Consider the following 72089-nt stretch of genomic DNA (forward strand, 5'->3'; position numbering starts at 1 on the left):
TATTTTTTCGTTAAATAATCAAGAATTTTCTCAATATACTGCTGAAATTTACCCCAAGGAACTTACTTTAAATAAATCAAATGTATTTGGTAATAACTGTCCTTTCCTGGATTTAGATATTTCGGTTTTAAACGGGAAACTTCACACTAAAATTTACGACAAAAGAGTAGATTTTTCGTTCCCTATTGTTAATTTTCCATTTTTAGATGGTGATGTTCCTTTGGCACCATCTTACGGTGTTTATATTTCACAACTTGTTCGCTATGCCCGTGTCTGTTGTGACGTTTTTGATTTTAACGAACGCAACCTATGTATTACTGGTAAATTATTAAACCATATACATATACATTTTCATGGATCTACAACCTGTCGATACCTGTAACTTTACATTGCACAAGGTCGTGCTTTTCTCTGGCTGTTTATGACGTCTTTACACTAAATCCATTGTATGTTGGATGTGTACGGATTGATTGCTTAGTCTTAGAGGCATGATTTTTTAGTTAGTTGTTAATGGCTTTAAACTAGCTGTCAGATAACTGCGAGTACTCTCAGATATGTTCATTGTGTCTTTTTGTGTCGGGGTGTATAAGTACCCGGCCACGTCCAGTTTTATTTTTTGTCTATCTGATGAGTTAAGCCTTTTTCAACTGATTTTTATAGTTCGTTCTTATGTTGTACTGTTATACTACTGTCCCAGGTTAGGGGGAGGGTTGTGATCCCGCTAACATGTTTAACCCCGCCACATTATTTATGTATGTCCTGTCCCAAGCCAGGAGCCTGCAATTCAGTGGTTGTCGTTTGTTTATATGTTACATATTTGTTTTTCGTTATTTTTTTTTACATAAATGAGGCCGTTAGTTTTTTCGCTTAAATTGTTTTACATTGTCTTATCGGGCCTTTTATAGCTGATTATATGCGGTATGGGCTTTGCGCATTTTTGAATGCCGTACGGTGACCTATAATTGTTAATATTTGTGTCATTTTGGTCTTTTGTGGATAGTTGTCTCATTGGCAATCATACCACATCTTCTTTTTTATATATAGATACAAATAGAAATATATCAAACAAAAACACAGAGTGACGTGACTAGGTACTTGTACATCCCAACAAAATAAACATTAATGTATAGAACAGAGAGTACCCGCAGTTGCTGGCAGCTAGTTCAAAGTTAAAATAACTCAAAACAACAAAACACTACACAGTAAATGAAGCTAGAAAGAATAACAAAACAACAGATCTTTACTCAAATTCGTCCGGAAGTGTAAGAATTTCTTTTCTCTACGTGAAGAATATGTCGTGTTGCTCATAACAAAGTTACAAAGTAAGCGTGTAAAATAAATAATCATCTGAGAGATCTTTACTTCAGGAGAATGTGCTGCAGTTCTGTTACGTCACAAATATGAAAAGTTTGCAATCGAAAAATTATAGTCTACCCTATTAAATTAACGGCATCATAAAGGAATGGGACATTATGGATATAAGCTAGCGACTAATATACTTCTTTATCCTTCAGAGAAACCGCTTTTCGGTTATCTGGATTTTATTTAGCGACTGCTTGCTTTTGCTCGTATTCGATGATCTTATGGTTTTGGTGCAATAATAGCAAGTCAAGTAAAAACGAATACCACCTGACTCTCTTTTTTTAGTGTTTTAAAATAGATAAAATATACATAAAATACAATGAACTTCAAATAATTCGTGCATTATCTCGACTAATATATCATTTGTGACAATTAGAAAACTGTCATATTTAATTTCATTTCCATAAATCAGTCTTTTTTTCTTTACTTTGATGTTTTTTCAATAAAATTAAATTTAATTAAAAAGGTTTTATCAATCACTTTATTATATTGCTTTATTTAAATAAAACCTATTATACATCTGTCATTGTCCTGTACTATGGAATGGATTACCCCTGCATGCCCATAAAAGGAATACGCTTGATCTTTTAGTATGGAATGTATTGCCCCTCCATGCCCATAAAAGGAATACGCTCGATCTTTTAGTACGGAATGTATTGCCCCTCCATGCCCATACAAGGAATACACTTGTTCTTATAGTATGGAATGGATTGCCCTTGCATGCCCATACAATGAATGCACTTCAAGTCTTAATCTTATAGTATGGAATGGATTGCCCCTGCATGTCCATAGTTATCAAAGGTACTAGGATTATAAAAGGAAAACAAAGAATACACTTTATCTTATAGTATGGAATGTATGACCGCTGCATGCCCATATAAGGAATACACTTGATCATATAGTATGGAATGGATTGCCCCTCCAATGAATACACTTGATCTTTTAGTATGGAATGTATGGCCCATGCATGCCAATATTATAAGGAATACACTTGACCTTACAGTATGGAATGGATTGCCCCTCCATGCCCATACAAGAAATACACTTAACCTTACAGTATGGAATGGATTGCCCCTCCATACCCATATAAGGAATACACTTGACCTTATTATTATTATTTACTATAAATTTCATCATCACAAGGATAATATTGTATCAATCACAGTCACGTCTCAGTCATTACAGCTGAACGGAAGTGCTGGGCCAGCTCTCCTTTGTCCGCTATCTTCGATGAGGGTTTACTGATACTAGAAGATGGATCAACGACTTACTACTGTCGATGACAGAAACATTATCCTTGTAACCTGCGTCAGCTTACACTCGTTATGAATGGACGAGTGTTATGCCGACTTACGTCCGAGGGCTGTATCCGAGGTGTTGAATAATGGATCTCCATTTTACTGTCAAACGACAGTGGTCCTGATAATGCTGCCTGTCATCGTTAATCTGGCCACGAAAGCAGCCGTTGTGAAGACATATCATCAAAATAGTCAACAAAAGAAAAACCAAAACAACTCACGAAACCAAGATGGCGACCTACCAAAATGGCGTCCTCCATCTGTTCTTGATCGTTGGGACAAAATTATTTAAACGCTCACCAAACGCATTCGGGCACCAAGCCGACCGTTTGAGGGATGTATATCCAGTCAAGGTCGTTAAACACTTCCATCATCATAAGATTGTATTATCTTTTTGTGTATCTGTGATGCTTTTGTCTACATACTCACATTGTATTGAAAACGAGACAATCTTTGCTATGGGAATATCTTCTCGTAACTGCATGAAGAGACGGCAATATATAAAACTTTATTGGACAGTAAAACACAAACAATTACATTAAAATCCTACGAAAAACTATACGAAAACACAGTAGGGACAAACAAGAAATAAAACACTTAGACAAGGATGTGTTCGAGACTATAAGACAGACCGCAATTTTGAAAGCAGATCATGAAGTTCAAAGACATTTAAGTGTGCTCTCTACTACCGTGAGCAAGCAAAAGTAGACCTTGGCAGATGTTGGTTTAAAACTTCCTCTCGACAAGTTCTACGACGTCTCGTCATGCCATTTAGTTCAAAGTGCGAGGCCAGTAAGTAATTGCCAAACTGTCGGGTTAAGTGACAGTTTTTACTGAGTTAGTTAGTATATCACGGATGCTGTTGAAAAATGTAATAGTTTTCCCAACTTTTCATACATGAGTCATATTATCATACATCATTTTATAATGTTTTAGTTCAATAAACTGCATTACGATATATAATGTAATAGGTTGAGATATACAGTCGAATATTTAATGAGAAACAATATGCTACAAGACAGAGTACTTATAAAGAATGTAAAAACAACATTTTGCAAACCCTTATTAGAATAATTTACAATCATTTATTTTTATTTTTTCAGTTTCCAGTCTGAATTGGTAAACTCATAAGTAGAGGAAGAAAACATGTTTTTTCGCCTCCCAACAATACCACCTTTGACAGAGCATGCGTCTATAATTCATCATTTACCAGGAAATAAGCTCCATCATAAACATCCTTGTAAATATAGGATGGACTGGAAGAATAAACAATGAAAAAAAACTTAACAATGATCACGATATAAAAATACGTATCACATGTTATGCTAAAACTATACATATGTTGGGCCTCTTGGCTATAACGGACACATGCATACACTTTTTATAACAACCCAGAGTAAACGCTATCGAATCAGGATTTTAGTATATGAACAATAGTGTTTATCAATGTGTCAATATGAGGTCGTAAATTTATTTGTAATTCATAAATCAAAGTGTAAGATCGTATAAGGCAAACCCTAATAGGCGGATCCAGGTGGGGGAGAGTTATATAGGGAATCACTGAAACATGACTTGGGTGCCCCCCCCCCCCCTTTTGAAAAGTTCTGGGTCTGTCATTGAACCTGAAGGGATTCCATGAAACCCAAACGATCCAGTCAGGGTTCCTTATAGAAAACCAGCCAATATTAAAACAAAAGTCATATAGTTCATTTTTTGAATGTAGAGAATGCAAGATGTTAACTTAGTAAATACTGACACAAAACATAACAATTAATACGAATCAGGTAATACAAGTATCAAACCACATCACAAGGTTACATGTAGATAAATCACATGACTTGTTAGGAACATATTTGTGGAGTGTACCCATATCTCCTAATTTACATGTAAACCTCAAACTGTACCGAGCAAACAAGGAAATAATGCAATTGCTTATTTTTAAATTTAAAAACCGCAATTAATTAAACAGATCACCAGGGAAATAAGAAAATTTGAACAATTAATTTAAGATAAATATATATGAAATAAAGGCATTTTCATTTTTGAAACGTGGCACTTTTGTCACAAGTTTTGATACAGACTTCTTTAGCAACGCCACAAGATCGAGTAGATATTCAAGCTGACGAAGCCTATAAATAAAATGTAATTAATTTTTTTTCAGCAATTTGTCTTCACAACATTTTATCTTTTTTTCCGAATAGGATTGATTGATTGATTGTTGATTAGCACAAAACGGCTATATCGCGGCGATTTTCGAATAGGAAAGACAGGGGTCTTGCTTACCCAAATTGTAGTAGAATGTGATTGCGACCAAATAATCGAGTTCAATCGATTTAAATTAGAAGTGTAGATGTAAAAGAAGAACGTACTTATAATGTTAGAGTAGCAATTTTACCTGACCATATCGGGAAATAGGTATTTAGTCAGATCTTAACACGTACGTGTGATTTGTTTAAACCGGTTTTCGATGAAAATATACGAAGAAATGTCAAAATGTTTAGGACTTAATTAAATCCGTATTTCGGTAAGATTGTGCAAGCATACGAGTTTTATTGCGTCTTACACTTTGAGAAGCGAATAATCTGTAAAAACGTTAATTTTGAGCTATGAAAGTCAAGTGGCTAGAAAAAATTTCCTGAGGAAGTTTTAAAAAAGTGCAAAAAAATATTTTTACAGTGGGTTAGCTTTCATTAGTCTTCACTATCTATAGATTAACAACTTTTGGTTATATTTATAATTCTGAATCATCATTGAAGATGGAGCGCGATTGCGCAGTTAATTAATTATATGGATGTGCCATTTGTATGATGGGTGACATTCCGTGGTATTATGTGCCAATTCGAAAAAGTTATACGAGAATTGTCTCCCCTTAACAGGTTCATTTTTTTTATAATTTTGTTTAGGTTTCCGATATAATTTTGAATAATTACAAAATGAATCAATGCAATATATTTCAGTTTTTGTTATTGATGTATCAAAACAATTGATGTACGAATATAATTTCATAAATTTTAAACGTTTAAAATTTTTACATACCAATATAAAGAACTTTTTATCATTTTTGAAATAGACTATGAATACAATTTCCTTCATGATAGATAGATTGGGAAATGAGTCAGAGTTATCTATTTGTGATGACAGAGAGGGACTAGCAAGCAAATTTTGATTGCAGCTAATTCATTGTTAAAACAATGTTCCACTATAAACGAATGTTATTTTATACAAATAGAAGGACTAAGTTAGCTAAATCTACACATTTTATATGAAATTATGAATTTTTATTGCAATAGATTAATATGCTAGACTTAGAGTGTTTCTTCAATCTTTATTTTCAATATTTCATTCGTTTGATGTGGATTTATTATTTGATTTCACCATTTAATTAGGGACTTTCTCTTTTGAATTTTCCTCAGAGTTCAGTATTTTTGTGATTTTTTTTTTCATTAAGAGTTTGGTGTTGACGACGTATCTTTGTTTGTTTTTAGAATTTTTTGACAAGGTATTTTTTTAAAATTTAGATCCAAGTCCAATTCTTAGTTCATTATATTCTGACACCATGAAAAATGGGATTTTGTTGACGAACATCGAATATAGAAAGGTAATGCTTGAATCGCTAGACATCTATGTGTGAAGGACATTTAATCATTCAACAGGTTTTTCGAACAAACGGAGATAACTCAAACGAAATTATCGAATAGTGCATGTATGCAGGTTGTCATTTATTGATGTGGTTCCTAAGTGTTCTCGTTATTCATATAGATTAGACCGTAGCTTTCCCCGTTTGAATGGTTTTACACTTGTAATGTTTGGGACTCTTTATAGCTTGCTGCTCAGTGTGAGCCAAGGCTTCGTCTTGAATAGTGTACTGTGACCTATAAGGGTTAACTTTAACGAATTAATATTGATGGATAGTTGTCTTATTGACACTCATACCACATCTTCGTATGCCTATATACGAATAATCTGTCGGTATTGACTGAATTAACTACTTACGAAATCGCTACGATACCAGAGTGTGTACCCTTTTTCATTTTTGTTTTTACGTTACCTTTATTTTTGTGTTTTAGCTCATTCGTTAACTGTATTCATGTATTGGTCTTCCCCAACCATTTTGTACTGCCGTTGTCTAAATACAGAGAAAACCAGGAATTTGAAGGTCAATTGTTACAAGTAAATTCATTGTGAGAAATTTGAACCAAAGTTGACCAGTATACCTGAATAGGAAAGTGTGGTATAATTGACCAGTATACCTGTTTAGAATAGAAAGGTGTGGTATAATTGACCGGTATACCTGTTTAGAATAGGAAGGTGTGGTATAATTGCAAAATGACTAGAATGTGCACATTTATTTATATAAAATATGTTTTCAATCTACCATCTACAAAACCCTCCTGTCTACTTTAATTTTATAACAATTGATAAAGTATTAATTGATCTATTATAATGGAATTGACTTGTAGGAGTCCAGTAAAATTTCACAATTTTTGGTTTCACAAGTTTTCCTAGCAATTATATCACTAAGAATCTTTTCTTCTTTTTCAAGTTTGACCACTGGTTGTATTATTGTGTTGTTTGGCTTTAAGTTTTTTTCTTCCTTTGTATAAATAATTGATCCCGGTAGGTCATGTTGAACACTATATCGACTAGCAGGATCATCAGAAGTTTGAATGCGTTCTTCAACTTCTTTTCTTTTTGGCAACGCTAACATTAACCTTGTCCAGAACTTCTTTTCTTTCGACGGGTTATCTACCCCTGGCCATTCTAAATAGGTAACTGATTTTAGGATATGTTGTAAATTGATATCCATAGTCTTTTTGAAGGACGAAATGTCTTCCAGTATTATAGGTATGATTGTTTGTCTTCCGTGAATCATCTCATATTGAGCTTTTTGATATTCAAACTTGGTCCATTCGCTCTCTATAAATCTGGGCGTTAACAACAAGATAACTCGTCTGCTTTTAGTAACAGACTGCAGTATATTATTGGCGATTGCTACAACAAAAGTATAACGTATCAGCAAATAATACTCAATATGAACGAAATGAAATAAAACTATTAAAGGCATGAATGAATTTTTCGTCTGAGGGCTCTTTATTTTCAGGTTCGCTCAGATTTAAGATTCATGTCATAAAATTTGAATACAAAAAGTTCACTGCTCGAAGGACTAGCTCGTTATTATTATTATTTTTTTTTAAATGATTCAATAAATAATGGAAAGAGATTTTCTTTTCTTGTTTTGTCATAATTCAGGCTGTTGGATTTGTCATCAGAATCGACGTTTCACATTTTGTCAGGGTCTTTTATTGCTTACTATACTGAATGCATTTTCGTCCGGTGATCAATATAGTTCCGTACATTCATGTCATTTGGTCTCTGGTATAGAGCTGTCTCATGGGCATTTATACTACATCTCCTTATTTATATATTAAGTAAAGTTTATAGCCTCTTGATTGCTGATGAGAAAACTCCTCCACAAGAGTCTAAATGACACAGAAATTAAGAACTATAGGTCACGGTACAGCCTTCAAAAATGAGCAAAACCCATGCCGGGTCAATGGTAAAGTTAATTGTCAATGTTTTTGTGACGTCAAATCCTTACATGACAATATTGATCGAAATACAGGAATATAAATAGACAAGTGTTCTGCTCTTTGGTCAGGTTGTTCTCTCTTTGACACATACCCCATTTCCCTTCTCAATTTGACGAAAATACGATTTACTCACCATTGCCAGGGATGAAGTCTCTAAAGTGAAGACACAATTTAAAACCTAGTTCTAGTTCTAATTTGGGATGTAAATATTTCAGCACAAATTGTTCATCATTTCCTTCGCTTTTGTAAGAAATAAATGCATCCCATTCCCTTTCCTCTGTAAACAAAATATATGGAAATGGTTTCAAATACATTTGTTGGAGTGCGTTTTTAACAAGAAGCTAGAAGATAAAGTATACTAGATTGTTTAATTTCACACACAGGTATATTAATGATGACATTTCCAATTACAATCCAAACTGACTGGATCCCATATATACATATATATATATATATATATCTATTGAATTAGAGCTTAAAAAACAGAGATAAAATTCCTCCTCCTTATTTTAGACATAAACCTCAAAGACTACTGCGGTCATCACAGACATAAACCTCAAAGACTACAGCGGTCATCACAGACATAAACCTCAAAGACTACAGCGGTCATCACAGACATAAACCTCAAAGACTACAGCGGTAATCACAGACATAAACCTCAAAGACTACAGCGGTCATCACAGACATAAACCTCAAAGACTACAGCGGTCATCACAGACATAAACCTCAAAGACTACAGCGGTCATACAGACATAAACCTCAAAGACTACAGCGGTATTCACAGACATAAACCTCAAAGACTACAGCGGTCATCACAGACATAAACATCAAAACTACAGCGGTCATCACAGACATAAACCTCAAAGACTACAGCGGTCATCACAGACATACACAAATATACAAGAATTTGAAAAAAATAGTTAACACTAGCGCCAATTAATTCCCCCAACTAAGTAGCAACATACCAACTTCACCTGCATATGGTATACACATTTCCCAATTTATTCGATATTTAAGAGCTTGAAGCTCAGACTAAAAACGTCACCAATGTCTGAACATGAGGTTGATAAAACAAGGGTATGTCAAAGAACGTCACCTCATGTTTCTAAAAAAAAAGTTCTTCGGAAGGTATCAAGACCTTGTAGAAAAATATTCCGTATCAACTTCACAATAAATACACGATGGTCTTGATATTGGTTACTAACGCTGTTTATCATCTTAAAATCGTGTTATACAATTCTTTTTTTTTTTGTCTTTATGACTTTTACTTTTACTGTTTAGTCTGTTTTTATTGATATCCATTTGACGTGATTCGGTACTTGTACATTGTGTCATTGTTCTATGATAGTTCTCGTACTATATTTCCGTCTTTCATTTTTGCTAATGTGCTTTGTCTACACAGTGTCTTTTAGTGTTTCTTTGATACGTATGACGTGGCTATATACTTATGCATCTCGTTATTGTGCTATTGTACTAATGTAAATTTGTGTATTCTTGTCTTTAAGGTTTGCTAATATGCTTGATGCATACATACCGAATCACTCCAAGAGTGGTAACACTAATTTTAAATTTTTTAAGTCAAGACCGAGTGACCTGCTTATAAATACCAGCACCAATGAATTAATCAAATAACAAACAATTTCTGTCAGTAATGTTCCTCAAAATCACCTGACAATATGTTTCACTTAATGCTAGATTGTCCTTCTTTGTATAAGATAACATACTACAACATGTTTCGATAGTCTTAACATATGGATACTGTGTCTGCTTTTCACAGTTGCATCCCTTAGTGCACAGACAGTCAGTTTGTGATGATATATTGTTTTGTTCTGAATAATATCATAGTTCAGATAAAATTTGAGAGTGTCATTTTTTACTAGATACAATTTCAAATTTATAATATGAAATATGAGCGAAAGTTTTCGATTTAAAGTTTGAGTTTTTATGTTTGTTCATGGATGACAGATATATAATATTTAGATATACACTTGTTATTGCAATGCACTTTTACGACACGACCAATATAATTATTATGCTATTTATCGAACCATTAGACTTTTAAATATATGTAACTCTCTTGCTATATATTCTATTACAATACTATAATGGTGTTTGTTCATACTATATTTTGATGACGCAGGTGTCAGTACCCCGCTGCCGCTTGACCGCTTTATCAAGGGATAGTATCACAATAAATAATATATAAATGCTGAGCCATTCACTTGTTGAACCCTTTCAACAAAAAATAACAACCAAGATGGCTACAGATTGCCCAATACTGACCACAGATACTTTTTCAGAAAAAAAACATTCTTATATATCTTAATATATTAATATAGGAATTTATTTCAGAAACAAGTGCTTGTAATACTGACCACTGAACAATACGACGGAAACTGACTTCTGCGAGAGATATGTTCAACCTTTTTTTTAATCAACTTTTAGAATTTTATGAGTCGCTGTTATTTATGATAAGGTTTGGATGTCTTTGTAATAAATGTGATAAATGTAAGCTGGTCTCATTTTGTATCCCGGTTTTGAATTATTTCTGTACTCATGTCATTTGATGTATGTAGCTATTTCTTCTTAAAGCAAATCTTACCATCATCTTCATAAGATTTGAAGTAATGAACAAGTTTTAAAACAGGTATATATCTCTTCCACCATAGTATGTACAACATGAAAATTATTGACGCTGTTACCACCACCAGAGCTACGATCAGGTACCAGTACCATATCTCCTCTACTGGGTCTAAATGTAAACAGGGCAACCTAGGTTACTCATCTTTAAACAACATCTGTTTTATTGTTATATCCGAACTGATACAAATTACATACGCCGCATTTTCTTTTTTGCAACATAGTTACTTGTGTTTTATTTTGTTTTCATCTTTTATATGCATTTCGGAAGTGATTTCTCGGATTTCATTTTACTATAAAAAAAATATATCATATAAGAGGATTTATTTTTTACAATCAGAAAAAGTTGATATAGGATATGGTATTAGTGTCCGTAAATTATTAGGAGCTTGTCCATTATTAATATTGTAGAATAACTGAAGTTTACTTCGGTTTCTTATGAAGGTAAGTTCAGAAAAGCAGGAAATGTATAACGTTTTGTATTAATATGCAGAGGTTTCCGATCATCAGTTGATGTTTAGAAGCAATGTTTGACTGGTGCCATGTGCATCTTTCCTGAGTTGTTTAAACATTTCCATTATTGAAAGTCCGCCAGTTAAGCTGACTCTGTACTTATACACACCGTCATTGAGTTTTTGTTCTTTGATAATTTTTGTATTCTTGTCTTTAATTTTTGCTAATGTTCTTCCTCTATATGCATATATATGCTGTTTTGTGTTTCTTTGATAAACATGACGTGGCTCTGTAGTTTACATCCCGTATTGTGTTATTGTTCAATGATAATTTTTATTCTTGTCTTTCATTTTTGCTTATGTGCTCTGTCTATTTGTCTTTTTGTACTCCTTTGTTACATATTTGCTTGTTTTTATAGCAATTGAAGATTATAACACAATGCTGCCTGCTGTATCCCTTTTTTGAAAATTTTACCTATTATATCTGTTGGTTTGTTCACACATGGAATTTGAAGCATACAAGTGAGATGTTTAATCCACCATTTCCTACACAAGAAAATGCCTGCATCAAGTCACGAATATGACATTTATTATCCATTCGTTTGATGTTTTTGTGCTTTTAATTTTGCAATTTGATTAGGGACTATCTGTTTTGAAGTTTTTTCGGAGTTCAGTATTTTGGTGCATTTTATACTCACCCAATATAGTATCTTTTCCAGGAGGATTTTCGTCATCACAATATTCTGTTCCATTGATAATCATACAACCGAAATTTCCACATGATTTACAGCACCGTTTTTCACATAAATCTCCATCTCCTCCAAGGTCACATTGACATCTGTGGTTCCCCCGCTCAGTAACAACACACTCCCCATACTTGCAGAATACTCCAATGCAATATCTTTCTAAAAGTGGACGTAGTGTGTAATTATCTGAGCATACATGTTCCTGTTGAATAACATCGTTTCTTGGGTTGTGTGTTTGAGTGGTGACCACTTGAGTGATAGGCACTGTGCTGTCAGAAATTTGGCTCGTTTCAGCTTGCAAACATACAACATTATTGTCATTACATTCGCACAGTCCATTACATTCTGGAGGACAGTATAATTTTTCACATTTAACGCCGGACCAAATATCACTATCACATGTACACGGGTCTGTTATCCTGTCACAATAACCGTGTTCACAAGTTATAAATCCATGGACACACCTACGCTCAGACATCGGTCGCTGTACAGTACATTCTGGTGCTACAGATGCTGAAAGTGTTAAAAGCCCGGTTATCATGGTCATCAACATCCCTGTTCTCCAAACGGTACTATTTCATGAAGACTGTTGTTTGTGAAGTCTTATTCATCATTAAAACTTTGTAAAACGATAAAGATTACCGTTTTCATGGTTCATTGCCCAAAAGTTTATTAAAGGTTTTTAAGTTTGTTAAATCTATTTTTGATAAATTATCGTGATTTCATTTTTGTGTTTACGTCACAAGGGAATATGAACCAACCAGATTGCAGTAATATTATAGATTTCGAGATATTATACTGTTCAATTACATCATCTTTTGTAGTCGCATCCGTCATTAATTAAAAAAAAATCCTGGGTTTGTATAATAAAGAAAAGAACATTGTATATTTTGTTTGCACCCGAAGCACTGTTCTGATATTATCTTTATCAAACAGAAAATGTGTATTACTTTATAATGTATAATGTGTGAAAGTGTATAACTGTAAAAGATTTGGATCTGGAGTGCATGATTTGTTTTCTTCTCATTTAGTCAAAAAGCGCTAACAGACACTACTAGTACTTATAACTGCTGTTAGAAGTTTGCTAGTGTGAACTGCAAACATATAAACTTATAAATGTCTTTATAGTCCAGTGACTGCAGTGGGAAATATTTCACGCCCTTTTGGGACAAACATATTTTTTGGGGTTATCCATGATTATGGAAGAATATCGTTTACATATTGACTAATCTCTAGGACAACACACTAAATTTTGTTGAAATAATAACACACTTGCTGTAGACATAATAAAATTGTGTACAAATAAACCCGTTTTAATTTATTATTATTTTATGTTATTAGTTTCTAAGGAAAGGTGTACTACATTGTATTTTTTAGGAAAGTAAAAAAAACAAACTAAGTTGAATGCCATCCTCAATCTGGTAGCCTGATTTATGTATACAAAACACTATATGTTGCTACACATGAAAGTTATGTATATTAAATAAAATATAAAAATCACATTAAATCTAAAAGAGAAAGTATGTGTAACATTATCCTCGCACAGTTTAAAGATATAAAATATAAAAAAGCCGATGATCGGTGACAAGTTCAAGATGAAAAGCACAGAGAGTGTGGGCTTCATAACAAATTTCGAAGTTGAATTCGAAACTCTGTCCGAATGTGACACTTTCTCACCACGGAGGACTGTAAGTTCCTGTTGCCGAATTGAATTGCAAATTTTACAAAAGCAAATGATTGTTTGTATTAAACATATATGATAAGTGTTGACAGTTTACACTTGAGAGTCAAAAGTCGAATATACTCAAATTTCAAACTTTTCATGGGATGGGCTTGTTGTTTAAGTTATAATTAAGTACACACATTAGAAAAAAAGTTAACAAACGCGTTAGTTTTCTAGTAAGGAATCGTTTTTGGTGTCATGTCAGGGTCTTTTAAAGCTTCCTATACGGTATGAGGTTTGGTCAGTGATGAAGACCGTATTGCTGCGCCGGGCGACCCATTGCTGCAAACATTCATTTTCGTTTTTATACAGTTTACTGGATGTTTTCTCAGTTTAAATCATATATAGATATATTTGTTTAGGGGTCAGCTGTAGGACACCTCCAGGTGCGGAAATTTCTCGTTACATTGAAGACCTGTTGGTGACCTTCCGCTGTTGTTTTTTCTATGGTCGGGTTGTTGTCTCTTTGATACATTCCCCATTTCCATTCTCAATTTTATTATAGGAAGATGTGGTGTGTGAGTGCCAATGAGACAACTCTCATCCAAATAACAATTTTAAAAAAAGTAAACCATTATAGGTCAATGAACGGCCTTCAACACGAAGCCTTGGCTCACACCGAACAACAAGCTATAAATGGGACCAAAATTACTAGTGTAAAACCATTTAAACGGGAAAACCAACGGTCTTATATATATATAAAAAAAACCGAGAAACGAGAAACATGCATATGAGGCGAGATGTATAGGGGACACAGCCACGTTAACTTTTATTTCTAAATAAGTCGCTCTTCACTATACTACTACCTGTCGATACATTTATTTTTGGCATTGCACAAGTCATGTCTTCTTTGACTATTAATGACGTTAAAATACTAAATCCCTGTGATATGTTTTAGTCGATTTTAATCTCTGATGCATGATTTTTGACTATTAATTGGTTTGGCTTTTAACTAGCTGTCAGTAACTGCGAGTACTCTCAAATTGTATTTTCTTGTTAATTCGACCTGTTGATACTGTTTATAATGCTTTTTTGTCATTTTTTATTTATATGGATCTTGTCTGTATACCAGCTTTGATTATTTGTAATATCTTCAATTTTTCACTTATTCTTACAACATTTGTATAAACTTCAGGATTATAAAAAACCGGTTTTTTTCTAAAGTGAACATTGATTGGTTAAATATTTCTCAGTGTGTTTGAATTTGTTTGTTTGCCTTTTGGTTATGAATGTTTGTCTCTAATATTTAATTAACTGTGCATTTGTATTCAGATATCGCAGATCAAATTTATTCGTTCATTGTGTAATCATACGTTTTTTGATTGAGTTAAGTCTGCCAATTGATATTTTATCGTATGTTTTTCTATGTTGTGATGTTATGCTATTGTTTCAGAAAAAGGGAGAAGGTTTGGGCCCATTAAAACGTTTAATCCCGCTGCAAATGTTTGCACCTGTCCTAAGTCAGGAATCTGATGTACAGTAGTACAAACCTTCTCCCTTTTTCTGAAACAATAGCATAACATCACAACATATATATATGATGTAAAGTGTCTAGCAACAGACGGACCAGAAAGTTGATAAATCGCTATAACCTAATACCATTATACCACTTATAATGCATGATCATTTGTTTACTTAACATCATGTTACATGTTAAATATAACGTAATGTGTATTTGATGCACACTCGCTATATTACTATTCATGTAATGTATTATTTATTTATTATTTTATATCATTTCTTTCCTCGTCGTGTTTTCCCCTATAGTTTAACTATTGTTTATCTGTAACTAGTATGAAACAAAACGCATATTATTAAAACAAAAAGGTTATTGCTATCGATATAAAAAGAAGGAGATGCGGTATGTTTTCCAAATAGACTACCAACCAGAGTTGAAATGAAGTAGATATAAACAATGAACAGCCACCGTATGGCCTTCAACTTTGTGGTCTTTGAAAAAAAGCTTTAGTTCATTTTCGCACTGTTTTGCTGTTACTAAGAAACTAAATAAGCCTGTTATTAGCCAATAACCGAATAGGTCTGTTGTAAGCCACTAACTAAATAAGTCTGTTGTTAGCCAATAACTTAATATGCCTGTTGTTAGCCAATAACTAAATAAGTGTGTTGTTAGCCAATAACCGAATAAGTCTGTTGTCAGCTAATAACTAAATAAGACTGTTGTTAGCCAATAACTGAATAAGTCTGTTGTTAGCCAATAACTAAGTAAGTCTGTTGTTAGCCAATAACTAAATAAACCTGTTTTTATCCAATAACCCAATAAGCCTGTTGTTCGCCAATAACTAAATAAGTCTGTTGTTAACCAATAACTAAAAAGCCTGTTGTTAGCCAATAACTAAATAAGCCTGTTGTTATCCAATAACTAAATAAGTATGTTGTTCGCCAATTACCGAATGAGTCTGTTGTTAGCCAATAACTTAATAAGCTTGTTGTTAGCAAATAACTAAATAAGTCTGTTGTTAGCCAATGACTAAATGAACTAGCTGTCAGTAACTGCCAGTTCTTTCCGATCTGTAATAAGTTTCATTTTGTTGTTGGGATGTGTTTACAAGTTCCCGTCTACGTCAATTTCAATTTGTATCCATCTGATAAATAAGCCTATTTCAAAGGCTTTTTATAGTTTGTTTTTATGGTGTACTGTTACACCACTGTCCTAGGCTAGGGAGGGTTGGCGCTTTCTAACGAGTTTAAGTCAGGAGCCTACAATACAGGTGTTGTCGTTTGTTGCTGTGTAACATATTTGTTTGTTTTCGTTTATTATTTTGTATAAAAATTAGGTCGTTATTTTTCTCGTTTGAAATTATTTACTTATGTCATTTTGGAACCTTTTATAGCTGATTATGCGGGTTAGATTTTATATATGGATGATATCTTAATAAGCCTGTAATTTGATAACTGAATAATATCTTAATAAGCCTGTAATTTGATAACTGAATAATATAAGCCTTTAGTTCGATAATAACGAAATAAGTCAGTGTATCGATAATTACTAATAAGCCTGCAATTCGATCATAACTAAATAAGTCTGTAGTTTATTCAGTTTTGTTTTCTCCACTTTGTTTACACGGTTGTTCTTTTTTCGAATTATTATTGAAAACACTGTTTATGTTTGACATGCATGTTGTATCCTAGAATTGTTTAGGGGCCAGCTGAAGGACGCCTCCGGGTGCGGGAATTTCTCGTTACATCGAAGACCTGTTGTTGACCTTCTGTTGTTGTTTTTTTTTATGGTCGGGTTGTTGTCTCTTTGATACATTCCCCATTTCCATTCTCAATTTTACTGGATAAACTCACCTTACAGTTTGGGACCTAGATTAAAAAAAATACCTCATGAATAATACCTTGCTCATTTATGGTCTCATTGGCAACCACCAAATTCTGAAAGGAAATGGGGAATGTGTCAAATAGTTACCAGGGTTATAATTTTATACGCCAGACGCGCGTTTCGTCTACATAAGACTCACCAGTGACGCTCAGATCGAAATAGTTAAAAAGCCAAACAATAACAAAGTTGAAGAGCATTGAGGACCCAAAATTCCAAAAAGTTGTGCCAAATATGGCTAAGGTAATCTACTCCTGGGGTAAGAAAATTCTTAGTTTTTCGAAAAATTCAAAGTTTTGTAAACAGAAAATTTATAAAAATGACCATATAATTGATATTCATGTCATCACCGAAGTACTGACTACTGGGCTGGTGATACCCTCGGGGACGAAACGTCCACCAGCAGTGGCATCGACCCAGTGGTGTAAATAGTTATCAAAAGTACCAGGGTTATAATTTTATACGCCAGACGCGCGTTTCGTCTGCATAAGACTCATCAGTGACGCTCAGATCGAAATAGTTAAAAAGCCAAACAAATACAAAGTTGAAGAGCATCAAAGCGACATCAACACGACCATAGAGCAGACAACAGCCGAAGGCAACCAATGGGTCTTCAATTTAGCGAGAATTCCCGCACCCGTAGGTGTTCTTCAGTTGGCCCGTAAAAATATGTATACTAGTACAGTGATAATGGACGTCATACTAGACTCCGAATTATACACAAGAAACTAAAATTCAAAATCATACAAGACTTACAAAGGCCAGAGGCTCCTGACTTGGGACAGGCGCAAAATTGCGGCGGGGTTAAACATGTTTATGAGATCTCAACCCTCCCCCTATACATCAAGCCAATATTGAAAAGTAAACGCATAACAATAGGCACATTAAAATTCAGCTCAAGAGAAGTCCGAGTCTGATGTCAAAAGATGTAACAAAAGAAAATAAATAAAATGACAATAATACATAAATAACAACAGACTACTAGCAGTTAACTGACATGCCAGCTCCAGACCTCAATTAAAATGATTGAAAGATTATGTCTTCATCATATAATATCAGGCACAATTCTTCCTATAATATCATACATACTATCATGAAATATATGAGAAGAACATAACCCGTGTCATGCCAACAACTGTTTAAAAAAAATATATATAAATGTGTTTAGTTCCGATGCAAAGACCCTATAAGTGAATCAATATTAAAGCCAAAATATGCAATCTTTAATGACCTGACAACAGTATCGTAACTTTATCCCTTCTTAAGGTCTGTTTAAAGGTTTTGTAAGCTTTTGAGGTGAATACTGTCATTTTTGCGCTTTGTAAAGAATATTACCATAAAAGATTGGATGTGAAATACCTGAACGTATAAGATGTCTGCATGTTGAGTTATATTTACGAACTATTTCCTTATACCGGTGATAAAATTTGGTAAATTTTTTGACCAGTTTGTGATATCGAAAACCCTGGTGCAATAATTTTTTCAGTAATACATACATTTAAAATCTAATACGTTGTTACATACACGAGCGAATCGTACAAGTTAAGATATATAAACACCACAAGATGGTGACAAGGGAACGTCACCATCTAAAAATGGATAATTAACGATAGGAAATGAAAAATCCTCTCTTTTGTCATAAATTTTTGTTTTAAGCTTCGCGTTAATGATATAGATATCAAGATCGTGGAAAGGGCAGTGGTCATTGTTAGTACCATGCATCGTTTGAAAAAGTTTGAGTTACACTAAAAAACAGTTTGTAAGAAACAGCTGATTCAAAGTAGATAGCAGCATTAAAGTCATATGAAACGAGTGACTGGTATAAAATAATGTTTATCCAATTCTCGAACCAAAGCAGGTATATATCATGTTTTGAAGCCGGAGTTTACCGATTGTCACATTATAGTAAACAACCATCTAAAAGCATAGGTATTAAGCACGTGTAATATGTACAATCATATAATTGTTTATTTTAATGACAAATCCATGCGTATTGCGATTGCCGGATTTTTACGAGGAGGGTCACGCTAAGGTCACTATGCATACGGAAAATATGTCGGCGAATTGCCTCCTGGAAGCAAGCAATTAAAAATAAATAAACTTCTTCTAAATGTAGACAAATTAAAGAATTTTCCTCAGAAAAAAGTATATAGATATAGGAAGATGTGGTGTGAGTGCCAATGAGACAACTCTCCATCCAAATAACAATTTAAAAAGTATATGTACATAAGGTGTATAATGAAAACTACCCATTCAGTTATTAAAAACATATCTATGTATTTTTTGGATTTGACTGAGGTTTCATATGACTTTTTATTAACATATATTTGCTTTTGCTCCACTAGTTTTGTGGTTTTGGGTTTTATAAACATATACTTTTTATTTATAATCGAAAGTTTAATTATCTAATTGAGCAAATGTATAAATACAAAATATATTGATGTTAGCTTTATTTTATAGTCTATTAAAGCATGTAATCAATATTTATTGCATTTTAATTACACATAAGTATCGAAGTCACAACAGGCTAATGCCTTATGGTACCGAAGTAAAAACACGCTACACCTGGCTGTTGGTTCATACGTACAATAGAAATATATGAACATCCATTAATTAGTCTGCGTTATGGCCGCACATGGTATGATTCTACATAACACAAATATATATTGACTGTTTTATATTAGTGGGACAACATTATCCCGGAAGTAGAGCCCATCAGAGCAACATCCAACGCTTTCATAACACTATTTTTATTTACAATGATCTGCCGTAAAGTACAATCGGTCATAATTCGTATCATGTAAAGCTGTTTGACTTTACCATATACATTAATGGTCTGACTTATTTCCATCTGTAACACGTGCTTCACAGTATAGATGCATACTTAACTCTTTGATCGGATATAATAAATATAACATTTCCACGTGTAATAAATGATAAAAAGTCTAAATAAGCCCCGATTAACTTTTCTTTATGTTATTTATTCGTCATTTAATTATTTGAGTTTACGGGAATTCTTTATAATATCTGCAGTAAAATTTGTTACAAACAAATCTGTATCGAACTGACAAATTTTTGCTTCATTTCAGATAAAACTTTTTAAGCATGAATACATTTCACCTTTAGGTTGTTTAACAACGTACAGTATGGAGACAAAACTCTCTGTTATAAAAACAAATAATGTGTAATGATGTAGAAGTATATAGATCTACATCTATACATATATGTAGGCCGATAATGTATAATGTAACTCAAGTTTGAAAGTTTTGGGCATTTAAAATTTTCATCGTTTGTAATCATGACTTGTAATGAATTTGTAGTCTTGTTTTTACTCTTTATGTCATACTGTTTCATGGGGGTCGAAGGCGAGATGAGAACTCTAGACGAAAGAACATGTGCACCAGGATTTGTTTGTGTTCATGGGTACTGCGACAAATCACGATATTACTGTGTTTGCGATTCTGGATGGAAACAACCTTTTTGTGAAACCTCTGAGTGCAAATGTGTGGACGGTGAACTTTGTGTATTTCGAAATGGCATTTACCGTTGTGAAGAGGAGTCAAGTAATTTCACAACTGACGCAACGTCAATTGAAACCTACCAGACGTCTAATATGGACAATGGAACAACAGTTTTACCATCCAATGTTTACTGTGTTAACAATTCTGGATGTGAACATGGTGTGTGTAAACAAGGACGTTGTATATGTGATAGTCAGTGGGCTGGTAATCGATGCGGAAAGCAGTGCCCGCGATTTTGTTTCCCGCCAAAAGCATGTGTGTACAATAACGGACAATCATCGTGTGCAATTACAAACAAAACTATAAACGACATCACAACCAATACTGTTGGTGTTGACGGTACAACAATTAATACATCTCTCGATAGCCAAGCTAGGAATGTATGTTCTCATCTTTATGTCGCAAGAACTATTCGTGAAAGGGAATGTATGCCTAATGGGTTCAGATGTGATTTTGGAGTGTGTAATGCGATATACTTAGCTACACAAATAGAAATGAATTGTACGTGTGATCCTGGTAGTTATGGAGGCCAATGTGAAAAGAAGTGTTGTCGAGATTGCAGTCCACCCTATGGTGCTTGTCGTCTGAATGAGACTGGCTATGAGTACTGTGATTGTAACCATGACTACACCGGGAAACATTGTGAAAGGATGAGACCAGTCAGTAAGTTAGTTTATAATACTACATGCTATAGGAAGAGTTTAAGGACACTGCGATTGTCATGCTTACTAAGGCTTATGCTTCTTCAAGCATTCATTGCAACGTTTGGTAAAACTATTAAGACTAAAGTCGTATCACGAAAACAAGATGCGGAATTGCGTGGAGTCTTGAGTCATACAGTACCCATCTCCAATGTATACCAGAATTTTTCGAAAAACTAAAGATTTTCTTATCCCAGAAATAGATTACATTAGCCGTATTTGGCAGAACTTTTTGGAATTTTAGGTCACAATGCTCTTCAACTTTGTGATTGTTTGGCATCATAACTTTTTTAATCTGAGTGTCACCGGTGAGTCTAATATGTAGACGAAACGCGCGTCTGGCGTATTAAATTATAATCCTGATACCTTCGAGTACCTTTGATACCCCCTCTCACCGAAAAACAAAACAGTACTAACAACAAACAAACAAACAAACAAAAAAGTGTTAGATTGACCACATACAAAAGGTAACGCTTTTTACGGAATGCAAAATGTCTTTATAATAAAATAATGGCTGTCAACAGCTCTTATCGGAAATGTACTGAATACCTTTTCCTTTTAAATATCAATTTTACCTTCAACATTCGAGAAAAATAAAATATGAAAATAAAAATTAAGAATGAAAGACATTAAATGTAATATCTTCATAATAAAATTGTCAATCCCATCTCTGTTCTTTTGAATTATACACACGCTGTATTTATACAATCGGAAATGACGCTCTTTAATGAAATCTATCATACTTAAACATGATATTATGGGAAAATGGTTTAAAAAACTGGACAAACAAGTACCCGGATATAAAAGTACCAGTCATCCATGTAAATAATAAAACTGGACAAACATGTACCCGGATCTCTATTGTTCGATTACATTAAACCATAGCCCATTTGAAATCGTCTCGCAGTTTTCAGCGTAATCACTTAATGTAAAGGTGTTAATGCTCTGCTGAATAATTTTCGATTTTAATGTATATATTTATAAGAGGTGCATAACGGGTTTAGCTGAGTAGCAACTTATAAACAAACATACCATCGCGTAGATGTAACTACACTTTGTGTATTTTAATCGACATTTAAAGTATGATACACTTTTATTGATACTTTATATATAATATTTTATGAATTGTGGCAAAGGAGAGGCGACATATACAAGAGGGAGATTCAAACTCAGTGATTACTGATAGTCTTCATAAAAGTATTATGCCGGCTTTCTCGATCAGTAAATTCAAATGAAAAGTCTGAGATAAATTAATGCAATTGACAATTAGTTCTAAACTGGTATAAAACAGAGTGTGTCACTTAACAAAGAACAACTATCAAACGATTTCTTAAACTAGTCGGTCACAATTTTAAATTTGGGAACTTTTCATAATTAGTAGAAAAATTTATCGTTTATTATTAAAAATATGATGCTGGTTGTTAATCATTTAAGATTTAAAACTCTTTTCTATTTAAGAATTACCAGTAGACACTTCTTGGACATGGTGGGTTATTGTTGGATCTGTTATTGTGGTATTTTTTCTCTTTGCCATAGTTGGTGCGATTCTGTATTGTATGTGGAGGCATAGAGTTCTCATGATTATGAAAATTGTTCACAGATTTCAACCGTTTGAAGACGGTGGTAAGTATTTTTTTTTTTTTTTTTTATATTAAACACTTTTAACAAAGTCATTGTAGTAAATTACTTTGCTCTTCATGGTGCCTTTAATTAGAATAAAAAAATATCTTAAAAAATCTTAATATCTTAATTTTTCTATCAAAGGTTTTATATGCAATCAGCTTTATTAATCTTATTATGATGTGAATACCATGCGCATTGCAAGTGATTCAGGAAGAACCATAAGCAGGTGTAATCAATCGTCACCAACACTCTTAAGTCAAAAATAAATATAAATAGCGAAATTTTGAAAGCATATATTCCCCAAGAGATAATAGATACGAATCATGAAATGTCTGAGAGCATACAATCCAGAATGTTTATAGTTTACAGTAAAACTGTTCAACACGTATATGTATAAAATCAACACTTTAAACTGTGAAATTCAAAGTGACTTTACTCAATGGATATTTTTCTCATTTGTAATCACAACACATCTTCTCGGTTTTATATTCTTACATATATATTATTTTACTAAATATTACAGGCAATATTTTTAAAGATGACTTATACAGATTGTCATCTCTGAACCTCTATTATAAAATCAATAAATATTTTAACATAAAGGTAGATAGTGGGTGAGTGCTGAAAAGCTGAATTTTAACTTCAAACCTAATATTTATATTTTGCATCTTCAATGTAAACATGTATATTAAAATTACAAATTACAGTTGCTGAATTAATGCATTACATGCAATATCGAAAAGAGTCTCATTGGCACTCGCACCACATCTTCCTATATCTATTTTAGTTGTAATATACCTACATTTATTCGATACACAATATTTTAATTTGATTTCCCGTCAATTTACTAACACCAAATATTGGTAAGTTTCTAACATTAAACTACAATTAATTCAAAATACGAAGCCAAACTTGCTATAGCTTCATAATTTTGCTGATAATCTATATGTGTCCTCTACCGAAAATAGTTTATTGTATTGTTACTGCTATATTGAGGATAAAATTGTCAAACTAGGTACTACCACCATATTTGTTTTTGATAAATCAAAACATAAATAAATATGTATTGTTTTACACAAATTCTAAAACCTAATGGTTCTTTATTCTATTACTGTTGATATAGTAAACGTATTTATATTTTGACAATGCACAAGTTCGTTTTTTTTCTCAGACCATTTATGACGTTCTGATGTGTGCTGATTAGTATTTTTCAGACTGAGAGAAAAAAAGTAAAATCATAAAACAGCCGAACGCCGAGAAAAATTCAAAACAGAAATCCCCATACCAAATGGAAAAATCAAAAGCCCAAATACCTCAAACGAATGGATAACAATTGTCATATTCCTGACTTGGTACGGGCATTTTCGTATGTAGAAAATGGTGCATTTAACTTGGTTTTATATCTACCTAAATCTCTCACTTGTATGACAGTCGCATAAAATTCCATTATATTGACAAAACAAACAAACATACTAGGCAAAAACTTTGGTGCAAAAGTCAACATTGTGTTATATCTTAATTACTATAAAAAAAAAAGGAAATATGTAACAAAAAATACAACAAGGCATAAAGACAAAGCAATTAGTAAAAATGAAAGAAAAGAATACAAAAATTTAACATATCACAATTATACAATGACGAGATGTTCAAGTACAGAGCACAGTCAAATGGATATAACCAATAATATAACACGTTATTTTAGATGATAAAAAATATCAGTACTCAGAACCTATACTTCAATAGCATCATGTACTATTTACTATTCGTGAAGTTGATACGGAAAATTTATCAACAAGGTCTTGCTACCTTCCGATGAACTTTTTTTTAAGAAAAAGGACGCGACGTTCTTTGACTTTTGGTTCTAAACTTTCTACTAAGAAACTAATGACGTTTTACAAAGCCTGAGTATCCGCTGCAAGCGCTTGAGTACCGAATAAGCTAGATAATGTATGTGAGCCTGATGATTGTTATTGTGTATATCATTTCAGATGATACGGACTTTGATACATACAGATCCTTAGAAGTAAATGTTATATTGTTTATCATTTTCAGATGATAGGGAGTTTGATTCTTTCTTGTCATACAGATCGACGGAAGTAATATTATACGGTGTATTCTTTCAGATGATAAGGAGTTTGATGCCTTCGTATCATACGGATCGTCAGAAGTAATGTTATACGGTGTATTCTTTCAGATGATAAGGAGTTTGATGCCTTCGTATCATACAGATCTTCAGAAGTAATGTTATACGGTGTATTCTTTCAGATGATAGGGAGTTTGTTTCTTCCTTGTCATACAGATCGTCGGAAGTAATGTTATACGGTGTATTCTTTCAGATGATAAGGAGTTTGATGCCTTCGTATCATACAGATCGTCAGAAGTAATGTTATACGGTGTATTCTTTCAGATGATAGGGAGTTTGTTTCTTTCTTGTCATACAGATCGTCGGAAGTAATGTAAAACGGTGTATTCTTTCAGATGATAGGGAGTTTGTTTCTTCCTTGTCATACAGATCGTCGGAAGTAATGTTATACGGTGTATTCTTTCAGATGATAGGGAGTTTGTTTCTTTCTTGTCATACAGATCGTCGGAAGTAATGTAAAACGGTGTATTCTTTCAGATGATAGGGAGTTTGTTTCTTTCTTGTCATACAGATCGTCAGAAGTAATGTTATACGGTGTATTCTTTCAGATGATAGGGAGTTTGTTTCTTTCTTGTCATACAGATCGTCGGAAGTAATGTTATTCGGTGTATTCTTTCAGTTGATAGGGAGTTTGATGCCTTCGTATCATACGGATCGTCGGAAGTAATGTTATTCGGTGTATTCTTTCAGATGATAAGGAGTTTGATGCCTTCGTATCATACAGATCGTCAGAAGTAATGTTATACGGTGTATTCTTTCAGATGATAAGGAGTTTGTTTCTTCCTTGTCATACAGATCGTCGGAAGTAATGTTATACGGTGTATTCTTTCAGATGATAGGGAGCTTGTTTCTTTCTTGTCATACAGATCGTCAGAAGTAATGTTATACGGTGTATTCTTTCAGATGATAGGAAGTTTGTTTCTTTCTTGTCATACAGATCGTCGGAAGTAATGTTATTCGGTGTAATCTTTCAGTTGATAGGGAGTTTGATGCCTTCGTATCATACGGATCGTCGGAAGTAATGTTATTCGGTGTATTCTTTCAGATGATAAGGAGTTTGATGCCTTCGTATCATACAGATCGTCAGAAGTAATGTTATACGGTGTATTCTTTCAGATGATAAGGAGTTTGATTCTTTCTTGTCGTACAGATCGTCGGAAGTAATGTTATACGGTGTATTCTTTCAGATGATAGGGAGCTTGTTTCTTTCTTGTCATACAGATCGTCAGAAGTAATGTTATACGGTGTATTCTTTCAGATGATAGGGAGCTTGTTTCTTTCTTGTCATACAGATCGTCAGAAGTAATGTTATACGGTGTATTCTTTCAGATGATAAGGAGTTTGATGCCTTCGTATCATACAGATCGTCAGAAGCAGATGAAGAGTTTGTCTATAAACGACTTTACCCTAAGTTGGAAAAAGAGATGGGATTTAAACTTTGTTTACATTACAGAGACTTTGTACCCGGGGATAGTAAGTATTACATTTACACTGTTTTACGCAACACGACGGGTGCCACATGTGGAGCAGGATCTGCTTACCCTTCTGGAGCACCTGAGATCACCCCCAGTTTTTGGTGGGGTTCGTGTTGTTTATTCTTTAGTTTTCTATGTTGTGTCATGTGAACTGTTGTTTTTCTGTTTGTCTTTTTCATTTTTAGCCATGGCGTTTTCAGTTTGTTTTAGATTTATGAATTTATGACTATCCCTTTGGTATCTTTCGTCCCTCTTTTCTTTTACTCTCCTGGTGAGTGACGGTATGTATTGACCTTATAGACTTTATATACGTGAGGCTGGTGAATATTGGACTATTAAACCCTTATAACTATACACGTGATTATCTTGAGTATTGGCCTTTTGAGATTTCAGGAATCATAGAATTGTTGTTGTTGAATATTGACCTCTTAAATCCAAGAAATACGGTGATGCTGATGAATCTTGGTCTTTTAAGCCTTAAGAACTATTGACGTGGTTATGGTGAGTATTAACTTTTTGAGATTTTAGGAATTATATACCTATAGATTCTGTAAGAGTAAGTGAACTATGTACCTGACAGAAGTAAGTGCTAGTATATACTTCTTTGATGACACTATAATGAAATAGTTAAATGTTTAAGGGCATGTATATTTGAAAAATTTACACACCACTACTCTGGTTTGGGTCACCTGCAGGTGTTTTAAGAGACGACTGAAGGCACTTCTCTTCAAAGATTATGTAGCATACAATTTAAACCATAAGTAATTAAGCATATACTCGGAGGTATCAAAAGTTAAAAGAAATTAAAGGTAATCATTTATATAGAATGTCGTGCGGTACTTTAAATCCACATTTATCAGCCCAAACCAAATGTTACAGACAATTTTTTATATTGTTGTCTTTGTATTGCAATTTAAATGAATTATACACCACATATCCTTTAATGGACACTGCATTGATATTTTATTAATCATAAATTCCCATTTTACAGCAATAGCCAACAACATAATATGGGCCATAAACAACAGCCGCCGTACAATTATCGTGGTCAGTCAACAATACATACAGAGCGACTTCACACGGTTTGAGTACCAAGTAGCCCAGACTGAAATGTTAAAAAGGAAACATAAGATAATCCCAGTACTTCTGGAAGACATCAATCATTTGGAGCATGAAATGGACGAAAATCTGAAAATAATTATAGAATCTGTAACTTACATTAAATGGCCAGGTGAAAATAATTCCAAAGCTTTAGACCAGTTCTGGAAACAACTACATTTATCATTACCAAAGAAACATAAACAGTCATCTTTCTCACCTCATAGTTTATCAGACAGTATTTCTTCGTTTAGACTCAGTGATAAAGGCAGTCAAGATATTGTCTCCGTATCTAATATAACTAAATTCGTGAAACCAGAGAAAAATCCACTGGTAGAAATTCGGGACTCTGGGTCCTACCATAGCTATTGTGACGATCAGGATGAATGTAGAAATGATGATGACAATGATAATTCAAGTGAAGTTCAAATTGAAATTGACATAGATCATGTGGAAATAAAATGCTAAACAGAGGAGTCGGATTAAGACGGATAATAGTATATACTGAACTGTATGTACCAGAAGTGTTTTCAACGACGGATTTAATAAAAAATCTTTTATCAAGCTGATGAAGGTAGTATCGTAGAACGTTTTTCACCGAAGTTTATAAAATACAGGTACCGTATGAGCGATTTGGAAGAAAAGCTACTGTGTAGATTTATCAATGATGATTTTTTTTGTTAACATATTGTGAATTGTTTATTCATCGAATGATCGTTACTTGAAGGATGATTGATACTGCAAGAAATAGTGTAACCATCATATGTGCATGTGCTGGCGGGTGAATTTATCTGTGATTTTGCTATACTTGTAACTTAATGCAAGTAACGTAAATAATATTTAGCCTTTATTCACATAATAAAAATAGAACTGAACAACAAAAGGAACATTTAAAAGAATCATGAAAAACTTCCTAGATAAACTTTGGTATAGCATGAAAAAAGCAACAGAAGTATACAGTTGTTCTATAGTCATAAATCTATTAAACGAAAACAAATCTGTGTCATAAATTAAATGAGAAACACACAATTACTGTAAGAGGATATCAACTGAACCAAAGAAATAAAGACAACAGTAGTGTACCACTGTTCGAAAGTCATAAATCTATTTAGAAAAATAAATGCGGGTTCGAATTAAAACTGAGGAAAACACATCACTATCACAGTTTTTAAAACAAAGAAACTACCGAAACACTATGCAATAAAAAAATAAACGACAAAGCACCACACAATGACACGAACTATAAGATAACAACTGTCATTTTTCCTTACCTGATACATGACATTTTAAGAAAAAATGGTGAGTTGAACGCGCTTTTATTTCAATATTAAACACTATAATGACAACATTACGTGACAGGAATACAGTACAAATAAATGCAGGAACATTCAGAGCAGAGAAATACACAAATAAACAATACAATAGTACATTTTGTACATTTCGACATGCAAATAAAGGCTACAGTAGTATACCGCTGTTCAAAACTCATAAATTCATGAACAAAAAGCAAACCGCAGAATAAAAACGAACACGTTAAACAACATAAGACAGCACAAAAACGTTACAACAGAACTACGATCTTTCTGTCACACGACTCAATCAACGCCACAAAAATGACGTCACATGTAAACTTGTACAACATTGATACAATTAAAGATCAGATTTCTAAACGCATACATAGAAATGGTCTATTTGATAACAACTGCCATATATCTGACAGTATAAGATATTTTAAGAAAAATAGTGGTTTAAAACTTGACGTATGGCTTTGTAATTACTAAAACCCATTCGATTTCGGCAATATCAAGTCTCTAGAATTGTTATTATGCTTAAAATATGTGTTGTCGTTTATTTATGAATATATACGTGTTTCTCGTTTTTTTTTTATATAGATTAGACCGTTGGTTTTCCCATTTGAATGGTTTTTCACTAGTAATTTTGGGGCCCATTATAGCTTGTTGTTCGGTGTGAGGCAAAGCTCCGTGTTGAAGGCCGTACATTGACCTATAATGGTTTAATTTTTTATAAATTGTTATTTGGATGGAGAGTTGTCTCATTGGCACTCACATCTTACTATATCTATTGTGGGAAAAAAAGAGAAAAAAACGATTGAAAATATAAAGGGGACGCTCAAAAATCGAAAAAAAAATGACAAAGCATTGGCAAAAACGAAAGAATGCGAACAGATAAAAAATGCAACCGAACCTTAGTTAACTAGCAAACTGAAGACAAATCAAGTCAGTACACGCCCCTCTCAAAAATGTTTCAGATTTGAACCAATTAAATGTGTGTTACCTCCCCTCTACCTCCACTCTTTCAACTTAACGTTAGGTAATCTTTTTGTGCAAGAATGTCAATTTTAAAAATTGAGTTAACTCTCTTTTGTTAATAGTGTGCATTTTTTGAATAAGAGTGATCCTTTACATACTATGCACCTTCATTTAATTTGGTCCGTTTTCTATTAAATGTTGTTAGTTTCTTTGATGATTTATTTTTTGGACCGAAAAACGTTCAATACGCACAGTTATAACAAACGTAGACAATCATGTTGTGAAAAGAAATAGCATTAATAAGCAGAAGTACAATTAACTGTAGTAAACAGGATTGCTTCGAATAAATGTGATAGATTTCAAAAAGTATGAAAAATATCTGCAAGGATTAATTTTCTCAGTTTGTGTTTTTTGTCGAGCCTTCGACTTTAGTCGAAAAAGCGAGACTAAGCGATCCTACATTCCGTCGTCGGCGGCGTCAACAAATATTCACTCTGTGGTTAAAGTTTTTGAAATTTTAATAACTTTCTTAAACTATACTGGATTTCTACCAAACTTTGACAGAAGCTTGTTTATGATCATAAGATAGTATCCAGAAGTAAATTTTGAAAAAATAAAATTCCATTTTTTCCGTATTTTACTACAAATGGACTTAGTTTTTTCTGCGGGGAAACAAAACATTCACTCTGTGGTTAAAGTTTTTAGAATTTTAATAACTTTCTCAAACTATCCTGGGTTTGTACCAAACTTGGACAGAAGCTTGTTTATGATCATAAGATAATATCCAGAAGTAAATTTTGTAAAAATAAAATTCCATTTTTTCCGTATTTAACTTTTAAATGGACTTAGTTTTTCTGCAGGGAACCATTACATTCACTCTGTGGTTAAAGTTTTTAAAATTTAAATAACTTTCTTAAACTATCCTGTGTTTGTACCAAACTTGGACATAACCTTATTTATGATCATAAGATTGTATCCAGAAGTAAAGTTTGTAAAAAGATTACTCTGTTTTTTCTGTAATTTACTTTTAAATGGACTTAGATTTTCTAACATTCATAAAATAGTAACAAGTTGAATATTTTTATTGATTTTTTTCCTCATTGTTGTTGAGCCTGCGATTTACAGCAAAAATAGGCGAGACACTGGGTTCCGCGGAACCCTTACAAATTTTTATATATATTTTGCAGACTGAGTCTTTTTTTTTACAATTGATCTATTCTGCCCCGGCTGGAGGATTTTTAAAACGCCCAGTTTATTCGGAAAACGAAACAATCTTTATTTAGTTGTCCTTGACAATTGATAATGACATAAAACAAATTATTGTTCTCATCGGGAGTTAATGTAGAAAATTTGAAGAAGTTTGCATAATTTTTATAATTGTTTACTTATGTATATGATGTAATTTCCCTAAAAAGTTTAATAAAATTAACGGTAATTTTCTTGCACCAGATGTGCATTTCGACAATACATGCCTCTTCAGTGATGCTCGTGGCCAAAATATTTGAAATCCAAAGCTTATGTAAAAGATGAAGAGCTATAATCCAAAAGGTCCAAAAAGTATAGCCAAATCCGTGAGGGGACTTTGTTGACTGCACGTTGAAGAAAAAAAAAACTCATCATAGATACCAGGACTAACATTTTATATTTGCGCCAGTCGCGCGTTTCGTCCACAAAAGACTCATCAGTGACGGTCGAATAAAAAAATGTAAAATTTTTAAACTGGTACATTTGTTGGCTATTTTTCATTTGTTTCTCTGTCCTATATTTTGTTTCATTTATTTATACTGTAGTCCTGTCATTAGATATAATCATTTTAATGTTAATTAACATTGGCATTAAAGCGGGAGGTTTTGCATGCCACAAAACCAGGTTCAACCCACCATTTTTATTCTAAAATCCCCTGTACCAAGTCAGGGAAATGGTCATTGTTATATAATAGTTCGTTTTTGTGTGTGTTACATGTGTTTCTGTTGTGTCGTAGTTCTCTTTTCTTTGATGTGTTTCCCTCAGTTTTAGTTTGTAACCCGGATTTGTTTTTTCTCTATCGATTTATGAATTTCGAACAGCGGTATACTACTGTTGCCTTTATTTAAAGGCCAAATAAAGTACGAATTTAAAGAGCAAAAATTCCTAAAAGGTTTGCCAAATGCAGCTAATGTAATCTTTTCCTGAGATAGCAGACCTTAGTATTTCAAAAATTAAAAGTACGCACACTACTTATAGAGTTAGATCTGCTTAATATCTTTACCAACGCATATAATTTTGCATCAATGATAATGTAGTATTGTGTATTGTCGCTTTGATAAATTAAATTAATCTATTAGAACATGAAGATATGATGGCACTGTTGGATGAGGTTTCAGTAATCCAGTAGTTAAACTCTATGTTTACATGATTTAGCATTGATATGTTATCTATATAAATGAGCTATATGTCTAACTTCGAAACGCGTGTTTGGCGTATTAAAAGATAATCCTGGAACCTTTGATTATTTTTAATAATTATTCCAGGCATAGATTATTTTAGCTGTATTTGGCATAACTTTTTGGAAATTTGGGTCTCTTCAACTTTGTGCTTCTTTGACTTTATAAGTTTTTGATCTGAACGTCACTGATGAGTCTTATGTGGACGAAACGCGCGTCTGGCGTTTTAAATTATAAGCTGTTTACCTTTGATAACTATTGATAACTATTTAAATGGATATAGGAAGATGTGGTGTGAGTGCCAATGAGACAACTCTCCATCCAAATAACAATTTAAAAAGTAAACCATTATAGGTTTGAAACACATAGTTTTTAAAACCCCAGGAATAGATAACATTTGCTGTGTTTTTTGCATAATATTTCAAAGCCGTATAGCCACAATGTTCTTCAACTTGGTACTCAACTGTTTTGATTCAAGTGTCACTAAGGTTTTTATGAAGACCAAACGCTCATATTGCGTAAATTATACGACTGGTATCTTTGATACGCTTTTGATAATTATAATCAGTATTGTAGCAATTTTAATTCTTGGATGTCAGTAATTCATATAACCTTATGCGTATAAAGAGAGACGAAATTTAAACTCATAAATCGAATAAACTGACAACGCTATGGCTAAAAATGAAAAAGACAAACAGACAAATAATAGAACAAATGACATAACATAGAAAAATAAAATATAAACAACACGAATCCCACCAAAAAACTAGGGGGGATCTCATGTGCTTCAGAAGGGTTAGCAGATCCTGCTCCACGTGTGGCACCCGTCGTGTTGCTTATGAGATAACACATCCGGTAAATAGTCCAATTCGGTAGGTCACATTCGTGAAAGGGAAGGGGATGGTAGTTACGACGTAAGGAGCATATCCGATTTCACCTGTGAAACTGTTATTCCATAACAGTCAACCAACCAACTGTAATAACATTACACAAAACACAAAAAACAAAACAAAGACTGAGTAACACGAACCCGACAAAACACTTATGTGATCTCAAGTTCTCCGGAAGGGTGAGCAGATCTTGCTTTACATGTAGCACCGTCGTGTTGCTCATGCAAGTATAAACACGGTGACAAGTCGCATTATGTAGGTAACAATCGGGGGAATGTTGACGGGATTGTACTTACAACAATTGGAACATATCTTTCGTCATCTGAGAAACAGACATTTCATAACGGTCTACCAACTCGTGATTGCCTCCGTAAAATTTATGACGGCCGATTTCAACTTAACCTCTTTGAAATTTTGATATATAATAGCGTTTTTGTGAGTCGCAACCATCTATCAAGAAATCCTGATAGAAAATAAACGCCCTGGAATATCATATCATCTTGGAAATATATACTACGTATGCAAGCGCTTCTGGAATGTTTTACATAGAAACAATTTTCCCGTCCCCATCTGACAACAGAGATGATTTAAATGTAAACCAGGAAAAGAATTATAATGAAAGCTCTATCAAATCAATTTGAAGTAAAGAAAACTATAAAATAAGAACCAACATCTATTAACCCACATATGACTGTTCTAAGCAATAAATATCATTCATAAAAAATATTATTTGTAAACAGTTTGAACGTAAATTTTAAATACAGTTTACCCACGCTTACTATAAGGAAATACCACAAGGAAAAATAATCGAAAACCTGCCATTGATTCTGTATTTTAATTTGAAAATTGATTTTAATAATTCACATGACCTATTGCTTAAAGATGCAATGACTGCCAATCATTATTTGACAAACGATTCATAAGATGCGTTGTTTTAACAGATAATCAAAAGCAAGTTAGGAGGGAAAATTTTAAAAGAAAACAATGCACAGTGAAATGATGCTGTCCTTTTTGTATTAGTCATTGAAATTTATCTTTATGGTAACAGGGGAACTGTCATATCTTAATTTTATTGGAGACAAATATAATAATGAACCTGTAGTATACCGTCAGATATTGATTGCCCCTATTTTTCATATTTAAGGTCAAACAACTAATTGATAAGGTGACTTAATTTGATACATTGACATGATGATTCCTGAAAGTCAAAAGAACAGAAGTTTGATGTGAACTGATTGATATTTTAGTCTTAGATACATGAGTTCTGTATAAGTTGCTATTGACTTTGAAATGGCTTTCAGTAACTGTTAGTCCGCTCATATCTGTCTTTCTGTTCTTTCTTTAGTATCCATCTGTCGTTTGTTGTGGTATATCATATATGGTTTTGGTTTATTTTTTTGTACAAACACCAGGCCGGTTATTTTCACATTTGTATTGTTTGTTTACTTTTGCCATTTATCATTTTTGAAGAACGAGAAAGAGAGTTGTCACATTGGCATCCATAGAAAATCTTTTTATTTTATGTAATTTCATCTTACACAAAAGGGATAATCATAAAAAAAGATCATATAATGTCGCTAATAGATATTAACCACAGCCAAGTAATGCATTGTTATAAACACATTTCATTTTTCAACTAAACTGATTTGACATGAAACAACATACTCGTAATCAAACATTTTATTCCTTTTTACTTTAGGACAGCTACTACAATGTTGCGTTCCAAACTGCTGATTTTTACAGGTTCTTGTGTTCTGTAGTTCAACCACTGTCCAACTTAGGCCGAATGCTGGTGTTAAGTTCCGCCACTTTCTTTATATAGCTGTCCCAAACGAGAAACCTTGAATCCAACGAGTGTCATAAAATGGGTTGTCACATTTGTGTTTGAAAACGGATCGATATTGGTCTAATGCATAGACCCTGTAATTAGAGTTTGTTTCAATATAAATATTGCCGCATATTAATGACAATTTGTGTTGCACAAAAATGTGCGTTATGTAATATTTGATATAATGCTTTGAAATTCTGGGCGGTTTTAATGAAATTTGACAAAAAAATATAACGTAAGAATTTATTCAACAAACCAAAAATAAATATCTGTCAAATTATTTGTGATACATCTATTTCTAAAAAGTTTCGTTTTAACTTACTACTTTGAATTACAATGTCAAAACTTAAACATGTACATGTCATTCTTTCAATCAAATTATGTTTACAGGTGTTATGTTTCACCTCTACACTTTCTTTATGTGCGCAACATGTATAACCTTGTTATGAAACTCAAATGTTTTTCTAACAAAAGATTCTTCCAATATATAGTAAAAAAATGTATTGCATGTAAAATCACAAAAAAATGAATTCCGAAGAACATTAAAAAAGGAAAGTCCCCAATCAAATAGCCAAATAAAAGCTCAAACACATTAACGTAATGGATTACAAGTGCCATATTTATAACTAGGTACAGGTATTTTCTAAGGTAGAAAATGGCAGATTAAACCTGCCTTTTAAGCTAGCTAAACCTCATGACAGTCGCATCAAATTCTATTATATTGACAACGATGTGTGAACATGAGAAACAGACAATATAACCAAGTCAGGATATTTAAGCAATGTATGGAGTGCTTCGTTTGGATAAGACCAGTGACAAAAGTAGAAATTTTCAAATTAAAGTTTTAAATTTGTCAGAAATAACACATTCAATCCGAAAATGTGTGCACTTTACAATTTGATTTAGTTGTCATGAGAAAACATTGTGCAGTTGTTCATAAATCAGGTCGAAGGTCACTAACCGTTTAAAAAAAACAAAATTAAATATTAAATTCCATTCCAAATACCCTTCTTGCAATAGAAAGCATGAAAAATCGGTTTCTTTTAAAAACTTTTAAAATTGGTTTTTATTTAAAACTTTTGAAATTAGTTTCTTTTAAATACATTTAATATCTATCTATGATACCTCAATGAAAGCGGCAATGAAAAAATTGAGTTTTGGGCATATAGGTTTGGCTCATGAAAATTGGGTGGAAACATTTTCAAAAACAGATTGATAATTGAGTTTAAACAATGTCGTGACAGTTGTTTTGGTGTGTAATGAAATGGGAACGTACATCAAACAATTAATTAAAACGGACAGTCCCTATCATAAATTAATTAAAACGGAAAGTCTCTTATCAATTTGAACATCCAAAGCTCAAATACATAAAAAAAAAATGGTTAACACATGTCAAAATAACTTGGAACATACATTTTCTAGAATAGCTTAAGCATGTTGTATGATACTCGCATACAATTTATTTTATAACAACAGTGTGTGAACATAGCAAAGATAAAATTGAGGGAATACGCTGGACAGACAAACCAGTTAAAGCCTTAGGGATTTATTTTGGTCACAACACAAACGAATGTGTAAAGTTAAATTGGAAACCTAAAATTGATTAAATGAAATCTTTACTGAAGGCATGGAAAAAAGAAAATTAACAACAATTGGAAAAATATTAATTATAAAATCTTTGATCTTACCAAAATTTACATTTTTGGCTACTTCGTGTATTATTCCAAACAAATACATAAAAGAGATCGAAAGCTGTTGTTTTAAATATATTTGGGAAGGAAAAAAATAAAAAGTTAAAAGAAATACACTTATTGGCGATTATCAAGGGGGGGGGGTAAAAATGGTTAATTTTGATAGTTATTTTACATCACTGAAAGCTTCATGGGTTTCCAAATTTAATTCAACCACTATGCCGAACGGGACGATTATTCCTACCAAATATTTCGACAATCCGGGAAAATATTATCTGGTCTTTAATATGAATTTAGTTAATATTAAATCACTAAAAGAATTTGAAAGTATAACAGACTTTTATTTACAAGTAATTTCAAGATGGGTGAAAACAGGGGGAGGTTTTACAAAATTTAAAGATCATTTTTCAAATATAAGAAAACAGATTATTGGGAAAATAGATACGTTAAACATTGTAACAAAAGTTTGTTCTTTCAAAACTGGGTAGCAAGTGGTTTGATTTATGTCAACGACATTGTTGATCGTGAGGGAAAGTTATCAGAGGGTTTTATTTTAGAATCTAATTGGATTGCAGAGTTTAAAATATTAAAATCTTCCATCCCAAAGGAATGGCAGCAAGTTCTAATTAAAGAAAACTCTATAAAGAGTAAAATCAGTATTAATAAGGATAATTTGAGATGGGGAAATAAAAAAATACAAGAAAAAGATATCTATAATAAAAAGTTATATAATAGTCTAGTAGATCAAAAATATACACAGCCGATTGGTATCAATATTTGGACAAGAAATCTTAAGCTAGATAGCAAGCCAAATATGTCATTCGTAAACGATTTTATATTTAAATTTTTAAGAGAGAATAAGATGAGAATGTTTAGATGGAAACTGCTAAATTATATTATTCCCACAAAGCTACTACTATTTAAATGGAAAATTTCTACTTATAGTAAATGTAATTTTTGTCAAACAGAAGAGGAAGATTACTTTCATTTCTTGATAACATGCTCTTTTTTAAAAGACTTTTGGGATAAAGTGGAACATCTTCTTGCACAACTCAATTTTAAAAATAAGATATCAGTTAAGCAATTAGTATTTGGATACAAAATATAAGATAAGGGTTATTATGGTTTTAACTATTTTTTGACAGTTTTAGGGTTTTGCATTTTCAAGTCATACTATGTTTCAGAGCAAAAATTGAAATATATAGATGTGTTTGAATTGTTTATTAAGGAATTAAGAAGGGTTATGAATGAAAGCAAAATAATTTCTCAAAATGTATTTTTCATAAATTTGAAGAAATTGATTTAATAGAATAAGTTGAATATATTGTAATAGTTTATGTAATATTGTTTATTACATTCTGAGTACGTTCCTGGCAACTCAGAAGTTTTTTCACAGGAATACTCCACTGGCGCTTGGACAGTGAAGTATAATTGTAACAATATATCTTAAGAATAAAGAATATATTTCTTGTTAAAAAGAAAACAATGTGTGAACTAAAACAAAACCAGACATAATAGGTAAAAATGTCCAAAATAGGGGTATTGCAGTTATCATTGTGTTATAACTTTTGTCGTGACGTTGTGATAATGTTTTCGAATATAAAGTTTGAATATCATTTGAACATTGTCCTTTGTTTAGAAGAATTGTACTTTTATCAATTTATTTCAGAGACTTTACACTTTATTAATCAGCGCTTTATTAAATGTTTGAATCCGGAAAAAGCACAATATTTTCCAGTTTACAGTAACTTGTATCTTCATAATTGTTCATCATAAGACTTTAGGATTAACTTTTGCGCCAGTGAATCGCATTATGTGTGCTTTATGACAAGATTAAAAAAGAATGTGAGTGCAGCCTTTAAATAACAAGTCAAAGTTCATGCCACAATGATCTGCCTTTGAAGAAAAATTTACCAGCTTATTGTTAAAATGAAGAAAAAAATCACCAAAATATGACTGTTTGACGATCAATGTTAATCTTTTGAGGAATGTGCAATTTTTTATCCCTGTAATATGAAGTGAAATCAAACACTTTTAATATTTGACTTTTAACGCACAATGTATTTTTGTACTGAAAGATATATACATATATAATTTTGGTAAAGTTCTAACATCTTTCCAAACCAAGGGTTGCATGAATAAACTAATTTATATAAAAATGTATTTCGCTCGATTGAGATTAATTTCAGTTGATTAAAATAACAATGGTATACAGATTATAATACTAACCATAGTAGTTCTCTGTCACAGTGTAGGCGAAACAAGAGGTTTTCATTGAAACTATACAACACGTACATGGTTGTCTTTCAATAAAAAAAATTAAATGCAAAACAATAATTCATTGAAATATTGTGTCCTTTTGACATTTAAGAAGAATAACTTGCTTTCATCTATAAATCTGTCAATTAAGACTGTTTCTCCCAAAATCGTTGAATAATACTCGAGGCACATGTATCATGTGTATGATTGAAAGTTGAATTTGGCAGGTTGATCGTTTTGTGGTTTATAAAGATAACATACAAAGCTAAGCAAATTTAGAGGTTTGTGCTCGGGAAAAAAATGTCTTACCCTACCACATGTTGTGGGATTGATAATTGTTTTTTTTGTCAGACTCAATTCTGTCTAATATGATTTTAATGATATTACACATTTGGACATAATGTATGTACACATGTCTTCTATCTGTTTGCAATCAGGATTTTAATCGTCCGGTATTTTTTCTCTCTTAATTTATATTGTTCTGGCTGTTTCCAAAACGGGTCAATTTTTTAAGGAAATAAGATCATGAATGAGGCATTCGGGTCCTTTATTACAGATTTTGACCACTGCAACAATAACAAACACCAGGATTCATATCAAGATCCCAAAACTATTTGCCCCTAACCTCGCATTATCATGGAACCATAAGAGTCAATAGAATAATCCACACAAGGCCCATAACTATGTTATGCTTCCATTATTTCTATCTTGCAAAGCTAGATGTGTTTTTTTAATATATATTATTTGTCGCACACATGCTTAATGCAGCAAAACTTAAACTGCAAAATTGACAAGTTAACTCTATTTTGCATTCTACTTATATTTTATTTGTTATTGTATTTGCAAGTAACCAAATACTATATATTAAGAAGTCTCTCCATATATAATTTAAAATCTAAGTTAAACGAATTTGTCTAACATGTAACTATGACAGGAAACAGAACATGAAAGTGAAAAAAGATTAATTCTGTAAAAACACTAACATGTTATACTTATATATTATTACTTTTCTGATTGGGTTCCATAGATATATCCTCCAGAATAAGTTATTAAAGAAACAACAGACACGGCTTATTGTGTCTCATTTTAAGACGTTTATCTCGAATTCCACAACAGCGATAATCTCCGTAACAGAATCTATGAAAAGCGAGGCGATTTTAATTTAGAAACTATCATTTCCCTCTACTTTAGTAGCAATATACCAACTTGACCTGCATATATGATATACATACCAAACCCATTCGATATTCAGAGGTGTGCAGCTGCTACTCAAGAATTTATAAAACGTCACCAGTGTCAGAGCAGAAAGTTGACGAACCAGGGTTATGCCAAATAAAAGCTATTAAATCCTCTTTTTTTTAAAAACTTCATCGGAAAAAACCAACACTTTAATCGGACCATTTGAGTTTGGTCTGACCATATGAGTATATACGCATATGGATTGATCATATGTGTATGGTCCAAAACTTATATTGTCCGGAACATGTTTTTAACAACATATAAGTCCGGAACATGTTTATAGCAACATATAAAAATTGTATAATATACAGCGATTAAAGACACCCACTCAATTCCAAGCTCCTACATTTGGACAGCCAGTTAAAGAATGAGGCTTTATTGAACATATTTCCTGAAACTAAACCCTATCTTAACCCGGGTCAGTGGTGTAACTGTACAACATATGAAAACCCTATAACCATCAAGAAAGCACATGAAAAATAACTAAACACAATAGACACAAATTGCAGATCTGAAAGAACTCACAGCTCATGAAAGTTAATTCAAAGCCAATACCATCGAATAAAAATCAATTTCATTTTTCTAAGACTTAAATATAGTTGTTGTTGTCAATGAACCAACTGTCGGTAACTGCGAGTAATATCAGATCTGTAATTAGTGTCGTTGTGATGTGGGGTGTACAAAAACGTGCCAAAGGCCACTCTGTTTTTGTTAGATGTATTTCTATTTGTATCCATCTGATGAGCTAATATAACAAAAAGAAAACTCGCCCTATGATTGCCAATGAAACAGCCTTTTTCAATTGATTATTATAGTTTGCACTTATGTTGCCTTGCACGGCAATGTACTAGGTAAGGAGGTGGGTAGGGTGCTCGTTTATATGTTTAAACCCCGCCACATTCTGTATGTATGAGCTTGTACAAAGTCAAGAGCCTGTAATTCAGTGGTTGTCGTTTTTTGCTGTTTTACATATTTGTTTTCGTTCATTATTTGGTATATAAATTAGGTCTTTAGTTTTCTCGTTTGAATCGTTATACATTTTTTATTAATGATCCTTTCATAGCTGACTATTAAGTATGGATTTTGGTTATTGTTGAGGCCGTAAAATGACCTACAATTGTTAATGTCTGTGTCATATTGTACGTGTTACGGTACTTGTCTATCCCAAATTCATGTGTTCAGTTTGATGTTGTATTTGTGGTTTTCGTCGGATTTTGTCAAATGTGTTGACGTCTTTTTATTATATTTAAGTGTTATACTAAAGAAAATTAGTCATCACCTTCATTTATTAGATTTCATTTTGTTCAACGTAATCTGTGCGATAATCTACGTTCGAAGTTGGATTCAAAACAAACTGGACATATATATATATATATATATTATAGTTAATAAATATAAACAAGTATTGCAATGTGCATTGTGTTTAAATGTAATATCAGTATTTAGTTCTATTATAATCTTAACTCATCCTAATTTTATCTTATTTTTGAGATATAGTTTTTTTAAATGTGACGTCATTTCTGTTTCAAAAATTCAAATGTGACGTAATTTTTCGGCCTTTTCACCACTTCGTATGTAACTTCATTTTTATGATTTTTTGCGTTGAGGCCTGGACTAAGTCGGGTGTGTCTATTTTTCTGTGTTTGTCTTTGCATTATGTATTCGGGTTTTGTTTTCTGTAACAAGTTAATACTTAAGTTTCATTATGTATATCTTTTATATTCATTTGATAATATTTACTGTTTGCAATAGCATAAATTGTTCTAAATAATAAGGATGTTCTTATCCAAAGCATAAAAAACAGAGCCGTATTTGACACAACCTTTTTTCAACTTTTGATTTTCATTGCTGTACAACTTTGTTCTTTTTTTCACTTTCGATCTTTTATATCTGGGCGTCACTGGTGAGTCTTGTGTGGACGCGTTTTTGGCGTATTGAATTTTAAACCTGATGCCTTTTGTTATCTATTAATCATGTGTTTCTTTGTCTAATATGTTCTCCTATTTATTTGTATTGTAGTCCTGTAATATAATGTTGTCATTTCAATGTTATATTTAAGTGCGATGTTTGGTATGCCACAAAACCAGGTTCAACCCACCATTTTTATCTTTAAAAATGACCTGTACCAAGTCAGGAAAATGGCCATTGTTATATCATAGTTCGTGTGTAACATTTTAACGTTGTGTTTCCGTTGTGTCGTTTGTTTTCTCTTATATTTGAGTGTGAATTCACATTACTATAAAACGTGTCACAGTACTTTTCTATTTCAAATTCATGTGTTTGGTTTCGATGTTATATTTGTTATTCGCATCGAATTTTGTCTAATGCTCAGTCTGTTTCTGTGTGTGTTACATTTTAATGTTGTGTCGTTGTTCACCTCTTATATTTAATGTGTTTCCCTCAGTTTTTGTTTGTAACCCCAATTTTGTTTTTTGTCCATAGATTTACGAGTTTTTAACAGCGGTATACTACTGTAGCATTTATTAGTCGAGTTTGAATAAAGAGAAAAAATAATGTGTTAAAATACACATGTTCATCAGCATTTCTCTTAGAAGTTATTGTAAGTTTGAAGTTTCGGATATACTACACACATTTGACCCTTCAATCTTTCATGTAAACGTTCCTAATTATCTTTTTTATCCGGAAAGATTAAAATATAAATCAAATCATAATAACATTCTGGTATAAATTATAATCCTAATATCTTTGATAACTATTTACACATCAGGGTCGATTCCACTGCTGGAGGACGTTTCGTCCCCGAGGGTATCGCCAGCTTAGTAGTCAACACTTCGGTGTTGACATGACTACCAATAATGTGGTCTTTTTTTTATACAAATTTCCTGTTTACAAAATTTTTAATTTTTCGTAATACTTAGGATTTTCTTATCCCAGGCATAGGTATTTGGCACAACTTTTTGGATTTTGGAACCTCAATGCCTTTCAACTTTATACTTGTTTGGCTTTATAAATATTTTGATATGAACATCACTGATGAGTCTTATGCGTCTGGCGTATAACACTATAATCCTGGTGCCTTTGATTACTATATACGCCTGAAATCTTTGATGAGAAGTAAAGATGTTCCAAATAAAATTCTGCATTTCAATTATTTAATTTGTTATTTGATGTTACATTATCAATACCATATTCATTTATAGATTGCATGCACAGTTTTTAATGTTTTAGTAACGAGAAAAATAAACAGTTAAAATGAATGTCATTTCATCTTTACTTCAGCATTTCTCTTAGAAGTTATTCAAATGTAAAGTTGAATTAGCGGACATATTACGCGTATTTGACCCTTCACTATTATAATATTTCATGTAAACTTTCTAAATTATGGTTTTTATCCGGTACTTAAAAGTGTGAAGTTATTTGATGAAAACACATAAACACATTGTGAAACGTAGAAATTACTTAATTAGGGAACATCAAATGTCAATATAAATGTGTATTTAGACGTAAATTAAAGCATAATACAGTAAGATGTTATAAAACCGGGCCAATATACAATGATATTTGTAACTGTCACTCTGATTTAACGACATCTTTATGATTAGTTCGTACGTATTGTACCGTGACGGATAGTAATGATGTTTTCAGTATAGACGAGGTGATCGGAAATTTTAGTTTCTATTTATTTCAGTATCGGCATTTTATGACAACTATGAGTTTGTATAAACAACATTCATAAAATATTTGTAAAAATGGAAAATAGACGGTTGGTTTTTGTTGTTGTTATGACTTCAGTATTTATAATTTACGTTAATGGACAATGTACTATTACCTGTCAATCGGCCGAATGCAAAAATGGAGGTACATGTTTTGTAAACATTAATGATTGTTCTAAAACGTGTACATGTCTATCGTCTTTTAATGGAAGTAAGTGTGAAATAGCCGACCTTACAATTCCGGAAACAACAACTTCAGTTCTGAAGGTATCATCCGCAGCAACATCAACTGTCTCAACAACAACTAACGTCGTTCTTCAAAACAATACAGAATTAAAAACTACTACTTTAAGACCTATGTCCACTCGAAGCTGTCTTTTTGGGATGTTGACATGCGAACATGGATATTGTTTTGGTGGAATGAAATGCATGTGTGATCCTAACTGGACTGGTGCAAAGTGTGAAAAGTTGAAATGTCCCCTGTCTTGTGAAAGACTTTGTGAGTTGATTGACAATAGAATAGAATGTAAGTCCAAAAAACCAGCATCGACAGCCATTACGTTAATAACAAGCAACCCTGTAAAAGGGAGACAACTTCCACTAATTCAACAGAGAGCTGTGATATCTCTAATCACAGAAACTACAACCCACAGTGTCATAGAAAACAGAAAATGTAGAGATGGATCCATAGCATGTGTACACGGGTACTGTAAACGTGAAACACTGAGTTGTGTTTGTGATGACAACTGGAAAGGCTCACTTTGTGATGAGCTCGACTGTCCAGCAAAGTGTTCCGATGGTTGTAACATCTCCAATAATGTTGTCAAATGTTTAGTACATGCATCAGAACTATCTGAACAAAGTCCTGTTACGTTGGAAACATCAACAATGGTGCAAAGTACAGCAGCAGATATTGACGAAGAGCTACATAAATCTTTAAAAAACAGAACATGTTTACCAAAGTTTTTTGTGTGCGTTCATGGATTTTGCAAGAAGGAGAGATTGCGTTTTTACTGTGTTTGTGACAGTAATTGGGGTGGAATGTTCTGTGATAAGTTAGAATGTCCACACTGTTCGAATGGCTGTGAGTTAGAGGACGGATCTATAATATGCAACACTGCAACAGAATTATTAGTTTCTTTTACTGCAATACCTAACCCAATATCAACATTGACTGATTTTACTTCAATGCCTACTGCAATATCAACAACAACTGTTGGACAGATAAATGGCTCATTTCCGGACGGACATGTCTGTTCCAGCAATTACACGGAAAACCAAACAAAATGTATGGGTATTTTTCCTTGTAGATATGGAAAATGTCAAAATGAGCTTATTGGCTCCAATTTGATTAAATGCGTGTGTGATCCTGGAGCCGATGGAGACATGTGTGAGAAAACATGTTGTAAATTCTGTAGTGACCACGGCCGTTGTAGGAGGGACATGAATGAAACAGAATATTGCAACTGTAACTTTGACTATGAGGGAGAATTCTGTGAAAACAAAATTATTCCAAAAGGTAAGATCACATTATTATATAATTGTTTATATGCAAAGTATATCGAATTGCCAACAGTTGAATGGGTTCCGTACATTTTCAAAGGATAAAATATGAAATAAATAAAACTTTATTCTATTATTATCTTTAGATTAAATTTTATCGAAAAAACGTGAAGTTTCTTTTCTATATCTGATCATAAGCATTATTATTTGGGGTCGTATAGGGCGTACTTTTTTTGCTATCGGTAAAAAAAATATCATTATTTTGTTATAAAAGATTAAACATTAAAAAAACAAATATGCTGCATGGCAGTATTTACAATATATTTTCAACTTTCGATAATTACGCCTTCCCTTTCAAAATACCCGACTTCTTAATACTGGAGTACACATATGTCATGTGATAAATAATCTTAACATTCTGTAATATCGAATACAGAAACCGAAATTCTTGTAGGAGTCTTTATTTGTTGCAATTGTTACAGCATGCTTTTTTTAAATATCAATGCAAAATCTAGCAAAAAGTATATCTAGACGTTGAATCGGACAATTACAAATAGACAGTAAACATGGATGTCGTCTTTTCTATTATGTAGGTCGAATTATATTTTACGCATTTTTCGTATATAAACTCATCATATATAGCTAAAAGGTTTGAACATGACTCATAGGAAAATTAACAATTAATGTTATATGTATGTAAATAAAACATCTATGTCAAAAGTCGCTGGTCAAATGACGCGACATTTACTTTATTTTTGATCAATTGCTCCTTATAAACGAAACCACTTATGCATACACAATTTAATTATAATGAATTACGAGTTTTGAAACGTATCGGCATTTATATATTAGTAGCACTGTACAATGAAATAAAATCAAATGTTAAAACATTAAACGATATTTAGGACCTACAACAATTAGAACAGTCAGTTGGAGACACTAAATACCTGTTTAATCGTTGCTCTTTAGAGGAAACACATGTAAAATGTCATAAACATAATATTTATGACCGTTTTTGTGAGGTTTCTTTGCCAAATATTATAGTTGACATTACAACTGCCTTTTTTCTAAACATACAAGAAGGCATATAGAAAAGAGTCCTGTTAAAAACGGTACTAGGGGCCGTGTTAACTTGTAGTGATAATAGAGCATTCTTTACGTACAAGATCACACTATGAATTTGAGATGATGAACAACAATACAAGAACTGTTCCTTTGCTTTTGATTTTTTTCATGTGTACGTAATTACTTGGGTACCTGAATTGATACACCAAATCGTGAAGGCATTGTACACCATATTGAGTTACTATTATACACCATATCGTGTTGCCATGATACACCATATCGTGTTGCCATGATACACCATATCGTGAAGGCATTGTACACCATATTGAGTTACTATTATACACCATATCGTGTTGCCATGATACAACATATCGTGTTGCCATGATACACTATATAGAGTTGCCATGATATACCATATAGTGTTGCCATGATACATCATACTTGATACACTATACCATTTTGACATTATATGAAATATTGTATTGCAATAAGAAAAGAAGTATACTCGCCAATTCCTCATATCGTTTCGAATATTCATGAAATGTTTGCTACTGTACTTGAAATTCAGCAATCACCAATTGATCATGCTCATTTCAACATTCCTTGATATTCTCAGACTAGTATAAATAAGGTCTTAACAATTTCCTCCAAACATCTTTAAAGTATTTGACAATCATAAATACAACATCTTTCAATCGTTTGTGTTGACTCACTGTTTATTAATACCTAGATTTTTTGTGAGTTTGATGATTTTTGACAAAAAAACATTTTCTCAACGCTCCTTTTCCGTAGTATTTGGTGTCTTCAATCATTTATATGAAAAAAACTAAGCGAGTACTTTTCTATCTCCATACGTTAAAAAAGTTTAAATAACAACATATGAAAAAAAAACTAACTTTCGAAAACTCTATGAAAGAAATGTTTAATGAAACAGAATTTAGAGTTTGTGTGATGTCGCTGCCTACGTATTGCGTGCATTGTATATTTATAGCAGGATAATCGGTTATTCTTTCCCGAACATTGTACATGAAGGCTTGAATGCAAGGAAAAATATGTTTTTTAAAGAATTTGTTTTAAAAAAAATCATACTTAAAAATGCTAAATGGGAGTCAAACCATATAATATACCTTGCAAATTGCTCAATAAAGGTCGGACATTTTAAGGAAAATTTCAGGCAAAGCATATAACCTGGAGTAAATTGGTGTCACATTTCAACATTTGTCCATTGAATTTTCCGAACCTTGAAATATATCCAATTTGTATATTTTACGCAAATAAACAACAATAACAATTTCAAAAATATAGTGTAAATAAATCCCAAAAATGCGAGCCATCATATAGTAATGTATCCTATCTTTTATAATGTAAAATTCAGAGATCTGATCCGACTTTTTTTATTTTACAATGTGCTCAAGTGATAATATAATCCATTTAAAGTTTGCTTAAAAAAAATTAAAAATTAAATGAAATGTTTTTTTCACTTTTCTTGAAAATGTTAGAGCAATTATTATCAATATGAATATTGATGGCAAATTTCAATTTCTGTTAATATGAAATGAATTGTTAATTTGATATAAATGTTTTTTTTATCATTTTACATTAGTACTTGAAGAGGAGACGTGGTATTGGTGGGTTGTTGGCGTATGTCTTGGTTTGATTGTTATCTTAGTTCTGGCATTAGTTGTCCTTCCTTACTGGATGTGGAGAAACAGGGTCATTCTCATAATGAAGATTGTACATTACTTCCAAAGATATGAAGACAATGGTAAGCTATTGTATTTAAATAAAACCAGTTTCATTTTCCAATGAGCTATAATATTTTATGCGTTTAATGTGTTTGAGCTGTTGATAGATACGTTTTGTGTGTGTGTTACATTTTAGTGTTGTGTCGTTGTTCTCCTCTTATATTTAATGCCTGACCCTCGGTTTTAGTTTGTTACCCCGATTTTGTTTTTTGTCCATGGCTTTATGAGTTTTGAACAGCGGTATACTACTGTTGCCTTTATTTATAAGGGACTTTACTTTCCGTTTAGGATTTTCCTTGAAGTTTTTGATTTATACCTTACATTTTATGCGCTACGAAATAGTGATGCATCTGTGTACAATTTTATTTACAATCCTATACATACATGTTATATGTAGGTATCGTATTGAATAATTTCAGTTTCATTTATGCTATGAAATGAAATCGTTTTTATCGCATGAATTTCAAAAATAACTATCGAGGAGTGGGGTCCTAACCAAAGTCTAACAAAAACAACGCATCACAACATGCCTAAATAAAATAGGTCTGAGTATTACAACATGGCTAATTGGCGAATATATTTCATTGATTGTGTTTGGTTGCTGCATTCATTTCGTTAAAAAAAAGGGTCCAGCCCGTTGTTGTACGTAAATTCCATGTTTAAAAACGAAATAGTGAAGTTAAAATCATCTTTAAAATTAAATCACAACCTTTTGTTTTATAGAATGCACCATAATTATTGTAGGAAAACCGTAAATACATATAAATGAACTCGCAAGAAACAACTTGTAACACGATGATGACTGCTGTACCCATATTTTGACTGTTTTTTTTATTATGTCTGTTTAGTTCACGCATCATTGTAAATATAACGGAATTCGGTGAGAGATTTGGCGCTTTAAGACCAGTTTTAATCCACCATTTTCTACATTTGAAAATGTCTGTATCAGGTCAGTAATATGACAGTTGTTGTCAATTCGTTGTTGATGTGTTTTGTCATTTGATTTTGCCATGTGATTAGGGATGAGTTCAGTATTTTTGTGATTTTACTTTTTTCTATTTATGATCCAATGAATTAACAGGATATGTCCTTTTTGGAAATATACATTTTAGCTATTGAAAAATGTATATCATCCTTATTTACATGTAGGCGTGTACGATTTTGTAAATTACTACAAGTCAAAAGAAATTGTTATTATTATTTGTATTATTAAATCAACATGTAAAACTGTAGAAAAAAAATTACAAATAAAGAACAAGTGTATTACATATTAAAATCACTTGCTAGTTGAATTCTTTCATTTATTTGTCGGATTACAATGTACTTTATACCACACAAGGATGAAAAACAAAAGTGTCACAAAACCATCATTGTTAATCAGTATAATTATACCATTAATAAAACAAATCATATCAATGTAGGTTAAATACTGTGTGACATTTATCATTATAGGTTTTTATCTAGATATATACGTATATCGTACCGTTTTTTTCGACACATAATATAGCAAACTGAAATCCACGTGTTGTCTTTTATACTAGTAGTTGTATCGAACATTTGTTGAATTGATTGTGACTGTCTCATAGTTACCTTGAATGAACATGTATTATGTTGCAGGTATTTTAGATATTTTGTAAAAACGACATTGAAGTTCATGCACTTAATTTTTTTATTTGATTTCTTATATAAAAAAAAATGATAACATGGTACGAAACAATTATAAAAATAAGCTCCTGAAAGTATTTACCAGATAAGTTTGTTCGTAGAATGGTCTGTAGATATGCAGAAGATTCCATGAGGCTATTCTAACTCAAAGGTCGAAGAGAAACTGAAATCATTCAAATGACAGGGACTGCAATCCCTAATAGTACAACAAATCATCAATATTCCCTTATATAAACCAACAAAATAACCATTAAATGGCAAATCTATCAACAAATGCAGATATGGGCGAATAACTTGACCGATTTTGTACCATGATTGTACAATCCAAGATGGCAGTATACCATGAATCTACCTTAATCATTATGTATTTTTTTAGATGACAGAGAATGGGATGCCTTTGTATCTTACAAGTGTGACGACAGAGACGAATCATTTGTTCTTAAACAGCTATATTCCAAATTGGAAGTGGAAATGGGTTTTAAATTGTGTCTTCACTTCAGAGATTTCATACCAGGAGACAGTAAGTACTTTATGTTTATGACATATTTATATATAAAAGAGGACGTGGTAACACATGTATGCCACCGTACGACCACCAACAATGAACAGAGCTTACTGCATAGTCAGCTGTAAAAGGCCACGAAATTACAAATACCACTATTCAAATGAGAAAACTAACGGCATAATTTATGTACAAAATAAGGAACGAACGAAAAACAAGTATGTAACAGTAACAAACGACAACCACTGAATTACAGGCTCCTGACTCAGGACACGCACATACATACAAAATGTGGCGGAGCCAAACCATCTATCATGCTCATAACGTCTAACATGCTGGGGTCGATTTCACAAAAATACTTAAGACTAAGATTGGTAGTAAGTATACTGAATTGTTCATGACTTACGATGAATCTAAGTATTATTTTTTTTTTGTGAAATCGACTTCTGATATGTCTAACATTGAGTTTGGAATAAAAATCCCCAAATTCATAGTCCCATTGCCGTCTATGTTAATTTCTGCAACTTCAAGCATTCATAGCTGTGTTGTCTAAAAGTTCAAATAAAGAGGTAATCACCTCATGTATAAACTATACTTTCCTGACTAGTTTTGAAAAAATCAATAAACCTTTATTAAAGTTTGATAATAAAACCAAGTACTTCGGATTTGATCAACAGGGCAAGTATGTTCTCCTATTTAAAATAAACATGTTTTTCGTATTTGTATTTGAAAGAAATACTACATAAGGCTTCAGTTCAACAGTGACTACAAGCACCTAACCTTTCATGTCATGCCAAAAGTATAAAAAATAAATGATAATAGAGTAGGCGCTATTTTGTTTAAATATGTACTACTTTCGTTCATGTGTCCGTCCCAGTTAAATCTTGCTTGTCAAGGGTTCAAAAAACAAAAATGAGGAAGGAAGGGTCTAGTGTTATTTAATGCATCATGTGCAGTGACCTAAATAAGGTAACCTTTAACAACTTTTTAGACACATTTATCATTATTAAATTTTGCCTTAAAATCTAGATAAAAGCAACTTGAAATGATAGGAAGATAATGTTTTGACAGATGATGCATTGAGGTTAACACTTAAACTATGTTAACTTCATCCAACAAAATAGACATCGTGGTTATGATTTACAGACAATAGCATCTACAAATCATATTATACATATAAACATGACAGTTGAGGATCTTGTAAGGTGAGGAAGGTCCACGTTGAAATTAAGTAACATTGTTGTTTGTATTAATTGCTTTGGAATTATATTGTCTTTAGTTCCAGGTCCAAAATTAGACCTACAAATTGTAAAGAATCTTATACAAGATAGTGCACAGAAAATCAGCCTTACAATGTTAGAGTAGATCTGATTCGTGACTTCCTCATGTATATATAGGTATTGTTATGACATTTGTGGTATCAATTTTAATGCATCGGATGCGCATTTCAACAATGCAAGGCCCTACAGTAATGCTGACACTATTTGAACATTAAAAACTTAATACACACAGTAAAGACCTAATATAAACGAAAAAGGCTCCAATAAATAGCACAACCCGGCAATAGGGAGATACATTTCTGAATCAAATTAATTTTGTAATATAAGAGGATTAGATTTAAATCAAACAATATCCCAAAAATCTTGTCAATACAGTAATACTGAGCTTATTGGCTAGTGTTACTTTCGAGAACGAGCATTTGTTAGCGTCAAATCCGTCCTTTGCAACGATCCCGCTTATTCACCATTTTTTGTTTATTTTGACCTTAAGCATACAGGAAATCATTAATATATTCGACTATTGAAGTGTATTCCAAGTTCTTCTGGTTTTTATTTTCGCGTAGGTTACGAAGGTCGCGGTTATATAAAGATTATTATATTTATATATATTTTCGTATGTATAATAACATGTATTCTTTCTTTATTCAGCAATCGCCAACAACATAATACGGGCAGTTCAAGGGAGTCGACGTACAATTATGTTGCTAACACCACGATATGTACAGAGCGAATTTACAAAGTTTGAATATCAAATGGCTCAAACAGAAATGTTAAAAAGACGACACAGAATTATTCCCTTAGTTTTAGATGACATATCTTCTGTAAAAGGCGAACTAGATCCGAACTTAGAGCAAATTATACATTCAGTGACTTACCTGGAATGGCCAGGTGAAGAGGAGAGCTTGAAAATACAAAAGTTCTGGAAGAAATTAGTGTTATCAATGCCGAAGAAGAAAGACGTCGAAGAGAAACGTAAAGCCATGTCAAGTAGTAGTAGTAGTCCTTCAAGTTATAACTTCAGTAGCCAAACATCAGAAATACCACTAGTAAGTCAATCATACTCATCAGATTCATCTAGCAGTAATAGGATATCAATCGTCTCTAATGGCAGCAGTGATGTCATTTCATCAAAACAAATCAACAGTAATGGCTATTTACCTTCTGAACATATCAATAGTAATGGACACATACATTCGGAACAAATCAACAGTAATGGCTATTTACCTTCTGAACATATCAATAGTAATGGACACATACATTCTGAACAAATCAACAGTAATGGTTACTTACCTTCGGAACAAATCAACAGTAATGGTTTCTTATCATCAGAACAATCGAACAGTAATGGTTATTTATCATCGGAACAATCTAACAATAACGGTTATTTGACATCAGAGCCAATTAAAAATGGTGACATCATTTTGAAATTACAAGATGATTCGATTGATCTCAACCAAAATGGTGAAAAACCATCTAACCTCAAATCAAATATCAACAACTACCTCGATCTTATTGATCCAGATTCTTATAATTGTTCTCATTCATAACATCAACTATACTTGTACATAATCATTTTCAGTGACCAAATTCAAATCATATTATACTATCCGTCCACGTATCGACTTACAGATTGACAGTCATATTTGTTTTCAAATTTAGGGCAAACACTTATCACGATTAACATTTAACATTATTTTTATTGTAATTTTTTAAACTTAAAGTATATATTTTGAAATAAAAGATCCAAAATTAAGTTAGTATAACGGTATATATCGTTGTTGTTTGGTTTTAAGATTACCCAAAGTGCCATTGAAATCCTAATGCGACCATTTTGTTTTATTTAGCTATATTTTAGACATTTGAAACTCCTGTGTTGGTGAGTACACAACAGGTGAACATTTATTTAATTCTGTAATTTATTAAAGATACAGATATTTTCATAAAGAAACAAAATAGTGTGTATGTATGTCCCATACTTGTCAAGAAACCATTTCATTAAAAAGTTTTGAAGTTTTCAAAAAGTAGTGATTGATTATGAATCATTATTAATACCTTTAATCTGGGACTATTATACTTTGATGGTATAATAGTCCCAGCTTCAATAAAAGACAAAGATTCATCTGAATTAAAATATTGCTTTGAATTATATTCAAAACAGTGGATCTATGGCCATTGATTGACGCATTAAAATCATCCATTGACTGGGACAGATAAGGTGAACGTTTGTCTATAACGACCACTGCTCACTATGTACTTTTCGAAGACACTTAAACTATGGGGTCACCAAAGGTTTTCAGCATCTAAATAAAGTAATTCGAAAAACTAATCAGGAATAATACGATATTTTGATTTATATCAATAATATAGATCAAAACATAAAGTTTTTTCCTGAATAATTTTTTGAATTATTTTATTATTAAAGGCGTTAAGAACCTTAGTGACTCCACAGTTTAAATTCTATAATAAGTAAGAAGTGAGCAGCGGTCGTAACAGACAAACGTTCACCTTATCTGCCCCAGTCAATGAATGAATTTAATGCGTCAATCAATGGCCACAGCTACACTTTTTTGAATGTGATTCTAAATATTTTATTTTGCTTAATAAAGGCAACAGTAGTATACCTCTATTCAAAACTCAAAAATCCGTGGACAAAAAACTAAATCGGGGTAACAAACTAAAACTGAGGGAAACGCATAAAATATAAAAGGAGAACAACGGCACAACATTAAAATGTAACACATACAGAAACGGACTAAGCATTAGACAAAATCCGATGAGAATAACACATATAACATCAAAACCAAATACATGAATTTGGGATAGATAAGCTTAATACAATACAATGTTAAATTTCACTTCAAAGTGCAGCATGAAACAAATCAATATGATGTCGGTGTTCATTAGTACTTTCCTTTTTTTTTTTTTTATTTCCACTGTCATATTCAAAGCATAAGCTCTGTGTAAATATTTTCCTGAACTGAACAATTTCTTATAGGTAAAAAGTCTTAAGTAAACTCAGAAGCAAAATGAAAGTGTTTCATAATATTATACATATCGTTTTTTTTTTTATTTGGTTGGATTTTTAAGCCAGATGTGCCTATTTAGTAATTTAAACTTCGTCAACTCTGTTTATCTAGGTGCTTCAAATATTATCAAATTTCTTAATATCATGTCCATAAAAGAGAGCTTGAAAATACCAAAAAAGGAACATAAAGGCAAAAGTCGGATACAAACCGACTATGCAATGCCAAAAAACGAAAAATGACACACAAAAAAACCGTACTTTGACCTATAACGGTTTACGTTTACAAATTGTTACTTGGGTGAGAGAGTTGTCTCATTGGCACTTATAACACATCTTGTTATATCTATTAGCAATAGTCTTCGAAACACATCGTAGAAAATCAAGATTGAGGAACACGAACCCCACAAAAATCTCATTTTACGAAAGATGTGATCTAAGATACCCAGGCCGATGCATGTGATAGGTCTTCTAGGGCGGATGGTGGCTGCATAACTGGAGATTCTTATGATGTGTGCAATTTCGTTCCTATTGAATTTAGCGAGATTCCTTCGGATTTTTTCTTTTATCTTTCTTGTTTCTTCCTAATCGATTAACGATAATTGAAATAGTTTAATAAAGGCAATAGAAGTATACCACTGTTCAATAGTCATAAATCGATTAATCTGAAACAAATCCGGTACACAAACTAAAACTGAAAGAAAATACTGCTACCTTAATGTAGAAGGTGAGGTGCAATCCTTTTGCTTCATAAAATTTCTAAATCTTTGTAATTTAAATTGTATATCACATATTTTAAGCAAATTTAAAGTTAACGGGTAATTTAAGAGCAATTTCTCATTTCTTTTTTAGTAAATTATCTGCCTCATTAATCATGCAGTCCTAATAATGAATATATGTATATAAATAAATGAAGATGGTGGGTATATGCCAATAAGGCAGCAACTTAATTACACACAAAAACACCTTTTAATAATATATTAATCAACAAAAGAAACGAAACATAAATTTGAAGTTCAATTTTATAACGAAAACAGTTAAAGTATCCAATAAAAAATATTCGTTCACAAAGAAAAATGCATATGATCAAAATATTCTGTCCAAATTTGAAAGTTAGGAAATATCGAGTTATTGAACACAGGGGTCAAATTCTTTTGAGGAAAATGATGACAAAATTCAGCACTTTATTTCGTTATATTCAATATATATGGAAAATATATTGCCTTGTATCCTTGGTTGACATTGGTTAGTATATATAGATATCATGTAATATGGTAAATTATAAAGCACTCCGACTCCTGTTAAAATTAATAGAAACATTCAAAGATCTGACATCAACAACAAATCAACAATAATCTTTTTGATATTCACTTAAGAGGTTTCTGATTTGAACATGAACATTTGGCAACCTTTCTCATCTTAATCTTTCAATAACCTATAACATGATACCCTTTTTCCTTACAATGAAGGAAGGATGACATATCCCTATCGTTCCTTTCACATATTTTATTATTTGCATAGCCTTAAAGGTATATAAATATTTTTTTAATCTTGTTTATGATCCGAAATTGATAAATTATGAAATTGTCTTTGCGATGTGTTTTTGCGACACATCTTACCCTAGATTAGCTAATTGCAAAGAAAGCGTATGCCTCTTTAAAGCTCTAATTTTTAAAAAATTGTTCAATTACAATTTGCTGACATATATCGTGTACTTTAAAAGTGAATAAAAAACTTTGATTTATTATAGCGTTTTAGGTCAATTTTTTCTGGAGCTTATTTGTTAATTCTCGTCTTGATGGCCCTAATATGTAAAATAGATAACACAAAATCTTTATTTCAATAGATTATATCTTTCTCATATATATTAAATGATTAGTTTTCAAAATTTTCTTTTTTTAGCTGTTTTTATGTGTTGTATTTTACCAAAGCAGGGCCAAAATTTTAGTTAATGATGTATAAAATTAATGTTTATATATTGCGATATATTTCTCATGATAGAACATGTATATTCCTAATTAGACCAATTCGAAATATTTTTACCCATGTACAATAAATACATTGTAAACAAATATGATTTAAGTATCATGAGATGACTTGACAGTTGTTCTGCATACCACCATGCAATTACTTAGAGACAATGTGGCTCACTATTGAATTTTTTATAGTTTTATTTAACATTAATGAATACTGTTATTTTAATTTAAAAACATGATTCATCAGATGTCTATTAAGAATAATGAATATGATTGTTAACATTTTACCTTGTTTATTTTTGGAATTTGCCAAAGTGAATGCCCTCACGAGCCTGCTGTCATTAATTTCATTAAACTTCAAATTGATATACCTCGTTATTAGATGTAAAAAAACAAGTACTTCAAGGTGTCATTTCTTTCAAAAGCGAGCAATATTTTAGATTGTTTGATAAATTCGAGTTGCTGGATTCTTTTTAGCTATCCGATAGGTTTTAGTTAAAAAAAATGTAAGCACAATTACAGTTTTGCAGCGTGACGCAATACTTATTTTGATATATCTTTTGGTTTATGCTGCTTTGTATCCAGTTAAGTTTGTCTATCTGGATTCATCATATTTTTGGCATATCTTTGCATCCATCCGAAATCTGAAGTAACACTTCGAGTTGATTTGAAATCGATATTTGACGGAAAAAAAAACTCACTTAGTTATTCACACGTTTCGATGCCGAGGTCTTCAGTTTTATATGAACAGTGGGACTATAAATTTATTAATAAACGGAAACGTTTAGAAAAGTTTGTTTGAGCTTTTGAGTTTGCCATTTGATTATAGACTTTCCGTTTTCCTCGGAGCTCAGCTTTTTGTGTACCAAGTCAGGAATATGACCATTGTTATAATACTTCGTTTCTGTGTGTGTAACATGTTAACGTTGTGTTTCTGTTTCCTCTTATATTTGAGTGTGAATTCACATTACTAAGAGACGTGGGACTATACTTTTCATCCCAAATTCATGTATTTAGTTTTGATGTAATATTTGTTATTCTGATCGGATTTATTCTGTGTGTGTTACATTTTAGTGATGTGTCGTTGTTCTCCTCTTATATTTAATGTATTTCCCTCAAATTTAGTTTGCAATCCGGATTTGTTTTTTTTCTATCGATTTATGAGTTTCGAACAGCTGTTTACTACTGTTGCCTTTATCTACTTTTGATATTAAATCATGTCAGAAGTACAAACGATTGAACTGATGATACCCTCTGCGACTGATGGTCGTCCGAAGCACTTTTCTCAATTAACCTTCATCAGTTAAACCCGACTATTTGACAGCCGATGACGAATCAGAACCTAAACATTTCTAGAGCTACTAGCAGTATTAGCAATGTATATCCAATCTACACATAATATTTTATTTGGCGTTCAAAGAATGAGCTCATCATTGGAGGGATCGCTGTTTTGACTTTGCATAATATGCATAGCTTTTTCTTAACTTATGCTTATAACAAGGTTAAATGTATCAAATATAAAGATTTCATATTAATAATGTCACCAATATACTGAACTCCAAGGAAAATTCCATCTGAAAGTCCCTAATCACATGGCAAAATCAAATGACAAAACACATCAAACTGTCATATTCCTGACTTGGTACAGGCATTTTCAAATGCAGAAAATGGTGGATTTAACCTTGTTTTATAACGCTAAACCTCTCACTTTTACGACAGTCTAATCATATTCCGTTATATTTACAACGGTGCTTGAACAAAACAGACATAATAAATCAAATAGTCAAAATATGGGTATAGCAGTCATCACTGTGTCACAATCTTAAACACACCATTTTACAAAAAAAGTTCAAAAGCATCTATCAAATTAAAAACACATTCATTGCTTCGCGTTTCTGACTTCAGTAAATTTATACGTCACATAGGAAGACATTTTGTCGTATGAAAATCTTAGAAAAAAAACCGGTTGTGACAACAGGGGTTGTGACATCACGATTGCATGTAGCATTAGTCATGATAATCTAAACTCAGTCAAAAAGAACAAAATTCTAGCAGTTTCATGACAATATATAAAGCCGAGTAAACCAATCTGCTCGAAAAATACCGTTTATTTTTATCAATGTTCCAAAGTAAATTGTTATAAATTTCAATTTGGCTTACGTTATATTTAGATTAATGGTTATTTTAAACAAGACTATTGCTAAGGTTATATTTCCTGTTTAATTACACCTTATGTAAGAATCCGGGGTTTTGATTGGTTGATAGCCAGTGTATTTTTCACCAATTTACTCTTATCAAATGAATATCGTTCATTTTTAACGCCGCCGGGGTATTTGCTAAAAGGATATGCCTTTTTACCCTCTCTGCCGTGGTATTTGCCAAAAAGTACTCTATCCGACTGGACCCTTGTAACGTCACGATCATCAATGCGTTTTAGTACATTAACATTCGGTGTAATTAAACAGATATATCATGTTATTGAGGGGTATTTGCGAAAAATACCAGTCTTGAGAATGAATTTCCTCGCCTTACGGCTCGTGAAATTTAACATTCTCTCGACTGGTATTTTTCGCAAATACCCTTCCTTAACATGACATATCTGTTCAAAATAGCAATAAAATAAGATATGAAGGTATTCATATATTGATATGTGAACAAAAGCTAATACACAAGCAATCCTTATATTCATACGTGAACATTTTTTTTGTTTTTAATCTGGATTTCTATTCTCTTGATGGATATATGAGAACCAAACATAGGTAGATTATTGTTGCCACGGATTACGAATGTGAAAGTCTTCTTCCTATGCATACTATTTCATCTTATTAACGTGAAATATTTTAGTAAACAACGATTTATGAAGATCAAGTTTATATCGTGCCATTCGAATCATTAATCAAAGCAAAATTATGGTCAATAGCAGTATTCAACATCAAAACATTATTGTTATATTATTTATTACAACATAAATTGGTACTTAAATACTAGCAAGAAGCTGTGTAGGAATACGTTTATCCTCTTTAAGGAGAAATACAAAAGTTTTCTTTGTTGCAAAGCAAATATTTATTCAGTGTTTGCGTAATCTATGCATTGTTTATTACTCATAATACAAGAAAAGTTACTTTCAATTTTTGGTTGGCAATATTCCAGTAAATTATAAGGGGTTAATGTCTTTCATTTGTGAATTTATTTCAAAATTGTTTGTGAAATTGAAGCTAAATTCTTATAGAAGTAAACGGTTGAAGCATTTACGGTAGCCAATATGAACGTGTCAAGCGTTACGGCAAACACGTAAATCAGATTACCGCAAACTGTTGTTGTCACATGTCAGATGACCAAAATTGTTGTCGTCACAATTTCATCCTTTCGTCATTAATTCACAGTTGATGTAAATAAAGTCCAAAGATTTTTATTGAAACAAACAACGATAAAAATAGAATCACCAATTATCACCCTTTTGTAGTATTAAAGAGTCAACTATTTGTATGAAGTTTGATTTTCATTCTTTTTATTTGTGACCATTCTGTACTTTTCCTTTTCCTTTTTAATGTCGACCTGTCCCTTTAATCATATAAGGGAGATTTGGGCTTCTCATAAAGATTTTTTTTTAAAACTAGCATTTTCTTCAACTTCATGTTACAAAATATATACTATTTAAAAAAATAATACCGAACTCCGAGGAAAATTCTAAACGGAAAGTCCTTAAGCAAATGGCAAATTAAAAACTCAAACACATTAAACGAATAGATTACAAATAACTATAATGTATTCCACTAAATAATCCAAATGTGGTTAACATTACAATCTGTTGTTTCGTTGTTTTCTTTTTATAGTTGATGCGTTTCGCTCGGTTTTAGTTTATAACCCGGATTGTTTTGATCTCAATCAGTTTATGGCTTTCGAAAAGAAGTATAGATTGTAATAAACAATTGATTACCACATAGGTCACAATGGAAGCCTTTTTCGAGATACAGACTTTGGAATATTAATTTGTTTAACCTTGCTAGAATGAAAGAAAAATTATTCTGACAGTATTTTTTGCTCCAAAAATATAGGTTCTCGTGGCTTTTCTAAACGTTAATTGTACTTATCTCCCATGCCCTATCAATTTTGCAACTAAACACGTGTCTCATTCAAGCGTTGGAAAGGTATATCAGATCAGTTAGAGCTAAGAAAAATAATACATTTTGCCTTTGGTATAATACAGAGTGCACGAAGTTTCAAATAATAAAAAAAATAACGGACGCACATATCGACCAGGATTAACCATACTCATTTGGCAATCCTGCATTGCATTTTTATCTAAAAGGGTCCGACATGAGAAAATGTGAAACGATGCTAACATCTGGCATAATCCAAGCTATAGCAATATACAAAAAAAATCGAGTGTGACACACAACAACAATCACTTTAAATGCAAGACTCAAAGTGTTCATTCCCGTCTTTCTTCCTTGTAAACTTATTTTTTTTTTTTTTTTTTTTTTTTTTTTGTATTTTTGGTGTGTATTCATCATACACTTGATTAAACAGTTGTATAACATGAACGTATGCCTCGGCTATTACGATATTCTATAAATCAGATAGTATAAAAGTACAATATTCTAGCAAGTTTGTGAGCACGACTGTGTTATTAATGACATATTTTGCTAGGCGACATGATTTTTATATCTGGAATGTTGATACCAATGCACCAAACGTATCAATATGTCATATTGTTTTCCAATGTTTGAATATTTCAAATGAAAAATCTAATGTCATCTTACGTATTGCATTTATTCGATCTATTTTACGTGACCAATTTACTAGTTAACACTATTATCAGGCACCTAGTCAATTATCATGTCGTTGTAAGCAATAGATTTAAAAGCAATAGTTTCGTTCAGTCTTGTAGGACAAATAAAACTTTTCTGATATGATTTTAACAGAACTAAATATAAAGATTGCATAACGTTATCAGTTCAAATATCACAAACTCTGGTACAAACACATAAACGTGGGAGAGAAAACAGTAGGAGTTGCATTATCACTATGTAGAGAAAACCCAGGTATGAAACATGCATCAGTTGCGAAACCAAGTACCTATTACGTAATAATACCACATCCCCGTTTTGTCTTCTTTTTTTTTGCTATTTCTTGGAATAACCTCCACCATTGGTTCGATTGGTTGGACTATAACTGATTACTCTTCACTAGATATGAATGTACTTAGAATCAAAGTGGTTTGTTGAGCTGGCTCTTCAACTAATCTTAACAAGAAAAATTAAATTTGTACAATCTGTCTAAGTTCAATTAAGCTTTAATTTTGTTATTTAACAAATGTCACCAGGAGCGGCTATTTTTGATATCCTTTTTTTTTTTTAAATAAAAAGAGCATGTTAAAAAAATACCAAACTCCACGATAAATTTAAGACAGAAAGAACTTCATAAAATGGCAAAATCATAGATTAAACAATTTAAAACTAATTGAAAACAACGGTAATTTTTTTTACTTGGAACAGACATTGGTGTATCTAGAAAATGGTACATTTAACCTGGTTTTAAAGCTGACTAAACCTCTCACTTGTTAATCAGTCGCATAAATTGCATAATATTTACAACAATGTGTGAGAAAAAAACAGACATAATTTATAAAACGTCAAAAATTGAGGTACAGCAGCCAACACTGTAATATAATTTAAATCCCTATAAAAAAAATCTACTGTTTTAAAAAAGAATCATAAAATTGCATATTGACAAAGCAAACATGTGAGACTATTACTAAAAATTGTCCATAGCACAAGAACACAATGGCGAGTAATACGAGTACTTACAGTTTTTGCCAGATGGTTTTGGAAAATTTCCCCGGTTTGTTGATAAGCATTGTGATTTTGATTGTCTTTTGATATCTTCTTTTTCTTTTGTACCGTTAAGCCTCTTTAGTAATATTTTTACAGAGTCAATCATTTAAAGAAGAGCCTCTATCACCATAACAGGTGTTCAAAAGTCACAGTACCATTAATACTAATGCAATAATATTTATTACAGAGTAAAAAAAGATGAACATCTTTATTATTTGAATTACTGCCATGTTAAGAAATATCTGGCACATGTTTACTTCATAAATTTATAAGTTGCATTGGTTATAAGTATTACAATTAGGTCTTTCCACCTTTCCGTGATTTTGTTCTGATTATTATTTTTTTTCTTCCGCCTAATTTTTTTCTTGCGGTAGTTTTGTTGTTTCATAAGATGTTGCTTTGATATTTGGAATATGATATCTCATAGTTTATACTCTTTTTAAATTGACAACCGCGTTACCAAATACTTTACGTTGTAAGGGTTATCCCCCAAACACTGTTTTTTCTTGTGGCCACTACTCCTTCGCAACTGTAAATATTACGAAAATTTATTTTACCAAATTGCTCGTTACATCTTCAGGATTAGAATTTTTATTTTGACCAAAGCTATATGGAGACTCCATATGATAGTTATTCCCCCTTATGTATTTGATATAAGTGATGTGTGTTCTAACTGGTAAACCATAAGTGATAGAGACCTAAGGTCTTTGGATTTGAGATCCTTGGTCCAAAAAATGAAAATAAGGTCAAGGTCAAAAGTCAAGGTCATATTTAAAATGTTGATTTTGGCTTATTTTGACTTTTAGTCAAAAACTGTATACTATAGCGATAAATTATTTTTAAAACAAAAGTGTTAGTTGCGACATGTCTTTATTTATAAATTTTGGTGGAAAGGCTGCGTAGACAAAAAATGGAAGTTTTCGCCCAGTTTATATTTCGAACTATGCGTAAAGTGATAGAACACATTAACCTTACATATTAAACACCTAGGGTCTTTTGATTTCAGGTCAATGGTTTGTGACCTTGAAATTGTGGTAAAGTTCATAGGTTATTATGACGTTCTAGATTTTGTCCTTTGCTTTAATTACATGTTTTACATCAAAACGCCATAGAAACTGACACTTCAGACTGATTTCTATTATTTTTCAAAATCTTGTTGGACTGTTCTATTATAAGTTTATTTAAGCATACGTTTCAACAATTCCGATATATTTTTCGCAACCAGAGTTAGATTAAAAAGTAACATATGTAATTATTTTCCATCTGCCTGGTTATTGAGATCATCCCCTCCCCACAATCTTACAAAAGCCAATTGTTTTATAGATTGAACAAACATGTTAATCATCGTTTTTACCTGTATACGAATTAGTTTTATGGACCAAAACAGTAAAACAAATGTGTTTCCCTTGTTTTACTTCCAATTTAGACATTCTTTTCCTTTCAATAGCTTAACACTCCTAGTTCATGCGTAATACATCTCTAGTTAAGGGATAAAAGTAAAGGTCAAATGAATACAGCTCCATTGAGGTCAAATTATTCACTTGCAGGTAAATAATTCACCATCAGCGATGTTTCTTCTGTTATTTGAACAAAATTCAACCAAAACTGGATGCTAAACGCAAATTATAATTGTACTATTTTACTTTCATTAAGGATTGAACATTGTGTATTTTTTTATATCTCTCGAAGCAAATATCTCTTTAAAATAGCAATAATCAGCAAGATAAGATCTACAAATAAGTAGATATTTCTAAGTAGGTTTTTCATCATAGTGGCTGTCCTTAATTGTTGATATCAAAAACTTTATTATATGTTTTGTGTTGTGTTGAAGGCCCAACAGTGACCTATAGTTTTGATTTTCTGTGTAAATTTGATCATTTGTGAAGAGGTGTTTCATTGGAAATTATACCACATCTTTGTTATAAAGAAGATAGAGAGAAATTGTAAACAAAAAAAGGAGACTTTTGTCATTTATTCTTTCTTTTCTATAATACTGGATAGTGACCGTTGTTTGAGATACACACTGACACAGGCTTTTTGGTGACTTTAGTTCTTAATGTTGACAATAATTGCCGCTGAATAAAAAAATTTCTTGTTATTCATGTTTCTAGGCATAGATTACCTTAGCCGTATTTGGCACAACTTTTTGGAATTTTGGATCCTCAATGCTCTTCAACTTTGTATTTGTTTGGTTTATAATTATTTCGATATGAGCGTCACTGATGAGTCTTATGTAGACGAAACGCGCGTCTGGCGTACTTAATTATAATCCTGGTACCTTTGATAACTATTTACACCACTGGGTCGATGCCTCTGTTGGTGGACGTTTCGTCCCCGAGGGTATCACCAGCCCAGTAGTCAGCACTTCGGTGTTGACATGTATATCAATTATGTGGTCATTTTTATAAATTTCCTGTTTACAAAACTTTGAATTTTTCGAAAAACTAAGGATTTCTTATCCCAGGCATAGATTACCTTAGCCGTATTTGGCACAACTTTTTGGAATTTTGGATCCTCAATGCTCTTCATCTTTGTATTTGTTTGGTTTATAATTATTTCGATATGAGCGTCACTGATGAGTCTTATGTAGACGAAACGCGCGTCTGGCGTACTAAATTATAATCCTGGTACCTTTGATAACTATTTACACCACTGGGTCGATGCCTCTGCTGGTGGACGTTTCGTCCCCGAGGGTATCACCAGCCCAGTAGTCAGCACTTCGGTGTTGACATGTATATCAATTATGTGGTCATTTTTATAAATTTCCTGTTTACAAAACTTTTAATTTTTCGAAAAACTAAGGATTTCTTATCCCAGGCATAGATTACCTTAGCCGTATTTGGCACATATTTTTGGAATTTTGGATCCTCCATGCTCTTCAACTTTGTATTTGTTTAGTTTATAACTATTTCGATATGAGCGTCACTGATGAGTCTTATGTAGACGAAACGCGCGTCTGGCGTACTAAATTATAATCCTGGTACCTTTGATAACTATTTACACCACTGGGTCGATGCCTCTGCTGGTGGACGTTTCGTCCCCGAGGGTATCACCAGCCCAGTAGTCAGCACTTCGGTGTTGACATGTATATCAATTATGTGGTCATTTTTATAAATTTCCTGTTTACAAAACTTAGAATTTTTCGAAAAACTAAGGATTTCTTATCCCAGGCATAGATTACCTTAGCCGTATTTGGCACAACTTTTTGGAATTTTGGATCCTCAATGCTCTTCAACTTTGTATTTGTTTGGTTTATAACTATTTCGATATGAGCGTCACTGATGAGTCTTATGTAGACGAAACGCGCGTCTGGCGTACTAAATTATAATCCTGGTACCTTTGATAACTATCTAGATCATCTTGATTATAATGAAAAATATATTTTTTTACCTACTGACATATGACAGAGTGGCGACCTTCAAACATCTGGCTATGTAAATTTAAAATTCAGCATTACAGATTCAATATGTCTGATAATTCTTACATTTGTCAAAATTTGATATTGTAATACTTAAAACGTGTGCACAATCGACAATTTTTAATGAGTGGTATATGAAGGATAACTCTCCTTAACATGAAATAATTTCCAGGTAATTGTCTATTGCTTGCCCTTGTAAGTTTAAATATTCATCCTTTATCTTAAATCAGAATTTGTTTTTTTTAAATCCCAAGGATGAAAAAAACCCACCTGTGAATCGGAGGAAACTATTAAAAAGGCAAAAGTTTATTAGATAACAGTAAATAAAATTCACCTTTTCTGGCGTTACCATAGATAAAGTCTGCTTAATAAAATGAACAATTTCTTTTAAAAAAAGCGTATTAGGCGCACACACTTATAATCCTGGTATCTGTTTATTTATTTTCTTATTATTCGAAAGAATAAAAGAGGGACGAAAAATACCAGAGGGACTGTCAAAGTCATAAATCGAAAAAAAAGTTAGTTAGTTAATTCAGATTTGTATCAACAACTTCACAGCCTTAATCCATTCGGAAAGAGTGTCAATGTCTTTCTTGTCGCGCTTAGTCCATTGCCTGGCATAATCCTCGACTGAATCCATAAACATTTTTGAAGTTGTATTACCAATTGATGGATTTAGGCCTCATGATATTTCGGACCTTTTGATAACAAATTTCGCAGAGAAGTGTTGTTTCCTTGGATCTATTACATAAGCTGTAAACGGCACAAGTTTTCGGAATTGTATGTAAGAACTATATTTCAACTTCGGACTTTATTTGGCTTTTAAGCTTTTTGATTAGATTTCACAAAAAGTAAAATAACAAAAATACCGAACACATGAGGCTTTTGCATACGAAACGCGAGTCTTGTGTATAAAACTATAAGCCTGGTAAATTCGACGAGCTCGCCGCAATATAGCCTTATGTGCTAATACGGCTTAAAGCAACCAACAAGCAATCAATCAATTCGACGACCTTTTTTTTTATTCAGTATTTATTCTACTGTCCCCTTGTATTTCAAGATAACTTATAACAACGAAGTTTGATACAACATTCTATGCATCTTCATTTGAATTAATAATTGATAAGAGATCGAAGATATTCAAGCAATTATCAAAACTCGTACGACACATTGACACAGACAAAAACATGGCAACATTTTAAATAATGAAAAGACAAACGACCATTACAAAAAACTACAGATACAAATACCAATACGAACACGTGGTTGAAACCCTGTGCTCTGAAAAATAACACAGTTTTGTCTCCACGAGTTATTAGATTTGGATTTTCAACTGTTTGACATTCAGGGTCAGTGAATAAACATTTGTTGTCAAGAAGTCCGTTTGCAGTAAAAATGGTACAGACAATATGGTTGCGCCCGTTGTGATGATTATGAAAATACAAACCAGAATTGGAGTGTCATTCATTATATCTTACTATATATCCTTGATAAGGATTAAAAACAATGAACAAAGGACAATGAAGACTGCTACCGTATTGAATTATAAACATGGTACCATTGATAACTATTTATACAACTGGGTTGATGCAACTGCTGGATGACGTTTCGTCCCCGATTATATCACCAGCCAGTAATCATGACTTCGTTGACATTTATATCAATTATATGGTCATTTTTATAAATTTCCTGTTTACAAAAGTAAAAAAAATCAAAATACTTAAGATTTTCTTCTTCCACGAATTTATTACCTAGGCCAAATTTTCACCATTTTTTGTGAAGTTTTGGTTCTCAATGCTCTTCAACTTTTAACTTGTTTGGCTTTATTAATATTTTGATCTGAGCGTCATTGATGGGTGTTATGTAGACAAAACGTGCGTCTGGCGTACTAAATTATAACCCTAGTACCTGATCACTATCATCATGACAAGTTATAGATCAAGTTCGAATTGTGTTCCATTCGGATGATTTAGTCCAGAGTTATGGTCCATAAAAAAATCCATATCTAATGTTAGATTACTATGCAAAACCATATTTCTATACAAAGAGAGATAAATCCATTTTTTAAAGAAATTCTTTGGTAAATTGTTTGAAAAATTTGTGCCAGTTTGTTTGTTTGATATTTTGTTTTAACTAATTTTCTGAATGCTATGTATATATATTGAAAATATAAAGTGAAATCCTTTAATAAGTGAATAATCTATTTTTATTAAGGTGTATATTTCATTACATTAAATTGTGTAGATTTTTTCATCATGCTTGAAGATATTGATTGATAATTGGCATATAGTTTTATCATGGCAAGTTACAGATCAAGTTAAAATTTTTGTTTTGGTCTGATAATTTTGTGCATGTTATGGTCCTTTCACTCATATAATCAGTTATTCACTCTGTTTTAGTCATGCTTAGATACAATGACTTGATATTTACTTTCTGTTTACGCCATGGCAAGTTATAGAACAAGTTAGCTATTTGTTCCAGTATAATGTCATGTTTACACCGTTGGGGACTATATATTGCATACAGAATGCTTGTTAGTTCTATATTTTTTTATCAGAACACCTAAGAAAAAGTTAATGGAATTCCTTACCAAAAAGTTGTTTTCACATTATTCTGTTTCTTTAATTGACTTTATTAATTCAATTGATAATAATAATAATGATAATGATGATCGGCCAACCAGATTAGGATTCTTTGAACACTTGCTTATTCACTGACGTAAGTTTATTCTCGTACCTTTAATCCAACGTATCTTACATTTACCTTTAATGTCAATAACGTTTTACAATGTGTTTTTCTGCCTGGTATTTTGTTATAAAATAATATTCAGGATTTATTGCACTTTAGTCACATAAAAACTATAACAGAACTATAATCACGCTGTTCTAGTTGAAAGATAAAGTTATAGCTTTTACATAAACCTAAATGGCAGTCATACCAGATAAAGGTGATTCGAGTTTGATATAGAATTAAATTTATGGTTTGATCGATAATATTTGAAATGAAACATAACAAATCGTTTTGTTTTAAGATACCAACTGCACATCGTCTTTGTCTTGCTTTATAAACTCGTCTATGTTTGAGATATATCAAACATACATTAGTAATCAATGATGTAATAAAATTATGTTCAATTACTGTTTAGATAGGTGTTGTAAAATATCGATCTTACCAAATTTGCAAACCTATTCTACACTTTACACAAGTATTCCCAATCACAAATCAAAAGACAAGTTTAAAGCGTTGGTATTACTTTGTTTCATAAAAAGGAACGACACCGTTGGTACAAGTACCTTGTCTTTGTAAAAGATAAATCCTACTTTGAAAAAACTATATCTGTTTCAATCAAAAAATTCTCTGAAATTGACAATACCAAGATGCTTGATTTCTTGATTGACAACATATTTGATTTGTTTGGTGGACATGTTTTTCAACAAACTATTCACATTCCAATGAGTAACAAGTTGTGCTCCTCTTCTTGATGACTTGTTCCTTTATTCTTATGAGACTGACTTCATACAGGAACTTCTAAGGAACTAAGGAAGAAAGAAAAGACGGTAGCAATATCCTTAAACTTCACTTTCCAATGTTCTCTTCCAAAATAATTCAAAATTAGGTGATTATGTTGAACGCATCTATCTAACTAAAGATAAAGGATACTACAGAAAGAGTTAAGTTTGCCTCATATCTTGAATCACATCTAGAATTTACAATGAAAGTTGGTTGGTGACTATTCTTTAAGACAAAATAGATGATTTCCCTTCCCAATTGTGAACTTTAAATTTCTATGTAGCAACATTCCAGCTGCATCTGCATATGCAGGATATATCTCCCAATTGAAACGATATTCACAGGCTTATATTTGCTATCAGGATTTCCCTAATAGAAGTTTGCTGCTCACAAATAAGCTATTGAACTAGGCGTTCCAGACGACGAAGTTGAAATCAACTATTCGTAAATTTAACGGACGCTATCACGAGTTAGTAAGCCGTAATAGAATATCCGTTTCACAGATTATTTCGGATATTTTACTTGTGTCGTAACTACAATCCCATACCCTTTTCACGAATTTGACCTACCAAATTAGACTATTTACCAGGTATGAAACACGACGGCTGTCAAATTTGGAGAAGGATCTACTTACCCTTCCGATGCTTTTTTGGTAGGTAGGATGTTGCTTAGTCTTTTCCATGTTGTGTTTTATGTACTATTTTTTTCTCTGTTTTTTTCCTTTTTAGCCATGGCTTTGTCAGTTTATTTCCGATCTATGGGTTTGAATATACCTCTGGTATAACCGCCCCTCATGAATACATTATCCGAGTTTTCTCTCCGTTGATTTTTTCCCTCCAACTGTTTTTTATCAAACCAAATATTGGATAAGGTTGCAGTAAACAGTTAAGAAAAAATATTAAAACTTTCCTTCATAAATTTAACCATCGCCTTTTCATTGCTTTCTTGTAATATTTAGTTTACTGTTTGTGTCATAATTGTGCATAAAATTATGTATGGTATCAGAATCTTCCATAGATTTTATATCCAGGATATAAAATGGTAAAATATTATTTCTTTTGGGTTGATCTATGGCAACAATCTGAATTTATTTGTTATAAAATATTATAAAAAGGGATGGAGATGTCACATGTTTCCCCAAAATTTGGCTACGGTTAGAATTTCAATTGCTTGAAGTAATACCTTTTCTGAAACTGTTTATATGTACCTTTCAATAAATCCATTGAAAATCATCTGTCTTTAGTGTCATTTTTTGTAGAAAAACTTGGTGTAAAACAAAGAGTTTGTAATATCTGGACCGGTGGCCGGTCTGGCTATGAAAATACGGAAAGTCAAACAGAAAATAGCCCATAAAGCGTTAAAATATAATCTAAATGTTCTTATAAACCATCTTTAAAGGTTAAATTAGTACTGAGCTGTCTTAAAGTGAATTTCACTACACAATAACTTTCAGATTTGAAAAATCCACCAGATCTTGAATTTTGTATAAGGATTTTTTTTTTGATAAGCCTTTACGACAAAAGAAATTACTTAAATTTTCCAATTAGAACATTAAAGCAGCACCTGCGGATGAAATATATATCTCACGATTTGTCTATGACTTGAATTTCCTTATCACGATTTTCTTGATTGAGGGTTGTTGCTTACATGGAAGTTATACAAAAAGTTCCTAATGGTGAATTTATCTTCCTTTTTTTCAATTGTGCAGACTAATGTATTTGACATTTATGGAATAACTGTAACAAAGACGTCTAAAATGATCTTCATCTTATCCAATGATTTAATGTTTGATGGTATTGCCTTACTTGTCCTAAGCCTGTCTGTACATTTATAATCAACTACGGTTTTAAATGTTTTCGAGTAATGCATTATATTTTATTTATTGTTTCTGAAAAAAAAAATGATAAAGTCTTTTCTTTAGCCTATAATATTTGCTGTCTTTCTTCATATTGTGTTAATTTACTCATGTACCTTTTCCAACTTTTTGCTAAGAAATGTATTCATAATTTTCAAATTGCAAGACCCTAAATGGACCAATTCATCGAAAAAAAACTGACAATATTTTGCTCAAGTGCTTTGTCTTTAAGAGTTTGTTGACACATTTATTTGTTTTTATAGTGATAAAGGTTATAAAATACTAACTGATATATCCTTTTTTCACATTTTTGTCTGATTTTGTTTGTTTGTTTTGTTCATATTTAATTGTCAATATAATGGAATTGTATGCGACTGAAATACAAGTGAGAGGTAAAGCTAGCAAAATCCAAGTTCATTCCACCATTTTCTACATAAGAAAATGCCAGTACCAAGTCAGCAATATGAAAGATGATATCCACTCGTTTGTTGTGTTAGATCTTTTGATTATTTTGCCATGTGATTAGGACGTTCCGTTTTGAATTTTCCTCGGAGTTCGTATTTTTGTTATTGAACATTTTGTCAAAATTACGGCAGTAACTTTGGCAATATTATTGGTAAACATCTTATTAATTTTGAATGACACTATTTATATCAATCTTTGAATAGAAAGTAATTACTTGAATAATACTCACTAAAGATAAAGAGATAAAGAATAGTTCAAT

General features: G+C 32.2%; 3 protein-coding genes across 4 annotated transcripts; 2 read left to right on the plus strand and 1 right to left on the minus strand.

Moving 5' to 3' along the window:
* Nucleotides 1-6991: 6991 nt before the first annotated feature.
* On the minus strand, nucleotides 6992-12747 carry LOC134697033 (uncharacterized). Of its 2 annotated transcripts, XM_063559055.1 has the most exons (4): nucleotides 12042-12744; nucleotides 10854-11003; nucleotides 8385-8528; nucleotides 6992-7652 (listed from the first exon to the last, which is right to left on the minus strand). In XM_063559055.1, exons 1-4 carry the CDS (start codon nucleotides 12640-12642, stop codon nucleotides 7099-7101), a joined length of 1449 nt encoding a protein of 482 aa, XP_063415125.1. In that variant the 5' UTR covers nucleotides 12643-12744; the 3' UTR covers nucleotides 6992-7098. The 2 variants fall into 2 exon arrangements, with proteins under 2 accessions (XP_063415125.1, XP_063415130.1); XM_063559060.1 differs by lacking the exon at nucleotides 10854-11003 and having other exon boundaries at nucleotides 12042-12747.
* Nucleotides 12748-20241: 7494 nt separating this feature from the next.
* Nucleotides 20242-29423, plus strand: LOC134697051 (uncharacterized). Its single transcript, XM_063559072.1, has 4 exons — nucleotides 20242-21336; nucleotides 22833-22997; nucleotides 26470-26613; nucleotides 27607-29423. Exons 1-4 carry the CDS (start codon nucleotides 20451-20453, stop codon nucleotides 28179-28181), a joined length of 1770 nt encoding a protein of 589 aa, XP_063415142.1. The 5' UTR covers nucleotides 20242-20450; the 3' UTR covers nucleotides 28182-29423.
* A 14494-nt stretch (nucleotides 29424-43917) lies between these two features.
* LOC134711647 (uncharacterized) lies at nucleotides 43918-53416 on the plus strand. The gene is made up of 4 exons (XM_063572409.1): nucleotides 43918-45506; nucleotides 48159-48320; nucleotides 50342-50485; nucleotides 52396-53416. The coding sequence occupies exons 1-4, from the start codon at nucleotides 44024-44026 to the stop codon at nucleotides 53292-53294; spliced, it is 2688 nt and encodes an 895-aa protein (XP_063428479.1). The 5' UTR covers nucleotides 43918-44023; the 3' UTR covers nucleotides 53295-53416.
* Nucleotides 53417-72089: the final 18673 nt, after the last annotated feature.

Source organism: Mytilus trossulus, chromosome 1 (assembly GCF_036588685.1).
Source record: "Mytilus trossulus isolate FHL-02 chromosome 1, PNRI_Mtr1.1.1.hap1, whole genome shotgun sequence".
NCBI classification, from domain to species: domain Eukaryota; kingdom Metazoa; phylum Mollusca; class Bivalvia; order Mytilida; family Mytilidae; genus Mytilus; species Mytilus trossulus.

Bases quoted from the DNA above. Each gene is read 5' to 3' on its own strand.
- LOC134711647 (XM_063572409.1), top strand. From the start codon at position 44,024: ATGGAAAATAGACGGTTGGTTTTTGTTGTTGTTATGACTTCAGTATTT. The intron at 48,321-50,341 runs GTAAGCTATTGT...GTATTTTTTTAG, and splicing joins CCAAAGATATGAAGACAATG to ATGACAGAGAATGGGATGCC. The intron at 50,486-52,395 runs GTAAGTACTTTA...TTCTTTATTCAG, and splicing joins AGATTTCATACCAGGAGACA to CAATCGCCAACAACATAATA.
- LOC134697051 (XM_063559072.1), top strand. From the start codon at position 20,451: ATGACTTGTAATGAATTTGTAGTCTTGTTTTTACTCTTTATGTCATAC. The intron at 22,998-26,469 runs GTAAGTATTTTT...GTATTCTTTCAG, and splicing joins TCAACCGTTTGAAGACGGTG to ATGATAAGGAGTTTGATGCC. The intron at 26,614-27,606 runs GTAAGTATTACA...CCCATTTTACAG, and splicing joins AGACTTTGTACCCGGGGATA to CAATAGCCAACAACATAATA.
- LOC134697033 (XM_063559055.1), bottom strand. From the start codon at position 12,642: ATGTTGATGACCATGATAACCGGGCTTTTAACACTTTCAGCATCTGTA. The intron at 11,004-12,041 runs GTGAGTATAAAA...GTTTACATTTAG, and splicing joins TGGAAAAGATACTATATTGG to ACCCAGTAGAGGAGATATGG. The intron at 8,529-10,853 runs GTAAGATTTGCT...TTTTGTTTACAG, and splicing joins CAAATCTTATGAAGATGATG to AGGAAAGGGAATGGGATGCA.